Source organism: Rana temporaria, chromosome 1 (assembly GCF_905171775.1).
Source record: "Rana temporaria chromosome 1, aRanTem1.1, whole genome shotgun sequence".
NCBI lineage: Eukaryota > Metazoa > Chordata > Amphibia > Anura > Ranidae > Rana > Rana temporaria.
This window is the reverse complement of record NC_053489.1, coordinates 20,459,531-20,531,619: the sequence shown is the minus strand read 5'-3', so window position 1 is coordinate 20,531,619 and position 72,089 is coordinate 20,459,531. Positions and strand designations below refer to the sequence as shown.

General features: G+C 45.1%; 1 protein-coding gene across 1 annotated transcript; it reads left to right on the top strand.

The window, feature by feature from the left end:
* The first annotated feature begins 25,042 nt into the window (after positions 1 to 25,042).
* Positions 25,043 to 70,191, top strand: LOC120927626 (vomeronasal type-2 receptor 26-like). Its single transcript, XM_040338470.1, has 6 exons — positions 25,043 to 25,197; positions 42,582 to 42,870; positions 45,730 to 46,515; positions 55,239 to 55,460; positions 61,995 to 62,118; positions 68,723 to 70,191. Exons 1-6 carry the CDS (start codon positions 25,043 to 25,045, stop codon positions 69,613 to 69,615), a joined length of 2,469 nt encoding a protein of 822 aa, XP_040194404.1. The 3' UTR covers positions 69,616 to 70,191.
* The last annotated feature ends 1,898 nt before the right edge of the window (positions 70,192 to 72,089 follow it).

Sequence of the window (72,089 nt, the reverse complement as noted above, 5' to 3'; positions counted from 1 at the left end):
AAGCGCGCCAAATTCAAATTGTCAAGAGGTGGGCGTGTTTTAAGTAAATAAAACATGACCCCACGTAAATGACGTTTCTCATGAATGGCGCATGCGCTGGCCGTGAATGTATCCCAGTGCGCATGCTCCTAATCACATCGCAAATAGTTAATGCTTTCGACGTGGACGTAATTTACGCAAAGCCCTATTCGCGAACGACTTACGCAAACGACGTAAAATTTTAAAAATTTGACGCGGGAACGATGCCCATACTTAACATTGGCTATGCCTCATATAGCAGGAGTAACGTTACGCCCGGAAAAAGCCTTACACAAACGACGTAAAAAAATCCGCCGGGCGCACGTACATTTCTGAATTGGTGTGTCCAGCTCATTTGCATATTCTACGCTGAAATCAACGGAAGCGCCACCTAGTGGCTAGCTTAAATATGCACCCTAAGATACGACGGCGTAGGAGACTTACTCCACTTGTATTTTAGCATAATTTAAGCGTATCTGGTTTCCAGAATACGCTTAAATTTACAACGGTGTAGATTCAAAGTTACGATGGCGTATCTACTGATACGCCGGCGTAACTCTGTGAATCTAGCCCATATTTTTTACTTCTGATCAGGGCCGACCTTTGGGGTGTGCGAGCTGTGCGGCCGCACAGGGCGCCATGGGCAACAGGGGCGCCGTGCGGCCAGAGGCCTGCTAAGTGGGGGCGGGAGGGCGGGTTGCACTGGGTGCCACACACAGAGGGGTGTCAGGCCGGCGCCCCCCCCTCGGTGACTTAAGCAGAGACAGCACCGTGACTTTAGGCAGCGCCGCGGCAAATAAGAGCTGCAGGGAGACTCCAGTCACAGGCATATACCGCGATACAAGGGGGGGGGGGTGCGGGGTGACATCGCTGCACCATCCATCCCCTCCTCTCACGGCTGAGCTGTCCCGATTAGCGGTGTTCGGCACTTCTCACAGAAAACCTGATGTCACACAGGCACAGCCGAGTGAAGCCGCCTCCCCCTCCTCTCTGTTTATGTGTACAGAGGGGGAGGGGACCTTCTGTGCATGTGCTGCCGCATGCTGATCTGATGTACTGAATGGGAGGGGGGTTTGCACTGGGGGAGTCTGCACTGGGGAGGGTTTGCACTGGGGGGGGTTGTTGCACTGAGGGGGTCTGCACTGAGGGGGGTTTGCATGGGGGGTTTACACTGAGGGGGTTTGCACTGAGGGGGGGTTCACTGGGGGATTTGCACGGGGGTTTACATTGAGGGGGGGTTTGCACTGAGGGGGTTTTCTCTGAGGAGGGTTTGCACTGAGGGGGTTTTCTCTGAGGAGGGTTTGCACTGAGAGGGTTTACACTGAGGGGGGTTTGCACTGAGGGGGGTTTGCACTGAGGGGGTTTTCTCTGAGGAGGGTTTACACTGAGGGGGGTTTTCACTGAGGGGGGTTTGCACTGAGGGGGTTTTCTCTGAGGAGGGTTTGCACTGAGGGGGTTTTCTCTGAGGGGGGGTTTGCACTGAGAGGGTTTACACTGAGGGGGGTTTGCACTGAGGGGGTTTTCTCTGAGGAGGGTTTACACTGAGGGGGGTTTCCACTGAGGGGGGTTTGCTCTGAGGAGAATTTAGTGTACAGGATTTTTCTCTGACATGTTATTTAGCTTAGTCCATGCACAATTTACTACACAGAAAGACACTCACATTATTTTATTTATTATTATTTTTTTTTATATTTTCATTTTTTTAAGTAAAAGCTGCATTATGTACAGTACTGCACCTTGTAGGGGCAAAATGTCCAAAAACATCAATAATTCGAATTTCAACATAAATAGCAAACTAGAGCCGCAATGTACAATTTATCAAACACAGTGCCTTTAAAAAGTATTCATACCCCTTGACATTTTTCACATTTTGTTATGTTACAACCAGGGCTGTCTTAAAGCGGATGTGCCATGGGAACAAAATATTAAAAGTCAGCAGCTACAAATACTGCAGCTGCTGACTTTTAATAATAGGACACTTACCTGTCCTGGAGTCCAGCGCCGATCGCAGCAGAGCACGAGCGATCGCTCGTCACTCTGCTGCTCCCCCCGCCATCCACGCTGAGGGAACCAGGAAGTGAAGCGCTGCGGCTTCACTGCCCGGTTCCCTACGGCGCATGCGCGAGTCGCGCTGCGCCCGCCGATTGGCTCACACGCTGTGTGCTGGGAGCCGAGTGTTCCCAGCACACAACGGGCGACAGACGGGATGTGACGGAATGCCCGTCTTTCGCCCGTATCGTGTGGCCGGAAGTGGGTGCAAATACCTGTCTTTAGACAGGTGTCTGCACCCCCCTCCCCCCTGAAAGGTGTCAAATGTGACACCGGAGGGGGGGAGGGTTCCGATCAGCGGGACTCCACTTTAGGGTGGAGGACCGCTTTAATAGCATCATGGGCCCCTGGGCAAAGTAATGCTCTGGGGCCCCTACAATGGAAACAGTGCAGGTAAACAGAAATCAAGTAGGTAGGAGGTAGGGGATCTCTAGAGTGCTGGGGGCAGTCCGGACTAAAGGATCAGCTGCTTTGGGTAAAGGGCAGGGGCCCCCATGCAGCTGGGGCAAATGGGCAGTTACAACAAAAAACGTAAATATATATGTTTTTGTATTTAATGTGATAGACCAACACAAAGTGGCATATAACTGTGGAGTGGAAGGAAAATGATGAATGGTTTTCCAATTTGTTTTTACAAATAAATATGTAAAAAGTGTGGGGGGTACATTTGTATTCAGCCCCCTTTACTCTGATACCCCTAACTATAATCTAGTGGAATCAATTGCCTTTAAAAGTCACCTAATTAGTAAATAAAGTCCACCTGTGTGTAATTTAATCTCAGTTTAAATACAGCTGTTCTGTAAAGCTCTCAGAGGTTTGTTAGAGAATCTTAGTGAACAAACAGTATCATGAAGGCCAAGGAACACACCAGACAGGTCAGGGATAAAGTTCACGTTTCTCTGTGTTTTACGTCGCCGCGTTGGACACGGTCGGATTTTTGACTGATGGTGTGTAGGCAAGACTGATGAAAGTCAGCTTCATCGGATATCCATCGGTCCGTTTTCATCAGATGAACCGATCGTGTGTACAGGGCATTAAAGTTGCCTCCAGGACAGGCGACTTTGGCTGTGGCTAATCACAGAATAATCAGCTCTGTGGAAGGGAGGGATTTGCCTGGGTAAACTATTTTATTTTCCTGTTAAGTTGCTTCAGTTAAGATGAACTTGCCTAGAAGTAGTACAGGAACCTTTTCTGAAGTCAGAGCGACTTCTGTAGTGTACATTAAGACGGCTCCCATTGACTAACATGGGATTTCTGATGTCAAGCGACTTGAGGTCTGACAAGTTGCTGTAGTGTGAACCGGCATTATTAATACCGTATTTATCGGCGTATACCGCACACTATTTTGCCCTGAAAATCAGGGCAAAATCGTGGGTGCGCGATATACGCCGACACCCGCTTTCCCGCCATGAGTTTGAATACTGCGCCGGCATATACCTAGCACAGTACACTCGTGTATCTTCGGGCAGTCTCGGCGCCTCTCATGCTGACGTCCTGAGCGTACAGGACGTCAGCGTGAGAGTTGCCGAGCCTGCCTGACGATACACGAGTGTACTGCGCTCGGTATATGTCGGCGCAGTATTCAAACTCGGCGGGGGAAACGAGCGGGGAGGACGCGAGGACGCCGCAGAAGGACGCCGGACCCGACGAGAGAGGACACCCGAAGCCGCAGAAGGACGCCGGACCCGACGAAGAGGACACCCGAAGCCGCAGAAGGACGCCGGACCCGACGAAGAGGACACCCGAAGCCGCAGACGGACGCCAGACCCAACGAGGCCGCCGATGGACGCCGCGCAAGACACCAAAACTGTAAGTACAAAAAAACTTTTTTTCCCCAGGATTCACGGCAACTTTAGGGGTGTGCGGTATACACGGGAGCGCGTTATACCGCGATAAATACGGTAACTATAATAATGTTGTTATTAAATATTATTATTATATTTTTTTTACTTTAATTTATATTAATTTAATTATACTTTAATTTGTTTTATTGAATTTAATTATAATTTAATGTATTTAATAACTTAAGGACCGCCTAACGCCGATATACGTCGGCAGAATGGCACGGCTGGGCACAAGCACGTATAGGTACATCGCCTTTAAGAGCCCAGCCGTGGGTCGCGTGCACACGACCAGGTATGAAGCTTCGTGACCGCGATCCGCGGACCCGATCGCCACCGGTGTCCCGCGATCGGTCCCCGGAGCTGAAGAACGAGGAGAGCTGTGTGTAAACACACCTTCCCTGTTCTTCACTGTGGCAGTGTCAGTGATCGCCTGATATAGGGAAAGACGATCAATGATGTCACACGTCGATCAAATCTGTTTCCTGATATAGGGAAAGACGATCAATGATGTCACACGTCCAGCCCTGCCCCCCTACAGTTAAAAACACATATGAGGTCACACTTAACCCCTTCAGCGCCCCCTAGTTGTTAACTCCTAATCTGCATTTGTCATTTTCACAGTAATCAATGCATTTTTATAGCACTTTTCGCTGTGAAAATGACAATGGTTCCAAAAAATGTGTCAAAATTGTCCGAAGTGTCCGCCATAATGTCGCAGTCATGAAACAAATCGCTGATCGTTGCCATTAGTAGTAAAAAAAATTATTAATAAAAATGCCAGAAACTATCCCCCATTTTGTAAACACTATAAATTTTGCGCAAACCAATCGATAAACGCTTATTGGGATTTTTTTTACCAAAAATAGGTAGAAGAATATGTATCGGCCTAAACTGAGGAAAAATTATGTTTTTTTATATCTTTTTTTTTATATCTTTTTTATAGCGAAAAGTAAAAAACATTGCATTTTTTTCAAAAATGTCGATCTATTTTTGTTTTTAGCGCAAAAAATAAAAACCGCAGAGTTGATCAAATACCACCAAAAGAAAGCTCTATTTGTGGGAAAAAAGGATGCCAATTTTGTTTGGGAACCACATCGCACGACCGCGCAATTGTCAGTTAAACCGACACAGTGCCGAATCGCAAAAACTGGCCAGGTCCTTTACCTGCATAATGGTCCGGGTCTTAAGTGGTTAATGTATTGTTTATTTAATATTATTACTATTTAAAAAAAAAAAAAAATATTTGCATTTTATTGCTATTCACCTAAACTAGATGGGTGAATGAATAGTTAAAGTGAAGTAGACATAGTAAGACTTGTATGATGACAGTTTGTGTTGGAAAGCAGATGGTGATCAGTAAATTCAGCGTCTGTCTCCTGGGGGAATCCGGCAGAAACTTTCATCCAATAAAATAGCAGATTTGTTGTTCTTTGGTGACTTAGTTGTTGCTTTTGTTCTATTGTGAATGGATCGGTCCCACCACTGTAATCATGTGTGGGTCATGTGGTGTCTCTATTGAGCGCTCAGCTCAGGTGTCAGAAGTCCCGGGAGAACGGCACACAGAAGGTTTACAATCACTCTAATAATGAAGAATGACGTCACCGGCATTACTATTCTCTACAAGAAATACAAAATTCTAAATGTGACTTCAGTGATCAGGGGAAGAATAGTAAATTCAGATTCCATCCCCTGAAACTTTCATCCAATAGAAGAAACTCCGGCTGTTCCCTGAAGAAGATGTCTAATAATACTTTACTAAACATCTGCATTCCAGTATCAGCAATGCCGAGAAATAAAAGTTTTAATGTTTAGTACTTTCTTTTGCTAAATATTCAATATATAATTGTTTAAAATTCACATGCATATACAGAAAACAGTAAACTTGTTTACAGCATGTCAAATATTAGGAAACATGGATATTAAAATTAGAGTCAAAATTTATTGTTTCATAAAATATTGTTGTTATTTTTTGTATTATTATTATTATTATTATTATTATTATTATTAACCACTTCCCGACGGCCGTACGAATATGTGCGGCCGCAGGGTGGTTCTAAATCTCTGACAGGACGCATATATGCGTCCTCCGCTCTTCCAGGCCACTAGAGGGTGCGTGAGCGCCGCCGGCGGCGCGCGTGTGCCCGCCGCATTCCTGAGATACCGATGCGCGTGCCTGGCGGCCGCGATGTCCGCCAGGCACTCGCAATCGGCGGTTACAGGGACAAGGACATGGATCTCTGTGTGTAAACACACAGATCCATGTCCTGTCAGGGGAGAGAGGAGACCGATCTGTGTCCCTTGTACATAGGGACACAGCATCGGTCATCTCCCCCAGTCACCCCCCTCTCCCCACAGTTAGAACACACCCAGGGAATACATTTAACCCCTTCCATGCCCCCCTAGTGTTAACCCCTTCACTGCCAGTCACATTTATACAGTAATCGGTGCATTTTTATAGCACTGATCGCAGTATAAATGTGAATGGCGCCAAAAATGTGTCAAAAGTGTCCGATGTGTCCGCCATAACGTCGCAGTCCCAATAAAAATCGCAGATCGCCGCCATTACTAGTAAAAAAAAATAATAATAAAAATTAATAATAATTCTGTCCCCTATTTTGTAAGCGCTATAACTTTTGCGCAAACCAGTCGCTTATTGCGATTTTTTTTTTTTTTACCAAAAATATGTAGAAGAATACGTATCCGCCTAAACTGAGATTTTTTTTTTTTTTTTTTAAATGGGCTATTTATTATAGTAACAAGTAAAAAATATTGACTTTTGAATTTTGCAATCCATAGACAAAAAAAATCTAATAATAACAAGCAATAAAATGTAACACAATAAAAAATAATGGCCCGGATTCACAAAGTACTTGCTCCGACGCGCTCGGACCATCATTTGCATGGGGTCACACCTCATTTGCATGGGTTTGCATGGGTCAAGCCCACTTCCACATACGCTGGCCTGCGCCTTCGAAACCTATGCCAAGCTGACGCAGCGTTGGGAGCAAAAGCTTGCTGAATGCAGTGCTTGCCTCTCAGCGCTGCGGCGGCGTAATGTGCACCTGCTGTCTGTGAATCTGGGTCATTGTGTTTGTATTACATGCCTGCCGTTCCTGTGGTTATGTGAGTTGCCTGTATATACTTGACAATAAAAAACAAAATAAAAAATGACTATTTGATTAGTGCTAGTTCAAAAATATTTATGTAGAGAAAAAGTATGCATTTTATTCTTTAATTTTTTTCCCCATTTAAATTGATATAAAAATACAGATTCTGGTGCAGAGCCCTGTAAAGTTATTCTCTAATTAAATTAAGGTTTTTTATTTTACATTTTTTTTATTTTTTTAATGTGACCTCGAATAGACATGTGCAGAATGGAAAAATGTGTTTTGTTTTTCGGATATATTTGTTATATTACTATTTATTTTTTATTTTTTTATTTGTTTACTGTGGTTTAAAAATTTGTTAAAGGGGTTGAAAGGTAAATGTGTCAGAATTGGCCCAGACACTTCTATTCCATCCAAACACACATCCTTATTGCCACTTGTCTAACGATAGCCCGCAAAGTAGCATCCTGACAACTCTACAGGTTAGACATTGGACTGGATTCAGATACATTGGCGTATCTGTCCGCCCGGCGTAACGTATCTGAGATACGTTACGCCGCTCTAACTTTGGACGCAAGTTCTTTATTCAGAAAGAACTTGCGCCCTTAGTTAGAGCGGCGTAGCATATGTGTAAGGCCGCGTAATTCAAATGGGGATGTAGGGGGCGTGTTTTATTTAAATGTCCCTTTTACATTTTACTTAAACGGCGCATGTGCCGTCCGTAAAATCTCCCAGTGTGCATTGCTCTAAATGACGTCGCAAGGACGTCATTGCTTTCGACGTGAACGTGGGGAAAAAAAAAGGGGGAAAAAGGGGGGGGGAGTCACATGGGGGGCGAATGGCTTTCAATCACTCTTATCTGTATTGCCGGGACCCAACAATTCATTACAGCCGCGAGTAGTTTTAAGTTACTTTTTTCCTTTTTTCCTTTAGAAATGTAATTTTGTGCAGAGACAAAACACAGTGAACATGTGCTACTTTACAGGCATACTATAGACACCCCCCAGGCTCATCCCTAGTTCCGGTACAGTCACTTCTGGACTTTCTCTCACCAGCCTCCTTTGTTTAAGGAAACACAGACACCGACAGCCTCCCCACAGAAAGCACTGGCCCTAAACCAGTTTATGGAGTCTGTGCAGTATCAAGGGGCAGCAGTACCTGTCCCCCCATCGGAGCAATTTACACGTTTTTATTCCACCCTTTTCCTGGTACAGAAAAAAACAGGCGACTGGAGACGTGTAATAGATCTGAAAAGGCTCAATCAATACATCCATCTCAAAAGCTTCAAGATGGAGTCGCTCCAAGCAATTATCCAAACCATACAACCAGGAGATTGGTTAATATTGATATACCTGCAGGATTTTTACCTCCATGTCCCTATTCTACCATCCTTCCAAAAGTACCTAAGGTTCTCGTGAGTCATGTCCACCTGCAATTCCAGGCTCTGCCCTTCGGGTTGTGCACCTCCCCTCGGGTGTTCACAAAAGTGTTTATATCTGTCTTTTCCCCTCTGAGAGAGAGGGGATTAAGAAATGACCACTACCTGGACGATATCCTCTTGTTATCGAACAACCCTAACCAGCTTATAGCCCACAGAGAAATTCTTCTACAGTCGTTATCAGAGTTGGGGTGGTTGGTGAATCACAGAAAGAGACAATTAGTTCCAACACAACAAATGATTTATCTAAGACCAATGTTCGATATGCACCTGGGCACTGTCTCTTTACCCCAACTGAAGTTGGAGAGCATCATTCAGAAGAAGCATCGTTCAGAAGATATCTGAGCCTTATTGGCACCATGTTCTCGTATATACCTCTAGTTTCGTGGTCTCACTGGCACCTGAGACACTTCCAGATGGCATTCCTATCACAATAGAGACAGAATCATCTATCCCAGACAATTAGTTTGACAACACTAATGAGCAGGAGTCTACACTGTTGGACAAATCCAGAGAATCTCTCTCCCATCATTTGGGTTCCCACTCATGGACCACAATTACTTCAGATGCGAATGGCCAGGGGTGGGATGCCCATTGCAGAGAATTCCGGATTCAGGGAAGATGGTCCTTTCCCACCAGAGGGATAGTGTCCAACTTCTTAGAAATTTCTAGCCGTAACCTCTTTTGCATCTCAGGTCAAGGGTCAGAGGGTGCTTCTATGTCTGGACAACAACGCTGCAGTCTCGTACCTTCAGAGATGAGGGGGCACCCACAGCAAGTCACTTCTGAGGGAAGTGGAACCTATAATGATCTGGGCCGGGAGGAACCTGGTAAATCTAAGGGCAATATATCTCCCAGACAAAATTAACTCAGAAGCGGATGTCTTATCAAGGAGGTTCGGGGACAACAACGAGTGGTCTCTCCACCCCCATGTGTTCAACCAATCTCCCATCTATGGAAGACCCCACGGGTGGACCTCTTTGCTACGCAGGAGAATTCCAAGCTCAGGAGATTGTTCTCTCGCCTCCCACATCCACAAGTGGAGGGAGTAGAAATGTTGTCATGTCCTTGGAACTTCAAGAGAGCTTACGCCTTTCCTCCTCGCCCACTCATCTCAAAGTTTCTTCTCAGGTTTCTGAGGGAACCAGTCCAAGTGCTCGCAGCGCTACCTTATTGGCCAAAGAGACCTTGGTTCCCGCTAGTAATGCACCTCAGTGTGGATCCTCCAATCAGGATTCCTTTGTTCCCGCAGTTGTTGACCCAGGGCAGGCTGGCCCATCCAGACCCACAGAAACTGGATATTCGTGTATGGAGGTTGAAAGGAGGAGGTTCATATCCACCCTGCTCAAAGCCAGAAAACCAACAAACAACGCAATATATGCAAGGATTTGGAACAAGTTATTATCCTATGCCACAGGAAAAAGGTTTGATCCAGTCTCTCCTTCCACTACTGATGCTTTGGGTTTCCTTCAAACTGGTCTCAATTTGTGACTCAGCCAGAGTTCCCTTAAGGTACAAATGTCCGCAATTTCTGCAGCAACTAACAGGTGGACAGAAGACCCTCTAGTGGTTACGTTCCTGAGGGGCGTATTGAAGATGCGTCCTCCATCCAGGCGTTCCTTTCCAAAGTGGTATCTTCCTTTAACCACTTTACAATCGGAGGCCATCTTTTAATGTCCTCGGCTTTGTGCAGCTTTGTGCGGTGATATCTGAATGATGCCTGCAGCTACAGGCATCATTCAGATATCACTGTCTTCAGTCGCCGATTCTGTGCACTATAAGAATTATCAAAGCAGCAGTTTCGCCACTTGATCGTTCTTATAGGCGGCGGGAGGGGACGTCCCCCCTCCCGCCGCCATCCAGTGCTTCCCTGGGCTTTCCCGTGCCATCGGGGGCCCGGAGAGCGAATCGGCCGGCATGGGAATCATAGAGATGACTGGTGACCAGATGGTCACCAGTCATCTCTATGACCGTCGGAGGCCCAGGCGCGACGTTATGACGTCACGCCCAGTACCCGCAAGTAAACAAAGCCGCAATTGCGGCTGTTGGCATGTGATCGGTGAATGTTTTTTCACCGATTTCATGCTTGTAAGCCTGGAGGAGAGATGTGGGGTATTGACCCCACACCTCTCCATAAAGAGGACCTGTCACAGTGATTACTATTACAAGGGATGTTTACATTCCTTGTAATAGGAAAAAAAAGTGATCAAAAAATAAATAAAAAAAACTGTGAAAATAAACAAATGAAGTAAAATACAAATAAAATATATATATATTTTTTAAAATGCCCCTGTCCCCGGTAGCTCAACACGCATGCAACTCCCGCCCACATATGTAAACGCCGTTCAAACCCCACATGTGAGGTATCATCGTGTGCGTTAGAGCTGTAACTCGAAAAGTCTTAGCAAGGCCAATCCGGCAAAAAGAATAAAAGGGAGTAGGATTACTTTCAGGTGTTGCGCACTAACAATGAGCCAGAGTCCAATATGTTGTAATATAGATTCAAAGTTACTATACACCAGAGATTAAAAATAAAACTTGCAATCTCCAGTGCGAATGAAAAAAAACAAAGATAAAAAAAAAACATGATTCAACCGAATCTGTAGGCATATTTTCCCGTAACTCTCAAAGGGACGAAAAGAGAACTATAGAAAGTTCCACAGGTCCTCCGGAGCTAAAGACAAATAGCAGTGATGTGGTAAAGCCTGAGCCTCTAGTCGTTTGCATCTTGCGGCCTTGCGGGTGATAGGGGCCGAGACGAAGAGGGAGATGATGGAGGGCCCTCCTCTTCTTCCAGGATATTCCATTTTTTTTCAGAAGCAGAATACCTTCATCCACTGAAGTAATGTGGACTGTTTTCCCTTCTTTCATGATCAAAAGTTTAGCCAGGTAAGCCCATCTATAGGTAATTTGATGGTTTCTCAGAGGTTTAGTAATAGTGGCCATATTCCTTCTTCTTTGCATAGTTTAGGCCGATAGGTCTGGATAGAAGGAAAGGCCTTGGACGCAGGGTAGCACATTTTCAGAATTTCTCATAAGTTGGAGGAATTTTTCTTTGGTTTGGTAAAAATAAATCCTAGCGATCGTGTCTCTAGGTAGATGATCTGGCAAATGTTTAGGTTTCGGTAATCTATGAATCCGATCTATAGAATGATCAATCACAGAATCCTCTGGGAGTGTTTCTTGGACAATATACTGAAAGTATGCATGTAATTCTAGCGGTTTGACCGATTCAGGTACACCACGTATTTTAATATTGTTTCTCCTCAAACGATCTTCGAGATCGGCCATCTTAGCTTTCATCAATTGCAGCTCATCTTCCCGTTCATTATGGGCGTCAATAACTTCATTTATGGTGCCTGCAAATTCTCCCATCTTACTTTCTATATGTGAACCCTTTTAGCAACAGCTTTTAACTCTGCCGTAAAGTGGTTTGTGAGGGTTAATATGTCAGCATGTATAGTACTGCGTAGAGATACCAGCATATCCTTCAAGGCTGTATCAATCACCGGCTGATTTTTTGTGGCAAATTCCAAGATGGAGTCTTGTAGTTCTCTTGTGTCATTAAGTGATGTGTCTGTAACTTCCTCATCTCCAGCTTCCTCTTGTATATGCAGTTGTTTAACCTTAACAGGGCTAGAAGAAGAGGAGGATGACTGTGACCTGTTGTTTTGCCCCTTTTGTGCTTTATGCGGCTGATGTGAATGGTTATGCGGTGCATTGTAGTGACCAGAGAGCCTGCCACGCTCCCCGTCACTGTGCTTACCGGCACCATCTTGGATCTGATTGCCGCGAGGCTGTGGGAAGAAATCCGTCATTCTGCAAAGTCGCCCAGCGTCTTTTCTTTTCCTGGACATGGTCCCTAGGTATGCCCGACCTATTAGGAGCAAAAACTGCTGCAATCCAAGGCTCAGGAGAGCAGATAGAAGCTCTGGTATACCCGCAGAAGACAGAGCTCTCTCACACTGCTACCATACTCCTGGGCTGCTGGCCACGCCCCCAAGGTTTTTTACTTTCGATAGACATACACAAGGCTTTTGATTCGATAGATTGGGCATATCTGTCTGATATCCTGGGGAGATGGGACTTTGGTCCGAACTTCCTTAACCTTATCAAATTGCTTTACTCACACCCCACTGCGCAGGTTCGCCTGATGGGTAGATACTCGAACTCCTTCTCAATAGGCAGGGGGACCAGACAGGGATGCCCACTCTCCCCTTTCCTCTTTGCTGTGGCTATGGAGACTCTGGCCATATCTCTGAGATCGAATCCTGACATTAAGGGAGTGACTTGTGGATATCAGGAACATAAATGTGCGTTATACGCCGACAACCTCCTCCTCTTTGTCACCTCCCCTTGACTTCCACTACTTTGATTTTTAAAGACATTACGGGTTTTCAGTGAGATCTCTGGCCTGCGAGTTAACATGAACAAATCATTAGCATTGAATATAACATTTTCTTGGGCTCACAAATTCCATACTTAGGTATCAAACTGACGCCTGATATAAATAGCCTTTTCAACACAAACTATCCCCCTATGGTGCGTAAGTGTAAAAGTGACATGGATCGGTGGTCCAGGTGTGGCTTGTCCTGGTTAGGCAGAGTACATGCTGTTAAAATGACCCTCCTCCCCTGCCTTTTATATTTATTTCGCTCTCTCCCAATCCGGGTGTCGAAACAATTTCGGGGATAGTATGCTTTGTTAGGGGTAAAAAAGGCTATAGATGTCCCTCGGAAATACTTTTCCGCTTAAAATCAGATTGGGCCTCCCTAGCCACTAGGGTTATTACCAGGCAGCACAATTGGCACAAATGTCTTTATGCCCTACGTACCCTGATATCCCCACTAAGGCCTCTAACACATTTATTTCATAATAATGATTTCCCCCCGGGGGTGAATATTGAGGCATTTCGATGGTGGACAGATAGAGGCCTCTATCGAATCGGGCACTTCCTCTCTCCCGTGGGTCCCCTCTCCCTATCACACTGCAAGAAAAAGCTAGACATGCCTGACTCAGAACTTTTTATAGATTCTCCCAAATCTCCCATTTGCTGCACTCCATCTAGACTAACAAACCAATGCCTCCCACTATTACTCCTATGAACATTGGTGCACAAATACAGCAGATCAGAGGGGAGGTATCTGGTTGATCTATACAGCTCTGATGACTAAGATGGACAAACCTATGCCCGGGCCTGGGAGGAAGACATGGGCAGCACATGGGACATCGCGGTCTGGTTCCGTGCTTCAAATCGAGCATATAAAGGTATTCTCAATATCTCCCTCATCGAAGCTAGCCTAAAAGTGCTGATTAGGTGGTACTATGTTCCTTTCAGACTAGCAAGGATCTATCCAGGGACCTCACCAGTATGTTTTAGAGGCTGTGAGCTAGAGGGGTCTATGCTCCACATTTGGTGGTCCTGTCCTCGCATTAGATCCTTTTGGCGGAAGGTATTCCATACCATTGGCTGCTTGATGGGGATAGCGGTGACCCCTCATCCCAGCATTTATCTAAATACTCCCAGGCACTGTCATTCTTTATTTTATTGGGAGCCAAAATTACCACAGCCAGGGCCTGGAAGAAACCCACCATCTCCTTCCAAGGGTTCAGGAGGAAAGTCTCCTGGATCGTGGTGCAAGAGCAAATCGTAGCTAAATTTAATGACAACATTCAGAGATTTAGGACCATTTGGGAACCATGGGCCTCATTCTGCAATATTTCTCTCATACCTGGAGCCCAGCCTGGAAGCTTGAACGCCCCCCGCATCCCTCCTTGCTATAATCTGCTAGAACCTCTCCTCTCCCACGTTTTACTTTTCTCCTCTTTTATATCGCCTCTCTTGGTATACCTGTGTTTCACTTTTTCGTTACTGAGATTTGTGGCTATATGGTCTAACCTACAACTTTGCATGACCGACAAGGTTAGGTGAAAACCTTCTCTACAAATAAGGTTGAGCCACTCTGAGAGTGTCACGTACCTGGTTGGAGGCCGAAATGCCGAGAGGGCTCCCCTTGCGGCTGAGTGCAGTACACCTCTGAGGTTGGGTACAGAGGGTGTAGTGCCCAGAGAAGCACAGGTTGCCAGATGGATCCAGGAGAGAAGAGCTGGTGAGTGCCTGAAGAATACTGGAGAATACAGGAAGCACCACTGGGCTGCAGTCTCTAGGAGTCCTCGGTAACACTTGGAAAGGTGTGCACAAGGAGCAACAGTGGAAGCTGGCTGGGGATCAAACACTGTGGATCCAGGCAGGAGATGCAGGTTGCAGGAATGGAGACAAGCCAAAGGCCTGGTGTTGGAAAACAGGCAGGAACAGATAACTGAAGCAAAGTCTGTGAAACAAGCCGGGATCAGGTGCTGGAGAAGGTAACAAGTCAGTAAAGCAAGCCAGGGGGTCAAACCAGGAGAGCGCATCAGACAGGTCAGGAATAGGGATGAGCCAAACACCCTCCTGTTTGGTTTGCACCAGAACTTGCGAACACACCAAATGTTTGTGTGAACTTTAGAACCCCGTTAAAGTCTATGGGACTCGAACATTTAAAATCTAAAGTGCTAATTTTAAAGGCTAATATGCAAGTTATTGTCCTAAAAAGTGTTTGGGGACCTGGGTCCTGCCCCAGGGGACATGTATCAATGCAAAAAAAGTTTTAAAAACGGCAGTGAAACAATAAAAGTGAAATATTCCTTTAAATTTCGTACCTAGGGGGGGTGTAATGTTAGCATGTGAAATATTGCATGTTTCCCGTACTTAGAACTGTCTCTGCACAAAGTGTCATTTCTGAAAGAAAAAAAAGACATTTAAAACTGACTTGCGGCTATAATGAATTGTCGGCTCTGGCAATTCAGAGCGAATTCATTCATAAAAAAAAAAAATAGCGTGGGGGTCCCCCCAAATTCCATTACCAGGCCCTTCAGGTCTGAAATGGATATTTAGGGGAACCCCGCCATCAATTTAAAAAAAAATGGCGTGGAGTTCCCCCAAAAATTCACACCAGACTCCTTATCCGAGCACTTTAACCTGGTCGGCCGCAGAAAAGAGGGGGGGACAGAGTGCGCCCCCCCTCTCCTGAACCATATCAGGCCACATGCCCTCAACATGGGGAGGATGTCCCCATGTTGATGGGGACAAGGGCCTCATCCTCACAATCCTTGCACGGTGGTTGTGGGGGTCTGCGGGTGGGGGGCTTATCAGAATATGGAAGACCCCTTTAACAAAGGGAACCCCCAGATCCTGCCCCCCTATGTGAATTTTTAGCCTTTAAAATTAGCACTTTAGATTTCTCCCATAGACTTTAACAGGGTGTTCCGCGGCTTTTCGAATTTGCCGCGAACACCCCTAATTGTTCGTTGTTCGGCGAACAGGCAATGTTCGAGTCGAACATGAGTTTGACTCAAACTCGAAGCTCATCCCTACTGGCAAGATTGCTCCAGTACTTCTTCTATGGCCATTTCCCCGACAATAGGCCAGCAGGAGGATCCACCTGTCACATGATGTGCCTATGGCGCCCATTTCTTCTACTGGCAAGATTGCCAGTACTTCTTCTACAGCCTCCGGATGCCACAACGGGCCGATGCTTCGGGATGTCTGCTGTGAAAGTCCCGTACCAGTCTAGGAGCATGCACATTGTTTGCAGGCTCCCAGGAATTGTCTTTGCTAGGGTATCCCCTCCATTTGATGAGATACAGGATCTGCCTACCTCTCCTCCGACAATCCATAATGGCTTCAACTTCAAATTCTCTTTACCCTTCTACCAGGACTGGAGGTGGAGGTGGCTCTTCTCTTCCAGGAAATAGACTGGGTACTGCGGGCTTAAGCAGGGAGATGTGGAACACTGGATGGATCTTGTAAGTATTGGGTAGTGCCAGCTCAAAAGCCACTGGATTTATTTCTCTTTTAATTTCAAAGGGACCAATGAACTTGAGTCCAAGCTTCCGGGCTGAACATGAGAGCTTGAGGTTTACTGAAGAAAGCCATACCTTGTCCCCAACCTTAAAGACATGATTCCCTCTTCTTCTTTTATCATGAAACCTCTTCTAGTCCTCTTGGGCTTTTCGCATGGCCTCCTGAAGTATCTTGTAGTTAGTTTGAATGAACCTTAACCGATCCTGGACAGCGGGGGCAGATGTTTCAGGTATAGTATTCGGAAGGAAGGAAGGGTGAAATCCATAATTTGCCCAGAAGGGAGACTGATTGATGGCTGCATGCAAATAATTGTTATATGCAAACTCAGCGCAGGGAAGAAGGGAGATCCAGTCATCCTGTGAGCAAGTACAGAAGCATCGAAGATACTGTTTTAAGGTCTGGTTAGTCCTTTCTGTTTGACCATTGCTCTGGGGGTGGTACGCTGAGGAAAGACATACTTCGATTGATAGAGATTTCCAGAGATCTCTCCAGAACTTGGAGGTAAATTGTACCCCTCTGTCAGAGACAGAGTATCTGGTAGTCCATGTAATCTGATGATCTCTTTAATGAACATGTCTGCTGTCTCCGAGGCAGAAGGTGTGCCAATCATTGGGAGAAATGTGCCATTTTGGAAAGGCGGTCTACCACCACCATGATTGTGGTGCATCCCCCAAAGGGAGGGAAGTCTACTATAAAATCCATGGATATTTCTTTCCAGGGTTGTTCAGGGATGGGTAGTGGCCTCAAAAGTTCCCATGGGTTGGCATTGGAACCCTTATTGCGCTGGCACATGGTGCAGGAGTTAACATATTTTCTACAGTCCTGTCTTAGGCTGGCCCACCAAAAAGAGCGCTGAACAAGTTCAGTGGTTCTTCGTATTCCGAAATGTCCGGCAAGTTTGTGATCATGTATCATCTTTAGAACTTTGAGTCTAACTGATTGGGGAACAAAAATCTTGTCCTGGTGCCAAAAAATCCATCTTGGCTTCTCAGTGAGGACATTTCTGGCCCAGGGCACTGGGTTGAGGCTTAGGTAGGGAGACCGCCGCTCCAGGTGAGCACAAACAGGCAATCAATGTCCACTCAGGAGCCACACGGGTGCTGGCAATGCGTAGAATTGAGCAGATGAGAAAATAGATGGACAGCCGCACTCCAGGAGGTCTTTATGAAAAAAGACGTGCTCTTTATTTTAAAAGGAAAAAATGCACAGCATACAACAGCATACAGTATGATGAACAGCTGACGCGTTTCACATTAACAATTAATGCTTAGTCATAGCTACAAATGAGATAAAAAGATTCTCCAATATATATACATATAAGGGTTTGTGCTTCATCAGTCCCACCCAACATCTGATTGGCTCCAGTGATTAGCTGGACAGAGAAACACATGCGGGGGGGGGGGGGGGGGAGAAGAAACCCAATATCAAAAAACATGTGTGCAAAATATAAAGCTGAATGAACAACCATAAAACAATATAAAAATAATATAAACAATGTGTGAAAATAAACACAGCATCCATGGAAGTGCCGACACTCTATTAATAAACCCCAGAGATGAAATTGCACTTCTGGGGAAGAGAGATATGGTTTATCTGAGTGTAATAGACAGAAGTAAAAAGATAACAATAAATAATAAATATTGATAATATATAAACCATAAGAAATCTCAATATATATGTAGAATAGTGCAGTAAGTATATGAAGTATATCTGAATTCAATGCATGTTGGCTTGACAGTGAAAATAATAATAATGATAAATGGAGAAGCCATGACAGGAAAAAGCATTGAAGGGTATCACAAAGAAAATTAATTAATTAAAAAAGGTGTGAAGACTGAACTGCTATGACTCAACGGCAGAAAACATGAGAGATGTGTGTGTATATACATGTGGATATAAAAGAGGGAGATCCCATAGTAAAAAGTGAAACGCAGTGTGTCGTGCGGGAAATTCCCAGCACGAGACACGCAATTGAGTGTAAATAAATGAATTATATATGTGTATATATGTGTGAATGAGAAGTGTCAAATGAAACAAATTAATTCAATATGGTTGACAGAATCATATTAAATCTGCCTACAAATCTGTTGGCAAAGTGAATAGTAAAATAAACGTGAATAAAAAATTTGACATGTTGATTGGCATGGGAGATGTAAATCCAACCAAAAAAATGGTATAGATGTGTATTATTACATATGTAAAGTAGTGAAAGAAATTTCGTGGAATAGAAATGAATGATGGTAAGGAGAAGTGACAGGGTTTAAAGCGGTTAATAACACTGTAGCAGTATATCATCCCACATATGTGCATATATACATAAAAATGGTCGTTTTAAGGCTATAATGTTGCGACGCGAAAAATATATATATGTGGTATGCAAAAAAGTTTAGGGAAAATGAAATACCTAAAGCCCCTGAGACTGATGGAGTTACCATAAGTATTCAAATAATTTTAAAATCTTTTTTATGTATCATTTTATATTGAGGCTTGAGGCTTGTTTAATCAAAGTCTTTAAGTCAGGTTGGATGAGTAAAAAAAAAATTGAGCGGAAAGGATCATACTTGGCTCTGTTGTTTCAAGGGTGTTTGGAAACATTCGAGAGAGTGCATCCGCTTTCCCATTCTTGGAACCTGGGCGATATGTAAGATGAAAATTGAACCTGGAGAAAAACAAAGCCCATCGGGCTTGCCGGGGTCTTATACGTTTGGCTGTCCTGAGGTACTCCAGGTTCTTATTGTGTGTAAAAATCATAATGGGATGAGCGGAACCCTCCAATAAGTATCTCCATTCTTCTAAGGCAGATTTAATGGCCAATAGTTCTCGATCCCCAACGTTCTCGTCATAATTTCTCTCTGGTGGGCTCATCTTTCGGGAAAAGAAAGCAATGGGGGGAAGAAGAGCCTTGGGTCCTTGCCGTTGGGACAGGATTGCCCCTGTAGCTACTTTAGAGGCGTCTACTTCCAAAATGTAGGGCAGAGTTGGATCCGGGTGCTGCAGAATTGGTGCAGACGTGAACAGATGTTTTAATTTGTCAAAGACTGCATGAGCTTCTTGGGACCACTGGAACCAGACCATCTGATGGGTCAATTGAGTGATGGGTGCTATGGTGGTGGAGAAACCCTTCACAAATTTCCTGTAAAAATTTGAGAACCCTATGAAGCGCTGGACACCCTTCTTGTCTGAGGGAGCTGGCCAGTCGAGTATTGCTTCCACCTACTTTGGGTCCATTGCATTTCCTTCTGTGGAGATGATGAGACCCAGAAATTGAATAGATGTCTTTTCTAAATCACATTTGTCTGCTTTGACATATAGACCATGTTTTCTCAGGGTTAGGAGCACTTTCTTTACGTGGGTTCGGTGAAGTTCCAAAGAGGCAGAAAAGATGAGAATATCATCGAGATATACAATTACAAAGTAGTCAAGGAATTCCCGGAAGGTATTGTTCACTAGATGCTGGAACGTGGCTGGAGCATTGCATAATCCGAACGGCATCACAAGGTATTCGAAGTGGCTGAACCTCGTCCGGAATGCTGTCTTCCACTCGTCTCCCTGGCGGATGCGGACAAGATTGTAGGCGCCCCTTAGATCTAATTTAGTGAAGATCCGGGCGGTTCGGAACCTTTGAAAGAGTTCAGGAACAAGAGGGAGAGGGTATCGATTTTTTATGGTAATTGTATTGATGTCTCTGTAGTCTACACATGGCCATAATGTGCCGTCCTTCTTCTCCACAAAGAAAATACCAGCTCCAGCAGGAGAAGAGCGTCGGATAAACCCCTTTTCAAGACTCTCATCAGTATATAAACGTAAGGCTTCCAGCTCGTTCTCAGATAGAGGAAAGATTCGTCCGAAGGGATCTCAGCCCCTGGAAGCAGTTCAATTGGACAATCATAAGGCCGGTGAGGTGGGAGGACATCGGCCTTTTTCTTGTCAAAAATGTCTATGAACTTATGATAAGCAGAAGGGACAAGCAGGAGGTTATCAGGAGCAGGTTGCATGGCCAGACAGCTAGTAGGCTTACAGGAACTGGGAGTAAAACAATGTTGCAAGCAATAGTCTGAAGAAAAAGAGATTTCCTTCTTAGCCCAGTTGATTTGTGGGTTATGTGCCTGTAGCCAAGGAATTCCCAAGATGATGGGAAACATGGGAGAACATAACATGTTAAAACGGATAAATACTTGGTGGCCGGTATCAGTAGTAGTGAAGATAGGTATGGTTTCACGAGAGACAAGTCCAGAACTGGGCAAGGAACCATCGGCCAATAGAACTTCCAGTCTTTGCTTTTTCTCATAAAGGGGCACACCAAGTTTCTTGGCCAGAGATAAGTCCATAAAGCAACTACATGCCCCAGAGTCGATAATTGCTGGTAGTCGAACCTCCCTTCCTGCCACTTGTAAGGAGATAGGAAAAGCAAGGTAAGAATGGAAGGAACCAGAGACTTGAAGATAAGTGGAACTTGGGTAGGCCTTACTGGGTCTTATGGGACAGCTGCGTAAAAAATGTCCAGCCCCTCTGCAGTACAGGCAGAGATAGGGCCGCCAACGGCATTGTCTCTCATCAAAGGTAAGGGGGGAACGGACCAGGCCAACTTGCTTTGGACCTCTTTTGGGACCTGCAGAACAGGCAGGCGTGGGTGCAACAGCAGGTGGAGACCTGGGTGGCCTTTGGGTAGGCTGGAAGGTTTGAGCGTATTCCGACCACCGCTCCCACAGGCGCCTGTCAAGCAGAATGGCTAGGTGGATAAGTTTGTCAAGAGTGTCTGAAACAGCAACTCGGGCTAGTTCATCTTTAATGGTCTCGGATAGTCCTTGGCGATACTGAAACCTGAGTGCTGCCTCATTCCAGCTTGTATCAGTGGACCATCTGCGGAATTCCGCTGTATAATCCTCCACTGGGCGTTCTCCTTGCCGTAAGGCAACTATAGCAGATTCAGCAGAGGCCATACGCTGGGGGTCATTATACAAAAGAGTCATAGCCTCAAAGAAAGTGTCCATAGTGTTCAAAGCTGGGCTCTTTTGTTCCAGCAGGATATGAGCCCAAGCTTGGGGTTCCTTGGATAGTAGGGAAATGATGAATCCTACTTTCACAAACTTGGAGGAAAAAGTTCTAGGCTGGAGGGCCAGGTACAGCAGGCATGCATTCTTAAAAGCCCGAAACTTCTTTCGGTCACCGAAGAATCGTTTGGGTGTTGGTACCTGTGGTTCAGGAGAAGGCATCATCACTGTATGGGTCGGGTTAGCAGATTCTTGAGGCAGGGAAGCTGATACTGTGTTAGTGGAAGATGAGCTGGAGTCCACCAAGGCTGGAGCAACAGGCAAATGCTGCAGCCGATCTTCCAAATGAACGTAACTGTCCTGGAGTTTCTGGATGGCTTGGGTAAAGGTGATGACTTGTTGGCACATCATCTCAAGCGGGGGAGCACCTCTGTCGGCCTCGGTCATGGCTGGATTGTACTGTCACGTACCTGGTTGGAGGCCGAAATGCCGAGAGGGCTCCCCTTGCGGCTGAGTGCAGTACACCTCTAAGGTTGGGTACAGAGGGTCTAGTGCCCAGAGAAGCACAGGTTGCCAGATGGATCCAGGAGAGAAGAGCTGGTGAGTGCCTGAAGAATACTGGAGATTACAGGAAACACCGCTGGGCTGGATCAGACAGTGACAGACAGTGACAGCCTTTTTTAGGCCAGCAGGAGGATCTACCTGTCACATGATGTGCCTATGGCTCCCATTTCTTCTACTGGCAAGATTGCCATTACTTCTTCTATGGCCATTTCCCTGACAATAGGCCAGCAGGAGGATCCACCTGGCACATGATGTGCCTATGGCGCCCATTTCTTCTACTGGCAAGATTGCCAGTACTTCTTCTTTGGCCATTTCCCTGACAGAGAGTCACAGAAGAGGGCTTTGTGACCCCGTTCCCTGGGATGCAGTATAATACCTTTGGGGTGCCTGGGGGATTGAGGTTCGCAGGATTTAAACCATTCTGGTAATAACTAAAGTTATATGTTGTGGCTATCACAAGTGTGGTCTGGGGCGGATATCTATGAATAATATGGACAAGTTAGATCGATATGTTTATGTAGTGGCTTGCTCCTGTTGGGCTGGGGCTGCTTTAAATTTAGGGGGAAGTCTGAGTGTTAGTTGACTCAGACATGTGTCATTTTGAGTAAATATGGCCACTATTGTTCACCTGGGGTGTCGTTCCTACTCCAGGCCAAGGATGGCAGCAGCTAGGTCAAGATGGTTTAGGTGTTCCCCCTCGGCAGCCAGTCAGTGGGGGTTGATCGTCCCGCTGTGCATGCTGGGGAGGGGTACTTAAGGGACAGACGTCATTGGACGTTGTCGCCGATCCTGGGTCTGTCGTCCCACCACCCCCCCGTGTGTGGCCCTTCTGGCCGGGGGTGCGTGTTCCTGTAATCCTGGCTTCGGATGACGTTGGTCCGGGGTTGTGATCTTTTAAGTAGGCCCAGTAAGCAGATTGGGTCTACGTTTTCAAGGTGATCCTGTGCTGTCCATCCTGGATGGACGAAGCCACTTGATGAAGGACCTATCTCGGAGAGGATCGAGCACGAGTTCCAAGTTCAGCAAGAAGTTAATCTGGAGAGATCCGGGTGCTGAATCCTATGCTACAAGGATTTTGGACCAAAAGTGTCTCCATTTGTGGGAAGGTCTGTGGCAGAGACTGTACCATATTCTGTGCGCCATTCCAGCTGCTAGGCTAGTGAGAGAAACATATCTGGGTGCGCAATACCCACTCTGGCTAGAGCGGCGACGAAAGCTGCGTCGCAGGAAGCAGGAGTGTTTCCGGATTGAATTAATACTCCTGGACCTATTTACCTGTTACTCTTACATACCTTCAACCACTTATTTTATTCTTTTACCAAGCTCAGCAAATAAATCCTTAAAAAGAAAGTGTAAAGTGTGGACATTGAACTTTATCTACTCTCATCCATCACCCTGGACGGCGAGGAAATAGAGGTAACATGCCGCAGGAAAATATCCATCAGCAACTTCGGGGACAGTGCTGCATTAGCTTAGATCTGTGGTTCTCAACCTGGGGTCGGGACCCCCTTGGGGGTCAAATGATGATTTGCCAGGGGTCACCAAATAGCAGTGCATTCAGTTCACAGCATGGCTGGGGGGCAGAGACTAGAGGTCAGTTGACGTGAGGAATGTGAAGTAGGAGAGGCTGGAGGAGACCCTATCTCCTGATTTCGGCATAGGTGTCACCGCTACGAGACATCACAAAGTCAGAGACACCGTGAATCCAGAGACACAGTGAGTAACACTACCTGTGATTATAGTTGCCATTAAAAGTCCCCACTACAGTTCTCAGATCAGCAGATGACCTTGATCAAGAGCACCTAAGTTGACTGATTAGAACTCCCCCCAGCATTGCCACTGATCCTATTAACCCCCCAAAGGAGTAAGAGAAGGAATACAAATTGAGAATACATGGAAGGGAGAGAAAAAGAGGGGGAGGAAGGAACAAAGAAAAAGGTAGCAAAAAATTACTAGAGAGAGGGATGGGGAATAAAAGGGAAAGAAAGGAGAAAGGAAGGAGAACAAAGAGAAAGGGTGGTACACTCTCAAATGTACCATAAGGGGTTTTAATACAGTATGAGTGGAAGGGACTCAGGGAGCGCTAAATGTCCATGGGTTAGGGGCGCAAATTACTTTTCTTGAGTGAGTGAGTGAGTGAGAAACTTGTATAGCGCTACATATGCGAACTGAATCGCCTGAAGGCGCTTGGTATCCATTTCCTACTATTTTTTGCCTTCAGAATAGATGGGTTTTGAGTTTTTTTCCAAAGGCCTGGTGATTCCCTTCAGGTTGGATGCTGGTTAGTAAAGCGTTCCATAGTCAAGGTTCTTGGACTGCAAATCTACGTTCTCCTTTGGACTTGGGTATTTGGAGTAGATTTTGGTTGGTAGATCGGAGGACACAATTTGGGTTGTGACATTTTAATTTTTCGCATAGATATTGGGGTGCACTGTTTTGTACACATTTGTGCATCAGGCAGAGTGATTCGATCTTTTACGGGCAACCTTGGGTGCTAAAAACCCACACTATGAAAATAATTTTACTGCTAGGGGTCCCCACAACTGAAATTTTATCAAGGGGTCACGGCACTACAATCGTTGAGAACCACTGGCTTAGAAGCTTAGAGAAAAATTGACAAGAATGTATACTCAGGTGCTGGAATGTAGTGTTCTTTTGCATGTCTTTGCACCCCTTTTATTTTTCTCCTTCTGTTATCATCATAACATTTTTAATCAAAAATATTGAAATTTAATGAAAAAACATTAAAAAAACATATTTCTTTGAGAAGTATACTGTATCTTTGAAAATGAATAATTCTATCTAACTACTAAAAGTGTACTGGATATAAAAATACAAGAATAAACTAACTATGTTACACTGCCTGATATAGATGTCATATTTTCAGAGTGATGTTACTATTTTTGTGTTCTTTGTTCTGTAGTGTAAATCGGTGTCAGGCGATGTGTATAAAGCTCCGGTGATTGTGTCTCCTCCTGAGCAGATCTGCCGGTGACTGAGAGGATCTGCTGTGTGCCATGAATTGTTCTCCTCTCTTCTGTGTCTGTTATCTGCTGATCCTTGTCCTTTTCATCACTTACTATGGAGTCGTATTGACCCGGAGCTCAGCACCTCAATGTAGACTTACTATGGCAAAGCCAAGGTTTGAGTATGAATATCACAAGGAAGGAGATGTCATTATCGGAGGATTAATCTCTGCTCACTCTTACAGCCAATATACGGATCGTTTTACTTTTGGGCATGCTGGTTTCGCTAGTTCACCAGGCGGTTATGTGTGTGAAAGGTAAGTCTCTTTTCCGCATATTTGCTCTCTCTGTATAACTCAACAAAGAAAATAAAAATTTGAATTGTCACTGTAATATTTTATGAACATGTACTTCTGATTCTACTGATGTTTTATGTATTTTCTTCTGATTTGGTTACAGTCTGTGTTGCACCAATATACAATGATTACATTTGTCTTCCATCATATTTTGTCTTCAGGTCATGCTGGGATGTCTGATAAATAATCATGTCATGTGTGTAGTTATGGATCCTGCAGACTGAACATCTCAATGGTTCTTTATTGTCAGGAGAGAAGACGGGAGGGAGAGGGGGGCTGTCATGTAATACATTGTGTGTATGATCTTCTACTTATCAATGCAGCTCAAAGTAAAGGTTTTTCACAGCATAGCAATAAGCCAGCCTGGGGAAAACTTATGCCGCATACACACGATCGGTCAAACCGATGAGAACGGTCTGATGGACCGTTTTCATCGGACCAAACCGATCGTGTGTGGACCCCATCAGTTATTTATCCATAGGTTAAAAAAAACAATCTTGTTTTAAATTTAACCGATGGATACCTAACCGATAGAACAAAATTGATCGTTTGTAGGCACGTCCATCGGTTAAAAATCCAGGCATGCTCAGAATCAAGTCGACGCATGCTTGGAAGCATTGAACTTCGCTTTTTTCAGCACGTCGTTTTGTTTTACGTCACCGCGTTCTGACACAATTGTTTTTAAAAGATGGTGTGTAGGCGCAACTGACCATCAGTCAGCTTCATCCATTAGACCGTTCTCGTCAGTTTGACCGATTGCGTGTACGCGGCTTTAGGGATATATGTATAAAGCAGTGAATCTGACATTCAACAAATACTCATTGAAGGTGAATATCCACTGCAGCTAAATTACAATGATTGATTAACCAACAGTGAATGTTTGTGAAAGTCACATGTACTTCTTTCAAAATATGACCCTTATGCCATGTACACACGATCGGAAATTCCGACAAGAAAAGTCCGATGTGAGCTTTTGAACGGAAATTTCGACCGTGTGTATGCTCCATCAGACTTTTGCTGTCGGAATTTACACCAACAAAAGATTGAGAGCTGGTTCTCGAATTTTTCCGACGCCCAAAAAAAATCATATCGTCTGTAGCAATTCCGGCACGCAAAATTCCGGCGCATGCTCGGAAACAATTATGCCGTGTACACACTATCGGCTTGACCGATGGAAAAAGTCAGCTGGACTTTTGTCATCAGACAAACCGATCGTGTGTGGGCCCCATCGGTATTTTTTCTATTTTTTTTAAAATGTTTCCAATAGAAAAAAACAATAGTAAAAAACGATAATCTGTGTGGAATTCCATCAGAGAAAAATCCACGCATACTCAGAATCAAGTCGACGCATGCTCAGAAGCATTGAACTTCATTTTTCTCAGCACGTCGTAGTGTTTTACGTCACCGCGTTCTGGACGGTCGGAATTTAGTCTGATAGTGTGTATGCAAGACTGATGAAAGTCAGCTTCATTGGATTTCCGATGAAAAAATCCATCGGATTTTAGAACATCGGAAATTCGGATTGTGTGTACAGGGCTTTAGTCGCATGCTCTGAAGCATTGAACTTCATTTTCTCGGTTTGTCGTAGTGTTGTACGTCACCGCATTCTTGACGGACGAAAGTTCAGAGAACTTTTGTGTGACAGTGTGTATGCAAGCCAAGCTTGAGCGGAATTCCGTCGGAAAAACCATCCAAGGTTTTTCTGATGGAAAATCCGATCATGTGTACGTGGTATTAGGGTTTCCTCACGCTCACTAGGGATGAGCTTCGAGTTCGACTGAAACATTGCATGTTCGCCCATTCGCCGAACAACGAAAAATTTGGGGTGTTCACGCAAAAAAATCTAAAAGCCACGGAACACCCTGCAAAAGTCTATGGTAGAAATCTAAAGTGCTAATTTTAAAGGCTAATATGAGAGTTATTGTCCTAAAAAGTGTTTGGGGACCTGGGTCCTGCCCCTGGGGACATGTATCAATGCAAAAAAAAAGTTTTAAAAACGTCCGCAGTGAATTTAATAATGGTAAAAGTGAAACAATAAAAGTGAAATATTCCTTTATATTTCGTACCAAGGGGGGGGTGTATAGTATGCCTGTGAAGTGGAGCATGTTTCCCATGCTTAGAACTGTCCCTGCACACAGTGTAATTTCTGAAGGAAAGAAAGTCATTTAAAGTCATTTAAAATCACTTGCGGCTATAATGAATTGTCGGCTTCCGGCAATACAGAGAAAAGTCATTGAAAGTCATTGATAAAAAAAAAAGAAAATGCATGGGGGTCCCCCCCCCAATATTTCCCCAAATTCAATTACCAGACCCTTTAGGTCTGGTATGGATATTAAGGGGAACCCTGCGCCAAATAAAAAAAAAGGACGTGGGGTTCCCCCCTGTCCTTCCATGCTCGTGTGCAGAAACGAACGCATACGCAAGTTGTGTCCACATATGAAAACGGTGTTCAAACCACAAATGTGAGGTATTGTCACGATTGTTATGCCGCGTACACACGACCTTTTCTCATGATGAGAAAAATGCAATTTTTTAATTGGTCTTAAAAAACGATTGTGTGAGGGCGCCAGAGCATTTTTCGCAACGTCAAAAATGGGCAATAGAAGTTTAGAACCTGCTATGTTTTTTCTCAAAGTTTTTTGCACGTCGTGAAAAATGGTCGCGTGTACGGTTTAATGACGGGGAAAAAAACGTGCATGCTCAGAAGCAAGTTATGAGAAAGTAAATTTACATAATCAAGCCCAAAGGGTGGGGCCAATCGAATGGAACTTCCCCTTTATAGAGCCGTTGTACGTGTTGTACGTCACCTCGCTTTGCTCAAGATTTTTTTTTCATGGTCATGTGTAGGCAAGGCAGGCTTGACAAGAATGACGTTGAGAAAAACTTTTTTTTTTCCATGACATTAAAAACAGTTGTGTGTAGGCGGCATTAAAAGAGTGAGAGCAATAATTCTAGCCCCTCTGTAACTCAAAACTGGCAACCTGTAGACATTTTTCAATGTCGCCTATGGAGATTTTTTAACCACATCAATATTGGGCACTTTCGCCCCCCCTTCCTTCCCAGACCAATTTTCAGCTTTCAGCGCTCTCGCATTTTCAATGACAATTGTGCGGTCATGCTACACTGTACCCAAATGAAATTTTTATAATTTTGTTCACACAAATAGAGCTTTCTTTTGGTGGTATTTATTCATGACTCTGTTTTTTTTTTTTTTTTTGCGATATAAGCGAAAAAAGAGCGGAAATTTGGAAAAAAAATTATTTCCGTCTTTCTATTGTTTAAACAATCCAATGAAATCTAATTTTGTCATACATTTAAGCCAAAATGTATTCTACTACATGTTTTTGGTCAAAAAAGTGTATAATAATTGGTTCGTATGATCACGGACATATGTACACAAATGATCATGTACAGATGTGCGCAGAAGATCACGGACATATGTGTGCAAATGATCATTGGGACACATGATTTTACTGTTACATATGTGGGGGGCAGGTGTTTTTACTTTGTGGGGACATGTGTTTTGGGGACATGTGTGTTTACTTTGTGTTTTACACTCTGTGTGGGACACTAGACTGGTGATCAGTGAGTAAAAAGCTGTAAAAAACAGCTCATACTCACTGATCACCAGCCAGATGCAGCGATCCGCCCTCCTCTCCTCACCGATGACTTCTGTGTGAGGAGAGGAGAGCCATTCACCTAGCAACAGGCTGTTTGTTTACATGACATGACGGCTGTGATTGGACATGGCCGTCATGTGATCAGGAGGGCATATTACAGAGCCCTCCTGATGATCTATGATGCACTATGTCTGGGTGACACGATGCGCGGTAACACGCGCACGGTCCCCCTCCTTCTGAGGGATGTTCCTGAACGTCCACTCAGAAGGAGAGAGAGCCCACCCGGCCGTATATGTGCAGTGGCTGGGTGGGAAGTAGTTAAAGGGTCACTAAAGGAAAAAAAAAATAAGCTGAAATGACTGTTTACAGGGTATAGAGACATAATGGTTAACTGATTCCCTTTAAAAATGATTAAAAATAGATAAAAAACAATCATATAATGTGCCTGCAGTTTAGTTTTGTTTTTGCTGTTGTTTCCTGGTTCTCTGATGTACAGAGTCAGAGAGCCAATAGAGGGAAGTGACACTTTGTAAAACAAAACTGGATTGGTGCTGACACACAGTAATCACACCTCCTTGATTAGTCACCACAGTGAGAAATCTCCCAGTACTGTGGTGATCAGGAAACAGACAACCAGAAAGTGTCCAGAACAGAGAGGATTTACAGCAACATCAAAGCAAAAACGAACAATGAGGACAAGAAACCAGGACTGCAGTAAGGTAAAGGAAGCTAATTAGCTAAAAAAAAATCATCTCCTCTTGTCTAAGGGAGATGCACTACATCTGCAACCATCACAGCTAACCTTAGCAGCCTGGAAATTGTAAGGCAGAGGTTACAAGAGTTAGGATGTTTTCCAGAGGGGATTAGAACTTTACGGAGTTCTATGCAAGGGTCAATCAATGCTATCTACTCCAGAATACGGATTAAGTTCACAAGCTTTGCAGCTGGACATCAGTTTGACCCTCGTGACCCAAATTTATCTCAAATCCGGTCTTTTCTACAATATGAATTGGATTTGGGGCTCAGTTTGTCTAAGGTGAAAATTTCTGCCATCTTGGCTTTTACCCAAAAGAATTGGGCAGCAAATCTGCTGATGGATCACTTCATGAGAGGTACTTGGACTATGCCCTCCCAAGAGAAATAGGTTCCCTTAATGGGACCTGGCAGCAGGGCCGGATTAACAATGGGGCTGATGGAGCTGCAGCTCCAGGCCCCTTTCTCAAGATAGGCCCATTTGCCCCAAAAAAAAAAAAAAAAAAAAAAATTTTTTTTTTTTTTTTTTTTAAGATTTTTTTTTTCTAAGATCGAATTTGGGGGGTTGTAGCTCGATGACCAGAGGTCACAGAAACCCCACATTTGGGGGTAGGCATGGGAAGAGCTACCCCACAACTGGTTAAAATATGGGACGGCTATCATTTATGGTTCTGGAGATACGGACCTGCTTGCACAGCCTGTCAGAAGCTACATTCAGAGCGGCCAATATAAATACAAGCTGACACACTACAGCAGACTGATAGGATCACAGTGCTTATAATAATTATTTGTATATTACTCATGGTAATTAACCCCTTGCCACCCAGGCCAATTCTGACACTTCTCTACTACATGTAAAAATCATCATTTGTTTTTTGCTAGAAAATCACTCTATGGTCTTTGCACGTTTTATGTTGCACGGTGTAGAGCTGCACGATTCTGGCTAAAATGAGAATTGCAATTTTTTTGCTTAGAAGATAGATCACGATTCTCTCACGATTGTTGCGGCGTAACATCATCTTTCACATTAAAACAAAAAAAACAAAAAAAAATGGGCTAACTTCACTGTTTTGTTTTTATGGTTTTTATTATTCATTGAAGTGGGAAAATGCAGTGTGACATAAAATATTGCAGCAATTGCCATTGTATTCCATAGAGTCTCTGCTAAAATATATATAATGTTTGGCGGTTCCAAGTAATTTTCTAGCAAATAATATTGCTTTCTAACTTAAGAAACACGTGTTGGACTTTAAGTGGTTAAATTTAGTTACAATGTTAGTTAGTTACAATGTTTCATTTTGTTTACAAACTTCGCAGACTGCCCAGACACAGAAGTGTATCCCTTTGATCTAAGAAGGAAGTGTCAGTTACAATGTTTCCTGTTAAAAACTTAGCAGACTGCCCAGATATTTTCTTTTGACAGCTGAAAGTCTCTCCACTTGTTATATGAAAGAATCAGCAAACTCTGCATTGAAGATCGTCAGGGGGGTTGAATCGAGATCACGATTTTTTTAACGATTAGGCTTCATTTCCACTGGCGTTTTTACAGCCACTGTTGTTAGCGTTTTTTACAGCTTAAAAACGCCTGTCCATGTTTATTTTGTAAAAAAAAAAAAAAAAAAAAAAAATTTTTTTTTTGTGAGCTGCAGCTTTAAAAATGCAGCGGTCGCGTTTTTGAGCGTTTTCGTGCGTTTTTGAGCGTTTTTTAACGTCTGGCGTTTTTACAGCTCTACTCTGGAGCTTCAGAACGCCCTGGTCCTGCGTTTTTTTTACAGCTCAAAAACGCCTATGCCATTTGCAGCTCAAAAACGCCTATGTGGGCATGATGCCATAGAATAACATGGACAGGCGTTTTTAACCAGTTCCCGACCCCCGCATGTACATATACGTCCACAATATGGCACGTACAGGCACATGGGCGTACACGTACGTCCTCGCCTATTAGCGGGTGGGGGGTCCGATCGGGACCCCCCCCGCTACATGCGGAGGTCGGGTCCGCTCGGGGAGCGATCCGGGACCACGGCGCGGCTATTTGTTTATAGCCGCTCCGTCGCGATCGCTCCCCGGAGCTGAAGAACGGGGAGAGCCGTGTGTAAACACGGCTTCCCCGTCCTTCACTATGGCGGCGCATCGATCGCGTCATTCCCTTTATAGGGAAGACACGATCGATGACGTCATTCCTACAGCCACACCCCCCTACAGTTGTAAACACATACTAGGTGCACCCTAACTCCTACAGCGCCACCTGTGGTTAACTCCCAAACTGCAACTGTCATTTTCACAATAAAGAATGCAATTTAAATGCATTTTTTGCTGTGAAAATGACAATGGTCCCAAAAATGTGTCAAAATTGTCCGAAGTGTCCGCCATAATGTCGCAGTCATGAAAAAAATTGCTGATTGCCGCCATTAGTAGTAAAAAAAAAAAAATTAATAAAAATGCAATAAAACTATCCCCTATTTTGTAAACACTATAAATTTTGCGCAAACCAATCGATAAACGCTTATTGCGATTTTTTTTACTAAAAATAGGTAGAAGAATACGTATCGGCCTAAACTGAGGAAAAAAAATGTTTTTATATATGTTTTTGGGGGATATTTATTACAGCAAAAAGTAAAAAATATTGCATTTTTTTCAAAATTGTCACTCTATTTTTGTTTATAGCGCAAAAACTAAAAAACGCAGATGTGATCAAATACCACCAAAAGAAAGCTCTATTTGTGGGGGGAAAAAGGACGCCAATTTTGTTTGGGAGCCACGTCGCACGACCGCGCAATTGTATGTTAAAGCGACGCAGTCCTGAACTGTAAAAACACCTTGGGTCTTTAGGCTGCATATTGGTCCGGGGCTTAACTGGTTAAGCTGTAAAAAATGCTCAGAAAAGTGGCTGTAAAAACGCCAGTGGAAATGAAGCCTTAATTGTGCAGCTCTAGCACGGTATTTGCGCAGCAATTTTTCAAACATGTTTTTTTGGAAAAAAATGTTTAATTCATTAAAAAAACAGTTAGTTAGTTAAGTTAGCACAATTTTTTTTGGTATCCTAAGCGATGCTTTACATTTTTTTAGGTTACATGTTTAGAGTTACAGAGGAGGTCTAGTACTAGAATTATTGTTCTCGCTCTAACGATCGTGGCGTTTGTAACCTGTGTGTATCTGGCTCTGATACTACCAGTGCCTACCCAGCCACTGACTAGTATCTCTCCCCAGCCTGTCCCCACACACCCTCTCACCTGCTGACCTGTGGATGGGGGAATCATTCCTGCAGTGTTATTGTGTTCTGCCAGTGCGTACAATGATCAGTGTTGCTAACTTTAGCTGGCAGCACTGATTGTTTTAAGAAAAAAAAAACAGGCTGGTTGTACTCAAGTTGATTAATAGATTGACTTGTGTAAAACCAGCTAGCCCATACATAGATTGACTATGGCTGGTCTCTGCATAATTGGCGTAATTTCAATCCATGTATGACCCGCTTAACCACTACTCAGTCCCTAAATATCCTTCCACTCTTGTACATAGTGCTCACTGTCATACTCTCCACACTCCTCTCCTGTACATAGTGCCCACTGTCATACTCTCCACACTTCTCTCCTATACATAGTACCCACTGTCATACCCTACACACTCCTCTCCTGTACATAGTGCCCACTGTCATACCCTCCACACTCCTCTCCTATACATAGCGCCCACTGTCATACCCTTCACACTCCTCTCCTGTACATAGTGCCTGCTGTCATACACTTCTCTCCTGTACTTAGTGCCCACTGTCGCACCCTCCACACTCCTCTCCTGTACATACTGCTCACTGTCATACCCTCCACACTCCTCTCCTATACATAGTGCCCACTGTCATACCCTCCACACTCCTCTCCTATACATAGTGTTCACTGTCATACCCTCCACACTCCTCTCCTATACATAGAGCCCACTATCATACTGTCTACATTCCTCTCCTGTACATACTGCCCACTGTCATACCCTCCACACTCCTCTCCTGTACATACTGCCCCATCATACCCTCCACACTTCTCTCTGGTACGTACTACCCTCTGTCATACCCCCTCACTCTTCCTGTACATACTGCCCATTGTCATACCCTTCACACTCCTCTCCTGTACATAGTGCTTTTTTCCGTACCCTTTGTACTCCTTACCTGTACATAGTGCCCACTGTTAGACCCTCCACATTCCTCTCCCTCACCTGCACATACTTCCCACTTATATACCGTCCATACTCCTCCCCTATGTCGCTTACCCACAAAAACAGTTCTTTAAAATTATACTGAATATCCTCAATGTTACCAGCTCTAGAATGGACACACTTTTGTTAGTTCAACTAAAGGAAATATCAGTTCTCATATTTGTTCTGGCTCATTATTAGTACTCATTTAATTTTGTGATTACTACTATGATGTATAGAGGAACATCGGGGATCTCAGCTACTCTAAATATAGCACTTATATAAAAAAGTGGCCCTGAAAATATTTTTTAAATGTTGGCAACTGTGCACTTAGGCACTGCCCAAGGGCCACCGTCCACCGGGTCAGTAGGGGGCCCCATGAGAGGCTCCTGGGATCCTGTGATAATAAAGCGGTAGTAAACTTTCCTGACATTACTACGTTTTAGATGCCCTGGGGTAGGTTATGCCACAACGTACAAGTATGCACAGCATATTAGCACATTAGTGTACACTTCAATTTTCAGACTGAGCCCTCCAGTGCTGCGCTGTGATGAATCAGGCGGGGCCTGGACACTTCCATCTTCACCCGGTCTTCCCTCTGGGTTCTGTGCCTTGCCTTGGCTGGGCTGCGTTCATGTCATTCCCACGCATTTATTTAGTATTTATTACACCTTATTACACCCCATTCACACCTCCGCGACAAAACGCCCGACACCGGCCGCTCGTGCCGCTGGAGGGGAGAATTACCCATGGCTGTCTATGAAATGGTTCACATCTCATAGACGCCGTACACCTGCGGCATGAAAAAAAGTCCCGGACCCTTTTTTTCAGGCGTCATTGGCGTTCGGCCATACAAAGCAATAGGAAGGATTTGTAAAAAAAAAGTTACACTATTTGCGGCAAAATACGCCGCGTACGTGGCGTTACTTGTCGCGGAGGTGTGAATGCAGCCTAAAAGGCCCCACCAAAATCCTCAGCACCAGGCCCATGATGTTCTTAATCTGGCCCTGCCTGGCAGTAGTCCTCAATTTTCTAGCAAACCCTCATCGTACTCTGACAGAAGACTGTTCTTTATGGGAGATTTCCTTAAAATCGGCTTTTCTATTAGCCATGATTTCAGGGGAAAGTGTGTCGACTCCAAAAATTTGGGTCGGCAGAACCTTATTCCATGTTCTTCCCAGACAGGGTTGTGCTGAGAACATTGGATCATTTTGTTCCAAAGAGTGGCATCCATATTTCATCTTTCCAGTGAAGGGGTGCTTTCAGCCTCCCTGGCGGAATCAGATGCTGATCTGCACAAGTTGGACATTCCAAAAGTCCTCAAAGACTATCTCAGGCTACTTTTACATTCAGAATCATGAAGATTTGAAGAGTGAGGCCCCGTACACACGGTCGGACAAAACCGATGAGCATGGTCCGACGGACCGTTTTCATCGGTTCACCGCTGAAGTGGCCTCATGGTCTGATTTGTGTACACACCATCAGTTCAAAATCCGATCGGGTCAGAACGTGGTGACGTAAAACACACGACGTGCTGAAAATACAAAGTTCAATGCTTCCAAGCATGCGTCGACTTGATTCTGAGCATGCGCGGGTTTTGAACCGATGCTTTTCTGTACTAACCATCGGTTTGGTCCGATGGGGCAGCGGTCCATCGGTTCGGTTTTGAAGCATGTTTTAAAATTTTGGACCGAAGGAAAACAGACCGATGGCCTATACACACGGTCGGTTTGGTCCGATGAAACTGAACTTCGGTTCATTCTCATCGGTTCGGTCCGACCATGTGTACGGGGCCTAAGGGGCTTCGGCCAGAACCATCTCGGCCCGAATAGTGAAAATTTTCACTGGGCATGTAGAGCCAGGAAGGATCCTCCAGAGGAGGTTAGAGCTCATTACTCAACCAGGGTGATGTCATCTTCTGGAGACAGTCTGCAAAAAGGCTAGCTGGTCATCACATTATATGTTCTTAAAACACTACAGGGTGGATCCAGCAGCTCTTACTACAGTAGCGTTTGGGAGGAAGATTCTTTTTGTTAAATAAAGATTAAAGGGGTGGTTCCCCCTTAAAAACAACTTTTTTTTATTCCACTGGCCCCCCACATTACAATCGAATTAAGGCTATTATTTTTTTTTTGCTGCTGTACATACCTTGATACAGCATCTTCACCCGTGCATCCGGGTTGCGAGTCCCGCGGGAGTGGGCGTTCCTCACATGTGTTTGATTGACGTTTTTCGGAAAAACGAGCTCCCCCCTGTCGCGTAAGCCGCGTCACGGTTGGCGAAAGGAGCCGAACGGCGAGTCGGCGCTATACTGCGCATGCGCATCGCCGTTCGGCTCCTTTCGCCAATCGTGACGCGGCTTACGCGACGGGGGGGAGCTCGTTTTTCCGAAAAACGTCAATCAAACACATGTGAGGAACGCCCACTCCCGCGGGACTCGCAACCCGGATGCACGGGTGAAGATGCTGTATCAAGGTATGTACAGCAGCAAAAAAAAAATAATAGCCTTAATTCGATTGTAATGTGGGGGGCCAGTGGAATAAAAAAAAGTTGTTTTTAAGGGGGAACCTCCGCTTTAAGTTTACAGCATTAAACCCTCCCTCTCAAAAGCTCATCATTTATCATATGTAATGCTGCCATGTCTAGCGGCAGGAAAAGGGAAAATTGTATCAATTACTTACCATAATTTTCCTTTCCTGATGCCAAGACATGGCAGTATACTTTTGCGCAAACCAATCAATAAACGATTATTGCGATTTTTATTACCAAAATTATGTAGTAGAATACGTATCGGCCTAAACTGAGGAAGAAATGTTCCTTTTGGAAAAAAAATGGGGATATTTATTATAGCAACAAGTTAAATGTATTGTGTTTTATTTTTTTCAAAATTGTCGCTCTTTTTTTGTTTATAGTGCAAAAAATTAAATTCGCAGAGATGATCAAAAGGACGACAATTTTGTTTGGGTACAGCGTCGCATGACCGCGCAATTATCAGTTAAAGCAACGCTGTGCCGAATTGCAATAAAAAGTGGCCTGAGCGGCCAAATTTTCTGGGGCTGAAGTGGTTTACGCGTTTTTCAGGCGTTTTACTTCAGGTGACAAAATGCTCAGATGTGAACAGGGGTCAGAGCAGGGGCGTCATTAGGGGTGGGCTGGGGAGGCTGGAGCCCCGAATGGGTCGCTGAAAAGCCCCGAGTCTCGGCCATGAAGTATTTAATGACTAGCCCTGAGTGCCGCCGAGCAGGGACCATTTTGTTGCCGAGAACCGCCGAGTGACAGGTCCCGCCTTCTGGAGCCTGCAGCACTTATGATGGAAGTCCCACTGGTCCAATCCAGAAACTGCGTGACGTGTGACGTCCATCATAGGCGACACAAGCTTAGAATTACAATGCCGCCCGGCGCGCCATGCTCGGTTCGGCGGCTCTTTATGGCTTCTGAGCCTCCTCCTCTGGCTGACTGTCTGCAGTGGCTGCATATGTGTGACGGGCACACAACGCCACATCCCTGCTCCCTGCTCGGCGGCTCTCCTTCCTGAGTCTCTCTCCTCCTTGGCTCCTAAGCCTCCCTGGCTGCAGGTAGGTGACATCAGTGATTGTGTTTGTATGTAGGTCAGGTCAGTGTAGTCAGGTCAGTGTAGTCTGGTCAGTGTAATCTGGTCAGTGTAGTCTGGTCAGTGTAGTCTGGTCAGTGTAGTCAGGTCAGTGTAGTCAGGTCAGTGTAGTTAGGTCAGGTCAGTGTAGTTAGGTCAGGTCAGTGTAGTCAGGTCAGGTCAGTGTAGTCAGGTCAGGTCAGTGTGGTCAGGTCAGTGTAGGCAGGTCAGTGTAGTCAGGTCAGTGTAGTCAGTTCAGGTCAGTGTAGGCAGGTCAGGTTAGTGTAGTCAGGTCAGGTCAGTGTAGTCAGGTCAGGCTAGTGTAGTTAGGTCAGGTAAGTGTAGTTAGGTCAGGTCAGTGTAGTTAGGTGGAGGTGTCTGACATTTTTTTCCCTACTCATCTTTTCTGACTGTTTTTCACTAGTTTTGCATTTGGCTAGGGTCAGTGTCACTACTGGTAGCATGAGGCTATACCTGGACCCTATAAAGGTCGCACAGACAGTCCAACTCCTCCAGGATGACACATCAATACGTGTCAATGCCAGAAGGTTTGGCGTGTCTCCCAGCACAGTCTCAAGAGCATGGAGAAGATTCCAGGAGACAGGCAGTTACTCTAGGAGAGCTGAACAGAGCCGTAGAAGGTCCTTAACCCATCACCAAGACCGGTATCTGCTCCTTTGTGCAAGGAGGAACAGGATGAGCACTGCCAGAGCCCAACAAAATGACCTCCAGCAGGCCACTGGTGTGATTGTCTCTGACCAAACAATCAACAGACAGACTTCATGGGCGTGGCCTGAGGGCCTGACATCCTCTAGTGTGCTCTGTGCTCACTTCCAGACACTGTGGAGCTCGATTGGCATTTTCCATTGAACACCAGAATTGTCAGGTCCGCCACTGGTGCCCCATGCTTTTCACAGATGAGAGCAGGTTCACCCTGAGCATATGTGACAGACGTGAAAGGGTCTGGAGAAGCCACAGAGAACTTTATTCTGCCTGTAACATCGTTCAGCTTGACCGCTTTGGTGGTGGGTCAGTGATGGTCTGGGGAGGCATATCAATGGAGGGACGCACAGACCTCTACAGGCTACACAATGGCAACCTGACTGCCATTAGGTGTCAGGATGAAATCCTTGGACCCATTGTCAGACCCTACGTTGGTGCAGTGGGTCCTGGGTTCCTCCTGGTGCACGACAATGCCCGGCCTCATGTGGCGAGAGAATGCAGCCAGTTCCAGGAGGATGAAGAAATTGATACCATTGAATGGCCCCCCACTCTCACCTGACCTAAATCCAAAAGAACACCTCTGGGACATTATGTTTCGGTCCATCCGGTGCCGCCAGGTTGCACCTCAGTCTGTTCAGGAGCTCAGTAATGCTCTGGTCCAGATCCGGGAGAAAATACCCCAGGACACCATCTGTCCTCTCATTAGGAGAATGCCCTGATGTTGTCAGACATGCATACAAGCACTTGGGGGCCATACAAACTACTGAGGACCATTCTGAGGCCGTGTACACACGGTCAATCCATCCGATGAGAATGGTCCGACGGACCGTTTTCATTGGTTCACCGATGGTCTGATGTGCGTACACACCAACAGTTCAAAAACCGATCGGGTCAGAACACGGTGACGTAAAACACACGACATGCTGAAAAAACCGAAGTTCAATGCTTCCAAGCATGCGTCGACTTGATTCTGAGCATGCATGGGTTTTGAACCGATGCTTATGTGTACTAACCATCGGTTTTGACCGATGGTCAGCCGTCCATCGGTTCGATTTTAAAGCAAGCTCTCTATTTTTTGTCCGAAGGACAACAGACCGATGGGCCGTACACACGGTCGGTTTGGACCGATGAAACTGGACTTCAGGCCGTTTTCATCGGTTTGGACCGACCGTGTGTACGCGGCCTGAGTTGTTGCAATTAAATTTCAGCAAAATGGACGAGCTTGCTGCATAATTTTTTCACTTAGACATTTGGGGTGTCTTTGAATTTAGCCCCCTGTAGCTGGATGATATTCATTTCCATCAAATGATGTGCCATCCTTTCATTCCTAACACATTACCCCGTTCATATCAGTATAGATCCTAACACATTACCCAGTCCATATCAGTATAGATATCCAGCATGAGATCTGATATGCTTTCAAAGTGTTCCATTAATTTTTTGGAGCAGTGGATGTCTCATAAACTTCCTATTCTTGTCAATAAAAATATCTTAACCACTTCCATACCGGGCCTATTCTGGCACTTCTCTCCTACATGTACAAATCATCTCTCTTTTGCTAGAAAATTACGCAGAACGCCCAAACATTATATATGTTTTTTTTAATAGACACCCTAGGGAATAAAACAACGGTCGTTGCAACGTTTAATCTTGCACGGTATTTGAGCAATAATTTTTCAAACCCTTTTTTTTTGGGGAAAAAAAATTGTTTCATGAATTAAAAAAATAACAAAACAGTAAAGTTAGCCCAGTAAAGTATGAAAGATTATGTTACACCAAGTAAATAGATACCCAACATGTCACGCTTTAAAATTGCGCACACTTATGGAATGGCGCCAAACTTCGGTACTTAAAATGTAAACACCCCTTGTAATAGCAAATGTGTGTGACAGGTCCTCTTTATAGAGAGATGCGGGATCAATAAGACCCCACATCTCTCCTCCGGGCTAGAAAGCATGATATTGGTTAAAAACATTAGTGTTGCTTACTAGCCACAATCGCAGCTTTGTTTACTTACGGGTACCCGGGCGTGACGTCATCTCATCGCACCCGGGCCTCCGACGGTCATAGAGATGACTGGTGACAATTTGGTCACCAGTCATCTCTATGCTTCCTGCCTGTCCCGGACGATTCTTTCTCCGGGCCCCCAATGGCACGGGAGAGCCCGGAGAAGAACCGGATGGCGGCGAGAGGGGGGGGTGTCCCCTCCCGCCGCCTATAAGAACGATCAAGTGATCAAGCCGCTATGATCATTCTTATGTTGCACAGAATCACTGGCAGAAGAGAAGGATATCTGAATGATGCCTCTAGCTGCAGGCATCACTCAGATATCCCCACACAAAGCCCAGGACTAGAGTTGAGCGAACCCGAACTGTAAAGTTCGGGTTCGGTACGGACTTTGGGTTTTTCCCAAACCCGGACCCGAACCCGAATAATTGCTGAAAGTTCAGGTCCGGGTTCGGAGTTCGGGAAAAAAATGCACGGAGGTCCCGCCAAATTCAATAACCAGATCCTTTAGGTCTGGTATGAATATTAAGGGGAACCCCACCATCAATTTAAACAAAAATTACGTGGGGTTCCCCCTAAATATCCATAACCAGACTCTTCAGGTCTGGTGTGGATTTTAAGGGGAACTCCACCCCAAATTTTAAAAAAAAATGGCGTGGAGTTCCCCCTAAAATCCACACCAGACCCCTTATCCGAGCACGTTGACCTGGCCGGCCACAGAAAAGAGGGGGGGACAGAGTGCGGCCCCCCCTCTCCTGAACCGCACCAGGCCACATGCCCTCAACATTGGGAGGGTGCTTTGGGGTGCCCCCAAAGCACCTTGTCCCCATGTTGATGGGGACAAGGGTCTCATCCCCACAACCCTTGCCCGGTGGTTGTGGGGGTATGCGGGCAGGGGGCTTATAAGAATCTGGAAGACCCCTTTAACAAAGGGGACCCCCAGATCCTGACCCCCCCTGTGTGAAATGGTAATGGGGTACACTGTACCCCTACCATTTCACGAAGGAAGTGTAAATAGTAGTTTTCAGAAAAAAAAACACACACCGTAGAACAAATTACTTTATTAATTAAACCAAATAAAAATCCAGCGGTGAAAAAAGACGATCGGTGCTGTTCCCTGCTCCAACGTTGTCTTTATCCAGCGCCGGGTGATGTCTCCAGCGACGGACGATTGGTCCACGATGAGAACATCCATCCATTCAGAGCACAGCTCAGCGAATGACGCGCCAATGCTTTGACGTTTCTTTTATAGGGGAGGCAGCCACGCGTCACGTGACCCCGTCCCCCTCTGACGCTCACTCTGCTACGTCATTGGGACAGCCCAGACAAGGGGCATGTCTGGGCTGTCCCAGTGACGTAGCAGAGTGTGCGTCAGAGGGGGACGGGGTCATATGACGTGTGGCCGCCTCCCCTATAAAAGAAACGTCAAAGCATCGGCGCGTCATTCGCTGAGCTGTGCTCTGAATGGATGGATGTTCTCATCGCTGGACCAATCTTTCTTTTGCTGGAGACTTCACCCGGCGCTGGATAGAGACAACATTGGAGCAGGGATCGTCTATTTTCACCGCTGGATTTTTATTTGGTCTAATTAATAAAGTAATTTGTTCTACGGTGTGTGTGTTTTTTTTTCTGAAAACTACTATTTACACTTCCTTCATGAAATGGTTGGGGTACACTGTACCCCATTACCATTTCACACAGGGGGGGGTCAGGATCTGGGGGTCCCCTTTGTTAAAGGGGTCTTCCAGATTCTGATAAGCCCCCTGCCCGCATACCCCCACAACCACCGGGCAAGGGTTGTGGGGATGAGACCCTTGTCCCCATCAACATGGGGACAGGGTGCTTTGGGGGGCACCCCAAAGCACCCTCCCAATGTTGAGGGCATGTGGCCTGGTGCGGTTCAGGAGAGGGGGGACTGCACTCTGTCCCCCCCTCTTTTCTGCGGCCGGCCAGGTCAACATGCTCGGATAAGGGGTCTGGTGTGGATTTTAGGGGGAACTCCACGCCATTTTTTTTTAAATTTGGGGTGGAGTTCCCCTTAAAATCCACACCAGACCTGAAGGGTCTGGTTATGGATATTTAGGGGGAACCCCACGTATTTTTTTTTTTAAATTGACGGCAGGGTTCCCCTTAATATCCATACCAGACCTAAAGGGGCTGTGTCCCATTGACTTCAATGGGGTTCGGAGTTCGGGTTCGGGTTCCCGAACCCAAACTTTTAAAGTTTGGGTTCGGGTCCGAACCCGAACATCCAGGTGTCCGCTCAACTCTACCCAGGATGTCATATGACGTCCACCCAGGATGAGAGATCCCATCTGTGAACGTCAAATGACTATGGGCCAGTTTTGAAGTGGTTAAACACTAAATTGAAATCATTGTTTTAAAAACATTTTTGTGTTAGTTTTGTGGGATGTGGCCAAACTGTAATCTTATAAGTAACCATTTGGTTTCAATTTAAACCTCTCAATATCCTGCAGCTTGGACTTTGAAGAGTATAAAAACATCTTGGTGATGATCTTAGCTGTCAATAGGATTAACAAGGATCCCGATCTTCTGCCCAATATTACTCTGGGCTATCATATATTTGATACTTGTAATGACCCAATGAATATTTTGGGATATGCCACCAACATATTGTCTGGAGAAAAAGAAGCTCATAACTATCACTGTAAGGGACGTGGAGAAGTGGCCGGTTTTATTGGTAACAGTGAATTTTATTCAAATCAAGCGCTGGCTCAGTTACTTAGTCTGTATCGGTATACACAGGTAAGTGATCACTTCAATATATTTATGTATATAACATGGTGTGTCCAATAGATGGCTCAGTACAGTCTAGGTGGATTTTTTTCTAGTCTAATGCCACGATCGTTATTCATGTCATGCAAAAAAAAACAACGTTTTTCTCGACGTGATTTGTCGTGATTCCTCTCAAACCTGCCTTGCCTACACACGTTTGTGAAAAAAAAAATGCTCTAGCAAAGCGCGGTGACGTACAACACGTACGACGGCACTATAAAGGGGAAGTTCCATTCGAATGGCGCCACCCTTTGGGCTGCTTTTGCTAATTTCCCCGTCTCATAACTTGCTTCTGAGCATGGGCATTTTTTCCCCTCGTTCAAGCGTACCCTCGACCGTTTTTCAGTAAGTGAAAAAGAACTACGTAAAAAAAAAAGACGAAAAAAATGGAGCAGGTTCTAAAAAATGCTCTGGAGCCTACACACGACCGTTTTTCACGACCAGTTTTAAAAATGCAATTTTTCTTGTCATGAAAAACGGTCGTGTGTACTAAAGGCATTAAAGAGGTTTGTAAAGGTACACTTTTTTTTCCCTAAATAGCTTCCCTTACCTTAGTGCAGTCCTCCTTCACTTACCTCATCCTTCCATTTTGCTTTTAAATGTCCTTATTTCTTCTGAGAAATCCTCACTTCCTGTTCTTCTGTCTGTAACTCCACACAGTAATGCAAGGCTTTCACCCTGGTGTGGAGAAAGCCTCTTGAGGGACGGAGGGGGCGAGCAGGCAAGTCAGGACACTCTCTACTTTGCAGATAGAGAAAGGAGCTGTGTGTTAGTGGGTGTCCTGACACTCCTGCTCGCCCCCTCAAGAGAGGCTTTTTCCACACTAGGAAGAAAGCCTTGCATTACGGTGTTGAGTTACAGACAGAAGAACAGGAAGTCAGGATTTCTCAGAAGAAATAAGGACATTTAAAAGCAAAATAGAAGGATGAGGTAAGTGAAGGAGGATTGCACTAAGGTAAAGGAAGCTATTTAGGGGAAAAAAATCCTTTACAACCCCTTTAAGGCCAGAAGTGGCAGGTAAAGGTAAAGGAAGGGAAAACAAAAAAAAATCATTTAACAAGAACTGTGCCTGTGGTCTTCCATTTCCTCACTATGTTCCTCACAGTAGACACTGAGGGGCAGATTCATGTAGATCTGCAGATCTTTAGATCCGCTAGATCTACCTGGTTTGCGATCCACCGGTGCAATTTAGCGAGGCAAGTGCATGATTCATCAAGCACTTACCTCGCAAACTGCACCGTCGGATCCTAACTCCCCTCGGCGGAATGCAAATTCCGCGGCTAGGGGGAGTGTACAATTTAAATCAGGCGCTTTCCCCTGCCGATTTAACTGCGCATGCGCCGGGGCGAAAAAGCCCAGTGCGCATGCTCCAAATGACGTCGCTACGACGTCATTGTTTGCGGCGGGTACGTCGTTTGCGGCCATCGGTATTCCCGATCGCGGTACGCAAACGACGTAGAAAATGTAAAAATCGGTGCGGGAACGTCGGCCATACTTAACATTAGCTACCCCTCATAGAAGCAGGGGTAGCTATCCGCCGGAAAAACCCGAACGCAAACGACGTAGAAAACGAGCAACGGGCGGGCGTACGGACGTGAATCGGCGGTTTTCCTCATTTGCATATGCGATGGGTAAAAAATCGCGACGACACCTAGCGCCCGGCGGGAGATTACAGCCTAAGATTCGACTGTGTAAGTCACTTACACCACTCGGATCCAAGGGAGATCTATGCGTAACTGATTCTTATGAATCAGTCGCATAGCTCCGACGGTGGGATCTCACAGATCCGACCGTCGGGTCTCACAGATACGACGGCGGATCAGGAGATCCACCGTCGTATCTATTGATGAATCTGCCCCTGAGAGCTTATATCTCTGCCATAACTTTTTGTAGCCTTCCCCTAAACCATAATGTAGAACAATCTTTGTTTTCAGGTCATTTGAGAGTGGTTTTGAGGCCCCCATGTTGCCACTCTTCAGAGGAGAGTCAAAGAGAACAACAACTTGCAATTGGCCACCTTAAATACCTTTTCTCATGATTGGATGCACCTGTCTATGAAGTTCAAGGCTTAATGAGCTCACCAAACCAATTGTGTGTTCCAATTAATCAGTGCCAAGTAGTTACAGGTATTCAAATCAACAAAATCACAAGGGTGCCCAAATTTATGCACCTGTCTAATTTTGTTTTGATGCATATTGCACATTTTCTGTTAATCCAATAAACCTCATTTCACTACTGAAATATTAGGCCTCGTACACATGATAGGTTAACCAGAGGACAACGGTCTGATGGACCGTTTTCATCGGTCAAAACCGATCGTGTGTGGGCCACATAGGTTATTTAACCATCGGTTAAAAAAAAGCCAACTTGCTTTAAATTTAACCGATGGAATCCTAACCGATTGGTCTAAACCGATCGTTAGTAGGTACAACCATCGGTTAAAAATCCACGCATGCTCAGAATCAAGTCGACGCATGCTTGGAAGCATTGAACTTTTTTTTTCAGCACGTCGTTGTGTTTTACGTCACCGCGTTTTGACACAATCGTTTTTTTAACTGATGGTGTGTAAGCGCGACGGACCATCAGTCAGCTTCATCGGTTAACGGATGAAAACGGTCCATCAATCCGTTCTCTTTGGATGGACCGATCGTGTGTACGTGGCATAACTGTGACCTTCAGTTATTTGATAGATCAAAATGAAATTGCTGATCCAAATATTTATAAATGATAATCTTGGAAATTGTCAGTGGTTCCTAAAGTTTTGCGTACGACTGTAAGTACCAATAATAAATAACATTCAATTCAATTATATCCCAACATATCGTCCAGATCACTTATCGAGCCCCTGACCCTCGCCTGAGTGATGGAAATATGTATCCAACTTTATTCCGTGTGACACCAGAGGATGGAGTCCGTTTTGCAGCCATTATTAAATTTTTGCGTCATTTTGGGTGGAATTGGGTTGGAATAATAACATCGTGGGACGGCAGCGGTGATGAGGAGTCCCAAGAACTGAGTAAGATGATGAGAGAACACGGGATCTGCACAGATTATATCATTAAACTCATTCCAAATACAGTTAATGATTTTCGCACATCAGAATTTATGAGTCAATCAAAAGCCAAGGTGGTCATAGTGTGCGGAACTTCCATAAAGAACTTTTATAATTTTGCTTGGCGTTTATCCTCTGTTGCAGAAAATATCACATTTATTTTCCCACCATCATGGATTAAGTTAGCCGATTTATATTATTTGAAGTATACATCACTTAACCACAGCTTCATATTTGTGTGGCCGCGAGAACACAAAGTAAACCTGGATGTTTATACCAATGGAGTCACCTTCTACAGCTGCTTAAGTGACCCCTTACTGGAAGATATTTGGGTTTCATATTATTCCTGCCTTTCCCCAAACCCAGACAAAAATCTCTATTTTCAAGAAGCCAATAATATTCATGGAAACCCTTGTAGCGATTCAAGAGATGTTTCAACCTTATTGTCTTCTCATACAACTCATCCCTCCTTTATATACACGGCCGTATATGTTCTGGCCCACGCTCTACATAGAATGTTCATGAAGAAAAATAAGTCTGAACAACACGGATTCCAGCACAGAGTAAGTTGGATAATAATTGTTTATATTAATATGATATATCGGGCCAGATTCACAGAAGAAATACGCCGGAGTATCTACTGATACTCCGGCGTATTTTAAAATTTGCCGCGTTGTATCTTAATTTGTGATTCACAAACAAGATACGACGGCATTTGGCTAAGATCCGACAGGCTTACGACTTTGTACGCCTTTGGATCTTAGGCTGCAATACTTCGTCCGCCGCTGGGTGGAGTTTGCGTCGTTTTCCAGCGGCGGGTATGCAAATTACCTTTTACGGCGATCCACCAAGGTATTCGCTTGTGTTACGTCGTCGCAAGTCGTTTTTTTCCCATCGCAAAGTTAAGCCTGCTTTTTCAAGGCTTAACTTTACACCAGCCATGTTAAAGTATGGCCGTCGTTCCCGCGTCAATTTTTTTTTTCGGCGTAAGTACGTTACGCACAACGCCATTCACAAGCACGTCGGGGCCCTGTAATTTCGCGCAAAGCACGGCGAGAAATTTCCAAACAGAGCATGCGCAGAACGTTCGGCGCGGGAGCGTGCCTAATTTAAATGGTACATGCCCCATTTGAATTAGGCGGGCTTGCGCCGGACGTCTTTACGATACACCACCGTAAGTTTACACGCAAGTGCTTGGTGAATCAGGCACTTGCGCTGAAAACTTGCGGCGGTGTAACGTAAAGACAATACGTTGCGCCGCTGCAGTTTTTGCTGAATCTGGCCTATCGTATTTATTGGCATATACCGCACACTTTTTTCCCCTTAAAATCAGGGGGAAATCGTGGGTGCTGGATATACGCCGATCCGCGCTGTGTTTGAACTCCGCCGCCGACATATACCGAGCGCAGTACACTCGGGTACACTCGGCCAGGCTCGGCTCCCCTAGTGTTCACGCCCTGTGCCGCCTCCTAGCCTTTATGCGAGAGGAGCCGAGCGTGCCCGAGTGTACTGTGCTCGGTATATGTTGGCGGCGGCATTCAAACACAGCGTGGGAAACTGGGATCGACTCAAAAACAGCGTGGGAGAAGCAGGGAGGACACCACCAAAGCCGCAGACGGACGCCGGACCAGACAAGGCCGCCGATGGACGCCGGGCAAGACACCGACGAGGGGCATTCAAACTGTAAGTATTTTCTTTTTTTCCTGAAATTTCCCTTTCAGGTTGGGGGTGCGCGCTATACGCCGGGGCATGCTATATGAAGATAAATACGGTACCAAAAAAAAGAGCTAAGAGCAAAAATTTCAAACAGCACTTGAAAGGGGTTGTAAAGGCAGAAAGTTGTGTTTTTAACTTAATGCATTCTATACATTAGCCACTTCAGCCCCGGAAGATTTGGCTGCTAAACCACTTAAGACCCAGACCAATATGCAGCTAAAGGACCTTGCCCCTTTTTCCGATTCGGCACTGCGTCGCTTTAACTGACAATTGCGCGGTCGTGCGACGTGGCTCCCAAACAAAATTGGCTTCCCTTTTTTACCACAAATAGAGCTTTCTTTTGGTGGTATTTGATCACCTCTACGGTTTTTATTTTTTGCGCTATAAACAAAAATAGAGTGACATTTTTGAAAAAAATTCAATATTTTTTACGTTTTGCTATAATAAATATCCCCAAAAAAGATATAAAAAACGTTTTTTTTCCTCAGTTTAGGCCGATACATATTCTTCTACATAGTTTTGGTAAAAAAAATTGCAATAAGCGTTTAACGATTGGTTTTTGCAAAAGTTATAGCATTTACAAAATAAGGGATAGTTGCATTGAATTTTTATTAATAATTAGTTTTTACTACTAATGGCGGTGATCAGCGTTTTTTTTCATGACTGCGACATTATGGCGGACACATCGGACAATTTTGACACATTTTTGGGACCATTGTAATTTTCACAGCAAAAAGTGCTATACAAATGCACTGATAACTGTGAAAATGACAATTGCAGTTTAGGAGTTAACCACTAAGGGGAGATGTAGGGGTTAAGTGTGACCTCATATGTGTTTCTAACTGTAGGGGGGCCGGGCTGGACTTGTGACGTCATTGATCGCCTTTCCCTATATCAGGGAACAGACGATCAGTGACACTGCCACTGTGAAGAACGGGGAAGGTGTGTTTACACACACCTCTCCCCATTCTTCAGCTCATGTGACCGATCGCGAGACACTGGTAGCGATCGGGTCTGCGGGAACCGCGGCCCCCGGTCACGGAGCTTCGGATGCGCACGACCCATGGCTGGGCACTTAAAGGGGATGTACCCTTACGTGATTGTGCCCAGCTGTGCCATTCTGCCGGCGTATATCGGCGTTAGGCAGTCCTTAAGTGGTTAATGACAAGGCCATTTTTTGCGAAACGGCACTGCGTCACTTTAACTGACAATTGCACGGTCATGTGACATTGTACCCAAACAAAATTGACGTCCCTTTTTCCCCACAAATAGAGCTTTCTTTTGGTGGTATTTGATCACCTCTGCGGTTTTTGTTTTTTTGCGGTATAAACAAACATATACAAGAGCGACAATTTTGAAAAAAAACATTATTTACTGAAGGCAAATACACTTTGCACTACAAGTGCAAAGTGCCCTTGAAATTGCACTGAAAGTGCACTTGGAAGTGCAGTCACTGCAGATCTGAGTGGGAGATCTAAAATGAGGGGAAGCTACATAGTTACATAGTTAGTCAGGTTGAAAAAAGACACAAGTCCATCCAGGTGACTTGGGAGGTGACAATCCGCAACGCGTGGCAGTTGACGTGGCAAGTGGCAATGCGCAACTTGTTGCAGGTGACATGGCAAGTTAAAATCCGCAATGTGTGACAAGTGATGTGGCAAGTAACAATCTGCAAGGTGTGGCAAGTGACAATCCACAAATTGTGGCAAGTGATAATCCGCAATACGTGGCAAGTGATGTGGCAAGTGGAAATCCACAACGTGTGGCAAGTGACAATCCGCAAGATGTGGCAAGTGACAATCTACAACAGACATATGCAATTAGCGGACCTCCAGCTGTTGCAGAACTCCAAGTCCCATGAGGCATAGCAAGACTCTGACAGAGGCATGATGGGACGGTGTCCATGGTGAGTTACATAAAGATGCCTTGCGAACAGTTCCAATCTGTATGAATGTAAAATTTTAGGTGGTCAATGGAAAGTTTAAGGTTTGACTAACAAGGGGCATGGAGCCCGCTGTAGTGGGGTCAATGTGAGAGTGAAGGTACAGAAAGAAGTGTAGTGAAGACCACCAGAGACCCTCAAACCAGAGCAAACAAAAAGAGATGGTGTGAAAACTCCCGAGATCACGACAGACCAATCCTGTCCAGAAATTCAGGAACTAACTAGGGTAACGAAAAAACAAAAGAAACCCCAAAGGATGAAGTGGAAGAAATTAGTGTATCTGGTGATCCAAGTGCAAGTGATGTGGCTTCCATGTGTGATCCAAGAGGTGACCAGCATGAAATGAGGGACCATGCCTTCCACAAGACTGAAGTATATACCTGCCAAGGCTGCAACGTATAATGCTGAGCGTGTTTGAAATGAAGGCATTCCCATCAGAACAGCTGACATGATGTGGCCAGCATCTGGGGAGATGCCCAACACACTCTGAGGATAAAACAACTACACCAACGCTGAGTCACCCTAAGGTACCCGCTTCCTGCGCCGAGTTTGAACTACTGCCCTGGCATATACCGAGCGCAGTACACTCGGGTATAGTCGGGCAGGCTCAGCTCCTCTCGCGTCCTGTACATCCTTTACGCAAGAGCTGAGCCTGCCCGACGATACCCGAGTGTACTGCGCTCGGTATATGCCGGCGCAGTGGTTCAAACTCAGCGCGGGAAGCAGGGATCGAGCAGGGAGGACACCACGATGGCCTCAGAAGGACGCCGGACCCGACGAGGCCGCCGATGGACGGGTCCAGCTCTCAAATTTTTGCTGTCGGAAACTCTGACAGAAAAAGTCAGATGGAGCCTTCAAATGTCCGGAATTTCCGACCAAAAGCTCATATCGAACTTTTCTTGTCGGAAATTCCGAGCGTGTGTACGCAGCAAAAGAAGAAAGAGAAAAAATGAAAGGCCCGTACACACGATACGAAGATCAGATGGAAACATTTGTACGACGAGCTGTCTGTGGATTTTCGGATCATTAGTACGGTGCTTTTCGACAACCAATTTCACTTTATCATCAGACAAAAGCTATAAAAAATGTTGTCAGATATGAACTCAACGTCTGATTTTCGCTTCATTAATACTTTTTTTGTTTGAAAAAAAAAATCGTAAGAGCAAGACTGCACATGCTCAGAAATGAAAGAATACATACAAAACTATTCAACACGTTACGTCATTTCTGACGTTGTATTCTGTCATAGGAAAGTTTTCGTATTGTTAGTACAAGGGGTCCCTGACTTACGAATAACTCCTACTTACGAACGGGACGTATCTGCTATTCTGCGAATGTGCGGCCATTTTCGACGGCGGGCACATTCAACGGAACATTGGAAAACATTGGAAAATTACGGTACCGACTTACGAACATTTTCGACTTAAGAACAAACCTAAAGTCCCTAACCTGTTCGTAAGTCAGGGACCCCCTGTAACCTCTTCACTTTCAACATGAGACTAGCATGCCACAAAAATCAAATGTTCTGTCAAAATGTGTGTACGAGGCTTAAGGCCCCGTACACACGACCGGATCCATCCGCTGGGATTTATCCGCGGATCAGTTCCAGCGCATAACCCTTCGCCTGTACGAGGCTTAAGTGTATCTAATCTCCAGGAATCCCTCCCATCCCATCAGCATTCACAAAATGACCCCACCCCTTACATGTGTCGCCCAAAGCTCCAATGTGGACTGAAACTTTGCAGCTGTATCCTAACCATTTATCCAGGAGATTTAATATTAAAATATGTTGGTTAACCCTTTGGGGATATATGGTATTCTCTGGTCATATATGTCATTCTCCAATCTGCAGGGCAACCAGGAGAATGACATACTGTGGTATAAGTTATAGTGCAAAAACAAACATCCACTTCCCATGTTTTGACCAACCACCAATTGCATGCAAATACCCTACTGAGTGCGCCTCAACGGACTCAAAAGCCTGCTGCTCTTTAGGACTATTAGCTAGATTCAGAGAGAATTACGGCGGCGTATCAGTAGATACGCCGTCGTAACTCTGAATCTACGCCGTCGTAAATTTAAGCGTATTCTGGAAACCAGATACGCTTAAATTAGGCTAAGATACAAGCGGCATAAGTCACCTACGCCGTCGTATATTAGGGTGCATATTTACGCTGGCTGCTAGGTGGCGCTTCCGTTGATTTTGGGGTAGAATATGCAAATGGCCTAGATACGCCGATTCAGAAACGTACGTGCGCCCGGCACATTTTTTTTCGTCGTTTTTACGTAAGGCTTTTTCCGGCGTAAAGTTAGTCGAACAAAAAGCTGGCCTAGCCAATGTTAAGTATGGACGTCATTCCCGCGTCGAATTTTGAAATTTTTACGTCGTTTGCATATGTCGTCCGTGAATGGGGCTGGACGTAATTTACGTTCACGTCGAAACCAATACGTCCTTGCGGTGTACTTTGGAGCAATGCACACTGGGATATGTCCACGGACGGCGCATGCGCCGTTCGTTAAAAACGTCAATCACGTCAGGTCACAAATCATTTACATAAAACATGCCCCCCTGTTCCTCATTTGAATTAGGCGCGCTTAGGCCGGCCTATTTACGCTACGCCGCCGTAACTTAGGAGGCAAGTGCTTTGTGAATACAGCACTTGCCTATCTGACTTACGGCGGCGTAGCGTAAATACGATATGCTACGCCGGGTCAAAATTAAGCCGCCCTACCTGAATCCAGCTATATATGTACACTCTGTCCAATTCAATCTCTACTGTTGTATATGGATGGATATAAGTATGGATTTTAAGGGGAACCCATTTTTTTTTACATTTTGGTGTGTGGTTCCCCTAAAATCCATGCCAGACCCTCTGACAGCTGATGTTTATCAGAATCTGGAATCCCCCTTTAACGACGGGGCCCTCAGGTCCCGCCTCCCAATGTGAATCAGTATGGGAGGTATGTACCCCTACCCAGCCACCAAAATAGTGTTAAAAATTTATAAAAACACAGACAATTTTTTATTAAAAAAAAAATAAAAACATTGTCCCCCTATGTAAAACCATTGTCAATCACACCGCCCACCGCAACCAAAGAAGGACAGGAAAAAAAAAAACGCTCCACCCTCCATTGACGGCCGACCGCAGAATGCCTTCTCTGCCACTTCACAGTTCTTATGTAGGTAAGGGAGGGGCCACATGGTGACCTCACCTGGTGGCACTCCCCCTTGTTGTGACATCACTGACTCAACATGCACTGGTCCATGACGTCACAAGCATTTTTTTTCTTTTCCGGGTGCAGTGGTCAGTGCGATTGACAATAGATTTTACATCAGGGAGACTGTTTTTTATTTTTTAATAAAGGAATTGTCAAAAACTGTCTCTGTGTTTTTAGTAATTTTTGACAGAGCCCCCATGCCCCAAAGCATTTTTATTGTTTCACTTTAACCACTTAAGGACCACCGCCTGTAGATGTACGTCAGCAGAGCGGCATCTCTGGGCAAAGGCACCTATATATATATGTCCCCTTTAAGAACACAGCCGTGGGTCCGAAGCTCTGTGACCACACCCGTGGGACCCGCGGACCCGATCGCCGCTGGTGTCCTGTGATCGGGTCACAGAGCTGAAGAACGGGGAGAGGTGAGTGTAAACAAACCTTTTCCCGCTCTTCCTAGTGGTATATCAGTGATCGTCTGTTCCCTGTCATTGGAACAGACGATCAGTGACATGTCAAGCCAAGCCACGCCCCCCTATAGTTAAAATCACTCACTGGGGCACACTTAACCCCTACAGCGCCACCTAGTGGTTAACCCCTTCACTGCCAGTGTCATTTTCACAGTAATCAGTCCATTTTCATAGCACTGATCGCTGTGAAAATGACAATGGCCCCAAAATGGTGTCAAAGGCGTCTGATGTGTCCGCCATAATGTCGCAGTCACGATAAAAATTGCTGATCGCTGCCATAACTAGTAAAAAAATATATATTATTAAAAATGGCATAAAACAGTCACCTATTTTGTAGAAGTTTTTGTTTTTACCAAAAATATGTAGAAGAATATGAATCGCACTAAACTTTTTTTTTTATATATTTTTGGAGGATATTTATTATAGCAAAAAGTAAAAAATATTGCATTTTTTTTCAAAATTGTCGCTCTATTTTTGTTTATAGCGCAAAAAATAAAAACCGCAGAGGTGATCAAATACCACCAAAAGATTTGTTTGGAAAAAAGGAAGTCAATTTTGTTTGGGAGCCACGTCGCACGACCGCGCAATTATCAGTTAAAGCGACGCAGTGCCGAATCACAAAAAGTGGCCTGGTCCATTACCAACAAAATGATCCGGGGCTTATGTGTTTAAACATCATTAACCACTTAACCCCCGGACCATATTTCCGGTCAAAGACCAGAGCACTTTTTGCGATTCGGCACTGCGTCGCTTTAACGGAAAATTGCGCGGTCATGCGACGTGGCTCCCAAACAAAATTGGTGTCCTTTTTTCCCACAAATACAGCTTTCTTTTGGTGGTATTGGATCACCTCTGCGGTTTTTATTTTTTGCACTATAAACAAAAATAGAGCAACAATTTTGAAAAAAATGCAATATTTTTCACTTTTTGCTATAATAAATATCCCCCAAAAATATATAAAAACTTTTTTTTTCCCTCAGTTTAGGCTGATACGTAATCTTCTACATATTTTTCGTAAAAAAATTACAATAAACTTTTATTGATTGGTTTGCGCAAAAGTTAAAGCGTTTACAAAATAGGGGGTATTTTTATGGCATTTTTATATATTTTTTTTTTTACTAGTAATGGCGGCGATCAGCGATTTTTTTTCGGTACTGCGACATTATGGTGGACACTTCGGACACTTTTGACACATTTTTGGGACCATTGGCATTTTTATAGCAATCAGTGCTATAAAAATGCATTGGATTACTATAAAAATGCCACTGACAGTGAAGGGGTTAACACTAGTGGGGGGGAGGGGTTAAGTATGTTCCCTGGGTGTGTTCTAACTGTAGGGGGGGTGGCCTCACTAGGGGAAATTACTGATCTTCTGTTCATACTTTGTATGAACAGAAGATCAGCATTTCTCTCCCTGACAGGACCGGGAGCTGTGTGTTTACACACACAGCTCCCGTTCCCCGCTCTGTAACGAGCGATCGCGTGTGCCTGGCGGCGATCGCGCCTGCTGGGCACGCGCATGGGAGTCGGGGGAGAGCAGGCGGCGCGCACGCGCCCCTAGTGGCCTGCGCGAGAGAACCGACGTATAGCTACGGGCTCTCGTGCAGGGGAGCCGACCTGCCGCCGTAAAACGACGGTGGCTGGTCGGCAACCCGTTAAAATCACTTCTCCTGAAAAAACGATTGTTTGAAAAAAATGTGTTGATACATGTCCCCCAGGGTAGTACCCGGGCCTCCATACCACTTTTATGGCCAATTATTTGCATATAAGCCTTCAAAATGAGCACTTTTGATTTTTCCTGTTCGGCTCCCATAAACTTCAAAGGGGTTCGCTGTTCATTTTAGAACTTTTTCCCTGTTTGGGAGTTCTGCTGGGAACCAAACAAGGAGGTGTTCGGCCCATTTCTAATGATAATGTGTGTTTTTCTCTCTTCCATGAAAAGCTGTACAAGTATGTGAGGAATGTTCGTTACACCGACCCCGATGATGGCGAGATCTACTTTAATGAGAAAAGAGAAATTCCAACCGATCTCATTTTGCAAAGCTGGATTTCTTTTAACAATGCACCTCCTTCATACAAAACAATCGCCACTATTCAAGGCCCAGATTATGTGCCTGGACGGTTTCCCAATATGAGCGATCGTGTCTTCTGGAGAAAAGGCAAAGTAAGAAATCACTTTATTTTCTGTTTATATTGTTTGCTGACGAGGTTTGTAATTCAGATTTATAGAGATTTTCTGGTCTTAATTTAATCGGTTCCCGAACAGCTCATGCAGACATACTGCGGCAGAATGGCTCTACTGGGCAAAATCCTGTATATATATATACCATATTTATCGCGGTATAACGCGCTCCCGCATATACCGCGCACCCCTAATGTTTCCCCCGAAATTCCTGTAAAAAAAAAAGTTATATGATTTTATTACTTACAGTTTTGGTGTCTTCCTAGCGTCCATCGTCCGGTCCGGCGTCCGTCTGTGGCCTCGATGGTGTCCTCCCGGCTTCTCCAGCGCGCGCCTCACGTCGAGTCCCCGCTTCCCGCGCTAAGTTCGAACGCCTCCGCCGACATTCGGCAAGGCTCGACTTAGCTTGCGCTCACGCTCTGTGACGTTTATGCGTGAGCACGAGCGAAGCCGAGCCTGGCCGAATGTACCCGAGTGTATCGGCGTATATATCACGCACCCACGATTTTCCCCTTATTTTAAGGGGAAAATAGTGCGCGATATACGCCGATAAATACGGTATATATATATATATATATATATATATATATATATATATATATACACAGCTTTACCCAGGAGAACCACCAGAGGGTGCATGGCAGGGAACCTGATGCGTGTGTCCGGCGGGTGCGATCGCTGCCGGCCACGCGCGATCATGTGCAGGAGCACGGGGGTTTGTGTGTGTCAACACACAAATCCCCGTACTGTCTAGCCTCGTACACACGCAAGGTTTTCTCGGCAAGAACCAGCAAGAAAACTGCTGGCAGAGCTTTCTTACCGAGTACCGTGCGTGTGTACGAGGCTTTGAGGTTTCTCGTCAAAAAACTGCCCAGAATCTAGACGAGAAAAATAGAGAACCTGCTCTGTTTTCTCTTTGTGAGATTCTCGGCAGTGTTTTCCTGCCTAGAAACCCGAGCGTCTGTATACTTACCTGTCGCCGTGGAAACCTGCACATACTCGAAATGACTTTGACGCACGCGCGGTAGCTTCCAAGGCATAGGTAGGGTGAAGCAAGATGGTGGCGATGGCATCGAATGTGACGAGTGCATGTTTGTCGTAGTCGATGATGTCACCGCGTTTGTGCCATTCAAAAGAACGGCGGTTCTTTTGAATGGAGTGTCTGTACACTCGGCCGGCAAGAATATCTTGCCAGGAATCTCGTCAGGAAAAACAACGTTTTTTTTTCCTGACTAGAATCTGGGCCGTGTGTACAGGGCTTCTGAGGAGACCAGACAGATTGTGTCTTTCTACAAAGTAGAAAACATGATCTGTCAAATCTCCCACCACCCCCACAGTTAGAACACACAATAGGGAACACATTTAACCCATTGATTGCCCTCTAGTGTTAACCTCTTCCCTGACAGTGACATTTACATTGTAATCAATGCATATTTATTGCACTGATCGCTCTGTAAAGGTCAATCGTCCCAAAAAAGTGTCCGAAGTTGATATCGCAATACCGCAAAAAATCGCAGATAACGGCCATTACTAGTAAAAAATAAAAACGCCATAAAAATGCCATAAATCCTTCCCATAGTTTGTAGTCACTATAACTTTTGCGCAAACCAATTAATAAACTCTTATTGCAATTTTTGTACCAAAGATATGTAGAAGAATACGTATTGGCCTAAACTGAAGATTTTGGCCCGGATTCAGATACAATTGTGTATCTATCCGCGGGCGTAACGTATCTCAGATATCTCAGCGTTACGCAAACAATGTAAAAAAATGCGCCGGGCGGACATAGGTTTCTGAATCGGCGTATCTACCTAATTTGCATATTTGACACGGAAGTCTAGGAAAGCGCCCCTAGCGGTCAGCGTAAATATTGCACCCTAAGTTACGACGGCGTAGGAGACTTACGCCGCTCGTATCTAGGCAACATTGAGGTTTATCTGATTCTATGAATCAGACGCCGAGATGCGATGGCCCGCACTCAGAGTTACGGCGACGTATCTGGAGATACGCCGTCGTAACTGCTTTCTGAATCCAGGCCATTGTGTTTTTTTTTTTAAATCATCGCAATTTTTTTGTTTATAGCAAAAAATATAAAAAACGCAGAGGTGATCGAATACCACCAAAATAAAACTTGTGGAGGAAAAAAAAGGACTTAAATTTTGTTTAGGTACAACGTCGCACGACCGCGCAATTGTCAGTTAAAGCGACGCAGTGCAGTAAAGCAAAAAGCGGTTAAGATATGCTTGCCAATGTGCCTCTCCATAAATCAGGTCATTTTTGGAGCCATTGAAGGTTTTCGATTGTAAAAATTTGGTGTACATAAAGTTTATTTATTTATTTTCTATTTGTGTATGTATGTGTTATGGAATAAAGTTGTCAGAGGAGGTACTGGACTCACTATACATATAAAAAAAGATAACGACGGGGAAGGCAACACTTCTCTACCTCTTTGCAGATCCTCTCAGGCTGTGCGTCCTGCTGCAGAGCTGACGTCACTTCCTGCCCTTTTGTAGTGAAAGAAAGCACCGCCCAAAGGACAATAACTTTAAAATTAACACTTTGGAATTCTCCCATAGACGTTTACAGGGCGTTCCACCGCTTTTCGAATTTGCCGCAAACACCCCAATTGTTCGCTGCTCGGCGAACAGCCAATGTTCGAGTCAAACTCATGTTCGACTTAAACTCGAAGCTCATCCCTAATATACGCTTGTTGCAAATTTTTTTTACCAAAAATATGTAGAAGAATACATTTCGGCCTAAACTGAGAAAGAAATTTTGTTTTTTTTTATATATTTTTGGGGATATTTGTTATAGCAAAAAGTAAAAATATTGGCCCAGATTCAAGAAGCAATTGCGCCTGTGTAACCATAGGTTACACAGCGCAATTGCTTACTTGCCCCAGCGTTACGAATGCTCCTGATTCAGGAACATCGTAACGCCGACTGCAGCCTAAAATCTGCGTGGCATAAGGTTCTTATGCCACGCATATCTTAGGCTGCATTCTAGCGATGACCGCTAGGGGGCGCTCCCATTGTGCTCAGTGTATAGTATGCAAATTGCATACTAACACCGATTCACAATGTTGCGCGAGCCCTGCATACGCAATTTACGTTGTTTCCGTATGGCGTGTTTAGCGTAAGGCTGCCCCTTCTAATAGCAGGGGCAGCCAATGCTAAAGTATACCCGTCGTTCCGCGTTGCGACGTTCAAATTTTACGTAATTTGCGTAAGTGATTCGTGAATGGCGCTGGACGCCATTCACGTTCACTTTGAAGCAAATGACGTCCTTGCGACGTCATTTGCCGCAATGCACATCGGGAAAGTTTCCCGACGGAGCATGCGCTCTACGCTCGGCGCGGGAGCGCGCCTAATTTAAATGATTCCCGCCCCGTACGGGATCATTTACATTAGGCGCCCTTACGCAGGGCAAGTTTACACAGCGCACACGCAATTTACGGAGCTACTGAATCGCGGGTAGCGCAGTAAATTTGCGGGGGCGCATGGCAAAAACGCTGCCCTGCGCCTCCGCAAATAAGGGGCAAATCTACCTGAATGCGGGCCACTGATTTTTCTTTTCAAAATTGTCACTCTATGTTTTTTTATAGTGCAAAAAATAAAAACCGCAGAGGTGATCAAATACCACCAAAAGAAAGCAACATTTGTGGGGAAAAAAAGGACGCCAATTCTGTTTGGTTGCAACGTTGCACGACCGCGTCATTGTCAGTTAAATCGACGCGGTGCCGAATCGCAAAAAGTGCTCTGGTCAGGAAGGGGGGTAAAATTTTCCGGGGCTGAAGTGGTTAACAAAAGTCCCATGGGCGTCTTTTCTTTAAATTAAACAATGCAGCCATCTGCTGTGAAAAAAAGCAGCCCAAAGAACAGCTTAGGTAAAAAATAGATCAGGTCAAAAATAAGTGAATGTTGTGCTTTGAGAATCCTAAACCTAAAATCCTACCATCATAAAATAAAAAAATTGGAAAAAAAAAACATTAGGAAAATCCTAAAACACTCCCAAACCAAAGCCATCTAATTTTAAGAAAAAAACTTGCAAAAAAGTAGTTTAACCTAAAATAGAGGCCCTAACAGGCTGCAATATAAATCAATAAATACCCAAATGAATGAAAATCCTGAAAAACTGACCCCTGAATGGATCTCGGACCTGAAGAAATCACTGTGAACTCATTGTAGAGGCCAACATGAACCTCGTTGTATTTGTAGCACCCAGGCCATGACCGGGACAAAAAATAGGCCCGGGCATTTTAGACTGAGCAGCCCGGGGGGGGGGGGCGGAGGCGTCGGCGGTTAATGATGGGATGTGGGGTTCCAACACCTTGTACCTCTGGACCCTTTTACATTACACAGCACCCTGCACCTCTGGGCCCCTTTACATTTGTAGCGCCCCCTTTACTTTCAGTAAGGGTACTGCGCTAAAGTTAGTGGGAGGATGAGAGAGATAAGTTGCTCTCATCCTTGATTTTGTTAAATTTGGCTGTCGCCAAATCTGGATTGTTCTGTGGGTCAGGCTGCGTTCTAGGGATGCAGTACCATCCCTGGGTGGCAGGTGGCGCCAGAGAGGTCCAGGCGGAGCCGCTTCTTCTCAGCAGCCAATTAGAGGAGTTTTCCCTCGTGGGGCATGTGGGGGAGGAGTAGTTCTGTGGCGGAGGCCGTGGTTCTTGGTTCTTCGCGGGTTCCTGGTTCCAGGTGCGGCACCCACCTTTAGGGTGTGCGCACAGTTCCTGACTCTGGGCCCTTCTGGCCTGGAGCAACTGATGCCACAAAGGGGCCCCAGTGACTGAATGGGTCCCCCTTCTACTGGGGAGATCTCAGGCTGTATGCCGCACGGTGGGGGATCGGCTTGAGGAGAACCCAGAGGCAGGTTATCCAAGAGGGCTTGAACGAACCATCGGGGATCTGGTGACCGGAACATTTCCACTGTAAACCGGTGACCCTAGCACACATTTACTAGGAGGATAAGCTCAACTATTTAGCTCATCCAAGTTCAAGGCCTGTGGCAGAGGCCCCATCAGAGCCAGGTCTGTGGCAGAGACCTGCTCCTCCCAGCATCCTTAAAGTGACACTTCGGCTGCCAGGCCTGTGGCAGGGGTCTGTCCGGGGGCACTTCACCCACTCTGGCTGGAGTGGCGATGAACTGTACTACTATTGCTGAAAGCAGGATTAGGAATGACTTACTCATGGCTTACTCATGGGTAGGAACCCATGAGTAAGTCGCGTGCCTGTGACGTAACGCGTAGGGAGGAGCCTGCGATCGAATCCGAGTGCATCGGATCGAGCTGAGGAAACCGCATACTGAGTGGCGTTTTCATGCTTTACTGAAAGCGGGGATTCGTGAGTGCATATGTCAATGCTCTGATTACATTTTTGATCTGTCATCGAATATTGCGCAATGAGGTTTTTCTCTTTTCTTTCATGCAATCCCTGTCTGTGAGTGCCTGTATCATCTGATCACAGCGGTGGAGGGCTGGATTAGCATTCAGATTGAAGAGAGTGATTTTTTCCCTGCATGGAATCCTGCTAATCACTGTGCACTAATTAAGGACATATTAGTAATTCACAGTTTATGGAGTGTTCTCCCTGATTAGTTTTCTTTGTACGTTTTATCACCTTTTAAGTTAATATTAGCGCATCTATATTTTATATGTTTCACTGTTTGGATTTGGTATCACTCAAGATAGCAGCTATATTATTTGGTTTTTTTTTTTAGGTGCACGTGGAATTGATAATTTAATTAGCGCTGTAGTATATTTTTCACATTACTTGAAAGCAGGATTGCTTTCTTTTTCATCCAAGCCTGATACCGCAAAGTTCCTTACTTCATCAACCTTTTCTGTCTACCTCAAGTTGATGTTGGCCGTGTTGGGCCAAGAAATAAAGCATTCAGAAAACCTATTCTACGAACTGGACATTCGCGTATTGCTCTACTCACTACCTTCACCCCTAGACAACACATAGGTAACTTAATATGCCGATCCCAAATCAATCAGTGGCTCCTCCGGGGGTAGTGCTACACATTATATAGCACCGCACCTCTGGGCCCCTTTACATTACACAGCCCCCCACAGTTTGTTACACAGACATCCCCTAACAGTTCTGGACCCCCTGCATGTTACACACACCTCCCTACAATACAGACCCCCTCCCTACAGTGCAGACCCCCTCCCTACAGTACAGACCCCCTCTCTACAGTACAGACCCCCCTACAGTACAGACCTCCTCTACAATACAGACCCCCCTACATTACAGACCCCCTCTACAATACAGACCCCCCTACATTACAGCCCCCTCTACAATACAGCGCATACAGACCCCCCTACATTACAGAGATGTGACCTGTGGCCTGCGGGCTGCCGCGGGCCGCCACGGGATGCCCGGTATGCCCTTTGGCCAGTCCGGGCCTGGTAGCACCTATTATGTATAGCCTCATGAGATATGATGGACCTTTAAAAATAATAATAATAATAATAATAATAATAATAATAATATTAATATCTGATTTCAGGTTCCGGTATCTCGATGCTCAGATCCCTGTTTACCTGGCAGCAGAAAAAAGTTTGGATCTTCAATTCATAAATGCTGTAATGAGTGTGCTTCGTGTCCAGAAGGAGAGATCTCCAGCATTTCCGGTATATTTTGTATTTGTTAGTAAAGTTATTGTTGGACTGGGCAGAGGGTATCACTGTGGGTAAAGTGTTTGTCAATAGATAGGACATATGAAGTACATCTCTGTAATGTGTACACATTTCCCCAAGTTTTATCATATTAAAGACCCTGCAAGTACCGAAGTATACCTGTTGATCCTTCCAGAAATGCACTCAGCTCATAATTCCTGTTGTAAGCTGACACACACATGAGTTTTTGTACTGAAATCACAAGAAATGGTGTCAGCCCTGCCCAGCTCTATTTTACTACTACTATATACATATTATATTTAAAGTTGACCTCTCATAGCCTGTAAGGGATTAGCTCAGTAGCGGGGTGTTTGATCCCCTGGATGGGTTCAATACACACTGATTTATATAAAGAAACAGCCAAAGACGGTTAAAAGCAAAGATTTTGGTTTATTCTTCCATCTTGCTGGAAACAAGTGCAAGCATCCAAACAGCATAAACAAAATCAAACATAAAATAAACCCTGGCCACTTGGGGTGTCTACCTTCACCACACAGGAACCTATGGAGTCTGGCACAGCCTAGTGCTGGGTAGACACTGCTGGTCCTACAGCAGAAAACAATAGTCTCTTTTTGATTTTTATCACACAGAAAAATCAAAAGCACCTCACCTCTTCAGAAGTATTCCTGCTCACTGCTCTCCTTCACTCAGAAAGCCTCAGGATGCAGCATTCAGTAGTAATCCTCTGGATTACTTATAGAGGCCTTAATTGCCTCATTCTGAACAGCTGAGGTTTTCCAACGCCCTTAAATCTTTCTGGCTGCTTCTGCAGCCGACACCTGATAATAATTGGTATATTGTCTAAACAAGGCAGAAATGTATCTCCCGTCTGTGACAACACCCAGAGATTTACCTGACTTCCTGTCACAAGCCCTACAATTCTACATGAATTAGTTCCTAAAATGTACAGCAACAGAATATTTTTTTCCCCCTAAAGTTCCACATTTATCATAAACAAGCCATCCTTGAGCTCCAGTCAGTGACTTTGCTTAGATTAAGATGCTGTCATCAGTCTGCATCTCCCCAAATGATCAAACTGCAATATTGTAATTTTGTAACTTGAGCTCTTAATGCCATCCTATATAACAGGGGTCTCCTAACTTTATGAACAAAGGGCCAGTGTAGTGTCCTTCAGACTTTAGGTGGGCTGTATTTGCATACTGTGCAAGCTCTGGCCAGTGATCCATCCTCAAGACCCAGTAAGCCAGAGGATTTTCGGTGGGAAAGGTGTCCAAGTCTGATCTTGCCCCTAGGTATTCCCGCGCCATGTAAAACAGACGCTGGCGATGGTTGCTGGAACTGGTCATACCTTGGGGCTGCTGACTAAAAAATTGTCTGAACGCATCGGTCATACAGCTACCTTTCTTAACAGCTCCTTCTGTGACTGACCGAAGCCTCAGCAACACGTTGTCCAGGACCAGGATTTTGTAACCTCCCAGTCTCTGGGAATGCGTTGCACAGACCTTTCTGCAAGGCCTCCCGAAGATGTTTCATCTTCTGCTCCCTCTGCACCAGCAAGATAAGGTCCGCAACCTTACCCTTGTAACGTGGATCAAGGAGGGTTGCCAGCCAGTACTGATCCCTCTCCTTGATAGCACAAATATAAGGATCCTTCCGCAGGCTTTGCAGGATCAGCGAGGCCATACAGCATAGGTTTTCTGAGGCATTTGGTGCAGAGTCCTCTGGGTCACTAAGGATGACAGGATCCGCAGCCACCTTGTCCCAAAAATGTACAAGTTTCTTGGGACTGTAATTGATCCCTTGAAGACTGCTGCTGATGCTGAGTGCTAGGCTCCACCTCCATGCTGACACAATCCTCCTCCTCCTCCTCATCCTCTTCCTGTGTGATAGGCGGGCAAGCAGTAACACTGTCTGGATAAAGGGGGCCTTCAGAGGTAAAGAAGTCCTCCTCTTCCTCCCTCTGTTTTACCTCAAGGGCCCTGTCCATTATTCCATGCAGCGTGTGCTCCAACAGGTGGATAAGAGGGACAGTGTCACTGATGAATGCACTGTCACTGCTCACCATCCTCGTGGCCTCCTCAAATGGTGACAGGACAGTGCATGCATCCCTGATCATGGCCCACTGGCGTGGGGGGAAAAACAAGCTCCCCTGACCCTGTCCTGCTGCCTTATTGGCACAGATACTCATTGATGGCCCTCTGCTGCGTGTGCAGCCACTGCAGCATGGCCAATGTAGAGTTCCACCTGGTGGGCTTGTCACAGATTAGGCGGTTCTTAGGCAGGTTGTTTTCCTTTTGGAGGTCTGCCAGCCGAGCAGTGGCATTGTATGACCGTCGGAAATGCACACAGACTTTCCTGGCCTGCTTCAGGAAATCCTGTAAGCCCAGGTACCTGCCCAAGAACCACCACCACCAAGTTAAGGACATGAGCAAAACATGGCACATGGGTCAGTTGTCCCTGTTGCAGGGCACAGAGGAGGTTGGTGCCATTGTCGCAAACTACCATTCCTGGCTTAAGCTGGCATGGCGTCAACCACCTCTGAGCCTGCCCCTGCAGAGCTGACAGAACCTCTGCCCCAGTGTGGCTCCTGTCCCCCAAGCACACCAGCTCAAGCACCGCATGACATCTCTTTGCCTGCGTACCTGCGTAGCCCCTTAAACGCCTATGGAGCACCACTGGTTCAGAGGAAACATCAGCACAGTAAGAGGCCACAGAGGAAGAAGAAGAGGAGGGGTGGAGGAGAGAGGTGTGTGACAACCAGCAGTAGCATTTTGGAGGCGTGATGGCGGAACAACCTCCAACACTACTGTACCTTGTCCTGCATCCTTCCCAGCTGCCAGCAGAGTCACCCAATGTGCTGTGAACGATAGGTAACGTTCCTGTCCATGCCTGCTGGACCATGAGTCAATGGTAATATGCACCTTACCACTGACCGCCCTGTCCAGCGAGGCATGGACATTGCCTTCCACATGCCGGTAGTGAGCCGAAATTGCCTTCTGTGAGAAAAAGTGGCGTTTTATAACCTGCCACTGAGGTACTGCACATTCCACAAACTCACGGAAGGGGGCAGAATCTACCAACTGAAAAGGCAGCAGTTGAAGTGCTAGCAATTTAGCTAAGCTAGCATTCAACCGCTAGGCATGTGGATGGCTGGGAGAGAAAACTTCTTTCGGCTCTGCTGCAGCAGGTGGGACAGGGACATTTGCCTGGTACAATCTGATGTTGGTGTACCGATAGTAGATTGCCCGCAAGTACTTGGCTGTGACACACCTTATTCTACTCCTTTAGTCCTATAACTGCAGGCTTCAGAGAGGACTGAAGGTATAGTGGGGTTGGAGATCCCAGCTGATAAAGAGCAAGGAGAGGTCCGCTTTGTTCTTTGGTGTGGGTCTTCGAGGTACGCTTGCCAACGAACTGCATGGCAGGTCGACATATGTCTGGTCAAGCATGTAATGCCCAAGCGGGTGATGTTTTGTCTACGTGAGATACGCTTGCGACATATGTTGCAAATAGCAGCAGTGTGATCTGATGAACTCGTCTCAAAAAATGCCCACACCAAAGAACTTTTGGAATAACGTGCAGAGACAACAGCGCCCTGTACATGCGGGGCTCTGCGTTGTGATGCAGTCGGTGTGCTGCCCTTAAGCTGGCCCCTGGAGGACATCCTGCCTCGTTGGAGATGTGCCTCCTCCTCTCTCCTATCAGGCACCCACGTGGAGTCAGTGACCTCATCATCCCCTCCCTCCTCATCACTGTAGAAAACCTGGCAGTATGCTGCAGCTGGGGGAACATGACTGCCAGATTGCTGTCCTTCTTGGGCACCCCCTCTCTCTGGGCTCACGTTACTGCCTTCCTCTAGCTGTGTACCATCATCAGAGCCTTAAAAATGCTGCGCATCCTCCTGCAGCATGTACCCAACACTGTGGTCAAACAGTTTGGGGACTCCTCAGGAGGACATGGTGTGGCTAGGGAAGGAGTGACTGATGCCATTGAGCAGAGGGAAGAGGCCGCGTTGGCAGCTGCTTTTCCAGACAAAGTACCCTGAGCCTGGGTGAGAGAGGATGAGGAGGATGAGGACGGCTTGGTCATCCACTCTACCAAGTCTTCTGCATGTTGCGGCTCAACACGGGCCAGCTGCCGAAAAAAAAGGCGAGCGTGTCCCACGGCCACGTGCTGATGAGGATGCACCATGTCCACGACCATCACTGTTGCCTCTAGACGCAGAGCCTGATTGCCCTCTTTTATCGGCTTGTGACTCTTTGCCTCTCCTTGTCCTTTCAGACATACTAATGGCCTGCAGGGAGATGTAGCTGCACACATACTGACAATACCTGCTGATCCCTGTCTGTGGTATTAATATGAGAACACCAGCAAATCTATTGACGTAGCTTTTGGTGAACACTGTGCAGAGGACACAGTACACCAGGTGAAATTATGTGCAGATCCCCTGCCTGTGGTATTAATATGAGCAGATCCCTGCCTGTAGGAATTAATATGAGAACACCAGCGAATCTATTGACATAGCTTTAGGTGCACACTGTGCAGAGGACACAGTACACCACGTGAAAATACGTGCAGATCCCATGCCTGTGGTATTAATATGAGCAGATCCCTGCCTGTAGGAATTAATATGAGAACACAAGCAGATCTATTGACGTAGCTTTAGGTGCACACTGTGCAGAGGACACAGTACACCACGTGAGAATACGTGCAGATCCCCTGCCTGTGATATTAATATGAGCAGATCCCTGCCTGTAGGAATTAATATGAGCAGATCCCTGCCTGTAGGAATTAATATGAGAACACAAGCAGATCTATTGACACTGTGCAGAGGACACAGACAGTACACCAAGTGAAAATACTGCAGCTAGCACAATCACCTGCCTGCCTGTCAGTATATTAGGAAGAGCAGATCTAGCTAAACGCAATACAGTGTATACATATATATATATACAACACCTGGGATGCATATATATCCTCTACACACTGTAACTGTAACTGACTAGCCTGCCTGCCTGCCTGCTCTATCTAACTAAACAAATGACACTCTCTCTCTGTCTCTCTCTGTCTTTAACCACCAACACACTACACAAGGCCACCACGGAGGCGGCCTTATATAGTGTGGGGCGTGTACTAAACCCCCTGAGCCATAATTGGCCAAAGCCACCCTGGCTTTGATCAATTATGGCTCTCTGTTTTTTGCAAGCTGTGATTGGCCAAGCATGCGGGTCATAGTGCATGCTTGGCCAATCATCAGCAAGCAATGCACTGCGATGCCGCAGTGAATTATGGGCCGTGACAAGCCACTCGAATTTGGCGCGAACGGCCCATAACGTTCGTTATTCCACAAACGGTCGAACATACGATGTTCTAGTCGAACATGGGTTCGACTCAAACACGAAGCTCATCCCCCAAAGCTATTCTGGCTCAGAATACATCCCTGTAGAAGACAGTGGCTCCATGTCAGAAAGCTATGTCGATGAAGTTGTGGTCCCTGCTAAGGGCAGGCGTACCCGACCCCATTCTGCTGTTGTTGAGGTGCAAGAACCGCAGGTCCCTCGTATGGAGCAGAGAGTCAGTACTAGCGCTGCTATTCCTTCTGGTGAACTGGGAAGCACCAGCAGCCTAATACACCCTGGTCGTTCATCCAGCACTGCAGTATCATGTGGTGATGTGGCCAGTCGCATAAGTGCAGTTCAAGCTGGCAAGGTGGCAAGCACAAGTAGTGTCCCGCTGCCACTAAGAAGAAGACAAAGACAGACCCATCATGCCCATAGTGCCCTGCAGAATTTGCCTATCCTGATTGAGTCCCCACCACTTCTGCAGAACCTGTATTTCCCCCATTCACTGGCCAACCCGATATTCAGGTGGAAACAGCTTATTTTACGCCACTTGGTTTTTATTCACTGTTTTTCACTGAATATCTCTATAGATCTATTGTGGACCAGAGTAATTTATATGCTGGTAATTTCATTGCCGCTAATCCCCAGTCCGCCAGAGAATGTAAACCACTTACGGTTTCTGAATTTAAGACCTTTCTGGGCCTTTGCCTCAACATGGGCTTACATCAATTTCCGAAGTTGCGGACATATTGATCCACACGTCCACATGACAAAATTTACAAAACTATACAAGGCGATCTTGCGGTTCAGGCACTTCAACGACAATGAACTTTGTCGTCCACGTGGAGACCCTGAATACGACCAGCTCTACAAAATTTGGCCCCTCATAAACCACTTCAACGAACGTTTTGCAGCCTTGTATACTACCCATCAAGTTGTTTGCGTTGATGAGTCCCTAATTAAATTTTCTGTCCGCTTGTCTTTCAAACAGTAACTTCCCAGCAAGCGTGCCAGATACGGGGACAAGCTCTATAAGTTCTGTGACAGGGCAACAGGCTATACATGGAGCTTTATTACTGATGTGGGCAAGCAGGAGAAACAGGAAGTGAGAAATTCAGACAAAGAAAAAAAAACATTTAGAAGGAAAATTGAACTGATGAAAATCTTATTGCTAGCTTTGAGACAACACAAGACAACTGATTTTCTCACAAGCTCTGACCCCAATGCTCATTGTGTTTTTATTGTTCTTCCTGCAGACAGTGAAAACTGCATGACATGTCCCGATGAAGAATGGCCAAATGAGAAGAAGGATCGTTGTGTTCCAAGAGTGGTGGAATTTCTCTCCTACACTGATGATCCCATTGTTGGAGGTTTTTCAGCTGTCTCCATCCTCTCTTGTCTTCTGACTGGTTTAATTTTGAGGATATTTATACATTACCAGGACACCCCCATTGTTAAAGCCAATAACCGGGACCTGAGCTATCTTCTCCTAGTCTCCATCATGCTGAGCTTCCTCTGTGTCTTCTTGTTCCTCGGCCATCCAGTAGATGTGACCTGCATGCTGCGTGTCACCTCTTTTGGTGTCATCTTCTCAGTTGCCGTCTCTTCTCTACTTGCCAAAAGTATCATGGTGTGTATTGCTTTTAAAGTCACCAAACCTGGGAATTCCTGGAGGAAATGGATGGGACCCAAACTGCCCAATTCTATAATTTGTGTCTTCTCATTGGTTCAAGTCATAATCTGTGCTACTTGGTTGTCTATTTCTCCTCCCTTTCAAGATCGGGACACTCACTCTTATCAGGGGAAGATCATCATTCAGTGTAATGAGGGTTCAGTTATCGGCTTCTACTCTGTCCTGGGATATATGGGGCTTCTGGCAGCTGTGAGTTTCATTATCGCCTTTTTAGCCAGGACATTACCGGACAGTTTTAATGAGGCCAAGTACATCACCTTCAGCATGCTGGTGTTCTGCAGTGTCTGGATTGCCATGATCCCGGCCTATCTGAGCACCAGAGGGAAATACATGGTAGCTGTGGAGGTTTTTGCTATAATAGCATCAAGTTCCGGACTTCTTGGCTGTATATTTTTCCCAAAATGTTACATAATTCTGTTCAGACCTGACCTGAATACAAAGACAGTTATCCACTAATATGTATGGAAGAACACTGGGTTACCGATAGTCATCGCATTATCTCTATTACTGCTAATATTTGTATTATACTGGTGTATTGACAATGAACACTGTTGAAGCAGAGCTCAAGGTTCCTTCAGAAAAAATAAAATAAAGGTTCCAGCTACAAATACTGTATCTGCTGACATTTAATATTTGGACACCCATCTGTCCTGGAATCCAGCGGTGTCTTCACCCCAGCCAATTTCTCAATTGGCTCTCAGGTGCTGCCATTGCCATTCCTTGTAAGGGAAACTATGAGTGAAGCCTTTTAGCTTCACAGCTGGCTTTTTATTGCACATGCACAAACTGTACTGCGCTTTGTGAATGGCCTGGCAGCGAGGGGAAGGAGGAGGGGGGCTAAACTTCTGGGAGACTTTGCCGCGACCAACTCCCCAGGAAGCGGAAGAGGGTACCTTTGAAAAACAGGTGTCCGCTTCCTCCAAGGGTGCCAAATTCTAATTACTAACACATGCTTGAGCTCTCTAGAAAAGCATACAAAGCTTATAACAAAATGTATACCCTCACAAGTACAAAAGTCTACATAATTTCACTTTTTCCATATCTAAAAGATATAACTATATATATATATATATATATATATATATATATATATATATATATATATATATATATATATATATATATATATATATATATATGTCAATTATTCTCAGAGACCCAATCCATTCATTAATTGTTTTAATTGAATATTGATGAATATTAGATATTAGATTAAAGAAAACTTTCTAACACAACCCGGTGGAAGGGGGAGGAAGCAAACAAGTGGAGCTTCCCCTTTTGGGTGGAGCTCCGCTTTGAATACGAAGACTTAATAATTACCTCTGTGATGGATAATGAGTCTAATTTCTGCTTTGGACACCGCTTGTATCAGACACTTTGGGTGTGTTGGAAACCTTGTCCCCAACTGGGTGTAGTGGTTCCTCCCACCAGTGGTTACATCACTACAGAACAATGTAGTCACTTAGTGAGGAGGAACCACAGTGACCAGAGGAGGACAAAGTATCCAAAACATCCTAACGTGTCCGATACCAGAGACACCCATCACTATTCCAGAGAGGGAAGATTTCACTCACCATCTTCTCGGAAGATAAATATTAAACATGTTCTATTATAAGCTGATTGTAATGTATTTTTAGTGTCAGGGTCACTTTATTATATTGTATGTAGATGTATCCGACTATATTAATAAATTCATTTTCCTAGTTTATTCAAAAATCATTTTTAATATTAGTTAAAGTTAATGTTCTCAGTAACTTAATATTTTAAGTGGTAACTTGACTTCATTTTATGGAGATTTTCTTTATATGACCTAATAAAAAAATCTTTATTCTTGCATACATTTCTTTTTAAACTTCTGCCACAAGGGAGTATTCATCTTCCCTATACAATGCTGCAGAGACAACACACCTACCCCACACCTCGCCAGATCCTGATATGAAGACTTCCAAAGCAAAACACTGATCCCAGCTGCTCATTGATCAATCATAGGATTTATTCTGAAGAAAACATGAAACATTAGAATTATGTTAGCTTAATATCTGCTATAGACCACCAGGTCCAAAAACGCACCTTCTCATGTCATTGACAGAGTTCATCTCCACCTATACCCTAAACACCAAACACCTCCTGCTGCTCGGGGATTTCAACCTCTGGGCCAACTCCTCACAGGACCCCGTCGCCGACACCTGCATTGACCATTTGGAAGGATTAGGTCTGCAGCAACTAGTATGTGGGCCCACACATGCTTCAGGTCACACGCTCGATCTCATTTTCAGACAAAATTTGGAAATTAATATTCTGGAAAATGAGCCGCAACCATGGACAGATCACCATGCCATTAAATTCTTAATTACTAAAAATGCCCCCTCAAAAAAAATGATAAAACCGGTGACAACACACTGGACTCGATCTCAGAAGAAGCTCCACTCGGAACTTTTCAAAACTACATTAGGGAAAAAAATAAAAACAATCCACTACATCAAACAGCCACAGAAACACTTGACTCCATCAACAAGGCCCTACTACAGTCAGCCGACTTAGTAGCGCCCAATCGTAAAACATGCATCCGGAAAAACAACTCCAGTTGGTTTAACGACCAGCTGTTGTTGTTAAAGCACGAGCGCAGAAGAGCAGGATCAGCTTGGAAAAGCAGAGGAAAACCATACCATTTACAAGACCATAACCAAAAAATAACATAAAGAAATCTTTATAGCCAAAAAAAATATGTTTTCCAGTATCATCACTAATGCCCTAAACCGCCCCCATAAACTCTTAAATCTAGTCACCCAGACCATGAACCCAGTCTGTCTAGAAGCCCCTAATACTGATTCACAAGAATTTTGCAACAAATTATTGGATTATTTCATCAGCAAAATTGAAAAAATCCATGAAAGTATTCAGCAAAATACAACCTTCGTCAACCCCTCCCC

Coding starts and splice junctions, on each gene's coding strand:
- LOC120927626 (XM_040338470.1), top strand. CDS start 25,043: ATGGCAAAGCCAAGGTTTGAGTATGAATATCACAAGGAAGGAGATGTC. Junction 42,871..45,729: donor GTCTGTATCGGTATACACAG/GTAAGTGATCAC, acceptor CATATCGTCCAG/ATCACTTATCGAGCCCCTGA. Junction 62,119..68,722: donor AGAGATCTCCAGCATTTCCG/GTATATTTTGTA, acceptor TTCTTCCTGCAG/ACAGTGAAAACTGCATGACA.